Source organism: Mya arenaria, chromosome 3 (assembly GCF_026914265.1).
Source record: "Mya arenaria isolate MELC-2E11 chromosome 3, ASM2691426v1".
NCBI lineage: Eukaryota > Metazoa > Mollusca > Bivalvia > Myida > Myidae > Mya > Mya arenaria.
The window spans coordinates 85,103,559-85,175,647 of NC_069124.1; the positions used below are offsets into that span (position 1 = coordinate 85,103,559).

The following is a 72,089-nucleotide window of genomic DNA, read 5'->3' on the forward strand; positions in this document are numbered from 1 at the left end:
CTTTGACATGGAATACGGTGGCCGCTAACATATGTTTAACAGGTTTGGTGGTCCTGTGGGAGCGGTAGTAACAGCACGGACCGGTGGCCCTAGGATCGATGGAGGCTTTGACACGCGGTGTTCCTATATCCCGCGAAAACCAGCTATGTCCTCAAGAGATGGGGATAATTGCCTCTACTAAGTTACAACTGTTATATTCGGGGATGCTAATGCTTTCACACACGAGTTTCTGCAAATTTACAGCCATGGGTCGGTATTTATATTAAGTAATTTTTTATCTTGAGGTCGACTTCCTAACCTTTTTGTAGTCCAATTTAAAAAAAAAAATAGCAACCGTTTTAAACTTAAAACTATTAATATTACATAAAATTGGTAAAAATAAAGTATTTTACACATTATCAAGTTATCATATTATATATACTGTGTGCTGTTTAACTCCAGGAAATGACACTGATTGCAAAATGTCCAAAAGACTATATATTCTATTAAATTTGTCCTGAAAATCTTTGAATTCATGAACTTTTCTGCATATTTATCACATTTATGACTATATTAAAGGTTGTGTATGCCTCAAATGAGTGTTTACAGGCCTTTTTCAAACTTTAACAGTAGTGGCAGATAGTTTTATTTGTGTAAAACATTGCTTTTGTGTCTTGCTTGCAGATCATGATGTGCCAATAAGCTCCAGTTAGCTGCGGCCTTTTCCCCTGGCGGTAGTCCTGCAATCTGAATCCAGGAGATGCAGCTCTGAATCCAATATTTCAGAAGAATGAAGATGTTAGTCAACTCTGTAGTGCTTGTTTGTGTGTAAATGATTCCAATGAGTGAGATTTATAGCAAATCAGGTGTAAATAAGCATCTTATAGACAATAGTGAAGTGCTGTACTCTGAATTTAATGCCAAATCTAGCCTTCAAAACAGATTCTTAAAGTAATTTTTTTTTAAAAATGGGCATAATAATGCTATCTCTGCATTTTCTACATCATGTAGCCACCTCATACATGAAAACACTAGCAGTTGTCATGAATCTTTAAGTTTTGGTGTGTTTTTTGCCATTTCCTTTGTTGCGCCATTTGTCCCGGAAGCCAACAATTTGGCATATAGTGTTGTTTAGACTGTCTATTAACACATTATCACTAAATTTCTTGTGTTAAACTGAACAGTTCTGTTATCTTTGTATATAAGTGGACCAGAAAAGCAAAATTTTGACAAGTTGAGGCATTTCAGTTGGGCTCTATGTCATTTTTTATATAAAACACAAAGCCGATGAAGTGGAAAAACCTTATTTTGCTTAGAAAAAATCTTAAAAGAGTAGGCAGGCCAGTTTTGTGGTGCTGTTCTATAGACACCATTAAAAGCTACAAGGAAAACTTTACTTGGTCAAATTATTCCAATGCATAAGGAAATAATGGCTCTTCAAAGGTTTGCGGCTTAACATTTGAGGGAAATGGCTGTTTCTGCTTTTTATGAAAATACCACAGGTGCTAATACTTGTCTCATTCATTTAGTGTTTGATATATCATTGCCAAACTTTCAGTATGTGTTGCATATAGCCTGAAGCTGAACTATAGGAGTTTTGAAGTCTGTTTCTGAAAAAATGTTGCTTAAATAGGCTCAAGACCACAGTTATCTGCCCCCCGTTGACCAAGATCCGGATGTGAATACAGAAACAAAGAGTGCTTGTGTTCAAGTATCAATATTTTATTAAAATTGAATGAAAAAGAAGCAAAAAATGTTCTTTTTGCAGAGAACTTGACTGAATTTGACACTCTATTGCAGAAATTGATAGTTTTCAATGTAAATATTGGAAAAATCATAGCTTGTGCAAGTCTGAAAATTAGTTGTTTGTAGCCGATTGACTCCCTGGCGGAAGGGTTATGTATTTGAACTCAATTTTGACAGTCGGGTCAATGGTCAACATGGTGTTTTCTTGTGATTATATTTTGTGTCTTGAATTGTTCTAGAGATGCCATGTCCTTGTTTTTCAATTGGTGTGTGTATAAAGTCAAAAGCCAGGTTAGTGTCTATATGAAACATATAGTAAAAATAACTGTGGTCTCACGCCATTTACCAGGACGAAACACTGATTGGACTAAAACGCCTTATTGTCGTCGCGGTAATCGGGCATGCTGTCAGAACGATGGTTATGGTATCAGTCTCGAAGGATTAGCATTGAGTTTGATATTGTATACATTAACTGGTATAAAATCCTTTTCTTGTCATTTTTCAAATGTGACATATGTAAAAATGAGGCAAAAGCATCAACATCATCTGATTGGGAGGGGGGGGGGGGCAGATATATAATTATTATAGTTTTGCCTTCGGCGTCTGTCCCTCCGTACTTTTCTTTCATCTTGAGGCCCAGATATATACTTTAGATACTATGCCTTCGACGTCCGGCCTTCCGTCCGTCCGTTTGTCTCCATCACCCCAGGCCAGATGCACGCGAGAGGTTGTTTACGAACATAGCTGTACATATCGCCTTTGCGCTATGTTCGCTTCATTGGTTGTCGAGAGTTATCGCACTTTATATTGTGCGGAATAAAATATATAAGTGAGACATTATCCTAAACTATTCTCAGATGTTGATAAATATATATATATACTAGAATGAAGCCTAGTTTATGAAATAGGTAGGCTATGATAATTGACCTTCAATCGTGACCGTGGCCGAGACACATATTTTATTTTGAAAATTGCACATACATGTAGATATTGAAATGGGTAAAATCCAATTTCATCAAAAACCTACATTATAAAATTCACAGGAATTTTAGTTGGCGAAAAATGAGATCCTATTCTTCAAACATAAGATGACGTGGATCCTATACTTTACAGGTGTGAAAAAATATGATCTGTGAAAACTATGGGCTTACCATGTGGGGGTCTTCTATCAAAATTGCATCAGGTCCCTTACTTTGTTTACCCGAAATGCATATAAAGTGTATATCCTTCCCCTGCGACCAACACTGTATGGAGGCAAAAAAATAACGGGATCACACATATGAACGACCACGATGCCATTGACACAGCAACACTCATGTTTTGGATATTTGTCACCGAACGCCACTTGGTTTCTGCGATCATGTGGTATATTGTTTGTCACTGGTGGTGTTGAAACTATTCCTTCAAAAACAAAATTTAAATATGGCAATATTTTTTCGGACCATTCTAAACCCCTCATTTCACCTTTTGACAATTCGAGCAGAGGGATGACTGTGTTGGGGTCAGACTAAACAACAAAATGTTCATATTGCGAGGGTAGTTCCTCGCTTTCTTTATTCTTTAACTGTAGTAAGGTGTGTGTGTGTGTGTGCGTGTGTGCGTGCGTGCGTGCCTGTTTGTGTGTGTGTTTTGGCTCCAAATTCAACCCCGACAGCTTAAGTCTACATTTTGTACACAGACCAGGGTATGTCTGAAGGGAAGATTCATGACTTTGTGCAATTACTTTTCGAATTAATTTCATAAACATGATGTTTTATCTAATGTCAAAATATAAAATTTGACCAATATATTAAATATTATACTTAATTAAAAATAACTACAAAATTTGTCGACCCTGCTGTATATTACAGTACATAAAGAAGGTATTAAATGAAAACTAATATCGTGAAAAAAGTTAGGCCTACCTACCCTTCTTGTTCAAGATGCTAGCGGAAACAAACTATTCAATAGCTTCGGCCTTACTTTCAACGTCTTATGCATTTCTGAGACAAAAACCTAGGCTCATGAAGTTAATGAAAATGGACACAGTGCCCAGACTATGTAAGTATGCTATGAATTGGCACCACTAGTCGACTGAAGCTGCATTCGTTACACCTTGAACATTGATTGAAACAAGTGTGGTCGTTCGCCTACGGTTGGCTATATCTGTTTCTAATTCGATTTTCGTTCAGAACGAAAAAAAATGCAAAGTGTTGCACATTGGTTGTCATGTAAATGGTTGCTCCCTCACAGTGGACCATGTTTCCAACAGGCTCCGTGCTAACTGTTAAAGAATGGTCTTATTCAGATTGTTTATTCTACGAAAATATCACCCAGACATGAAACTTCTGCCTTCTACCAAGTGTGCATCATCTCATGAAATTAAGTGGGGCATGTACAAACTTCAGGAAACACTCCTTATGACAGAATCAAAGTCATGGTCATGCAGCTTTATAAGTTTACATACATTTTCAACATGTCTAGGATGTTTGAGGTAATTTGGGGATGGATTTTTGTGAACGATAAAAAAAGGCATACGAATGTATAGTTAACATTCTACCACCACAAGAGCATCCATTTTCTTTTGTGTACTAATTTTGGTACAGGTATTCGATTTTAATAAACTTAACTTTAGACAAACTAAAAACAACATTGACGATAACGATTGCCATTATTTTTTCATACTTCGAGGGAAGCTCTGTTATGAAATTAAAAGGCATTGCCTGTCTGAAACATTTCATTAGATTGAATGAAACATCATATAGTGTACGCTTTTGATGTGGGAAGGCATGCCAGAAAACATAACTCTTCATACCGCTAACTTCACTTTTGACAAGCAACCAATACATTAGCAGGCTTTGACGTGGAATACGGTGGCCGCTAACATATGTTTAACAGGTTTGGTGGTCCTGTGGGAGCGGTAGTAACAGCACGGACCGGTGGCCCTAGGATCGATGGAGGCTTTGACACGCGGTGTTCCTATATCCCGCGAAAACCAGCTATGTCCTCAAGAGATGGGGATAATTGCCTCTACTAAGTTACAACTGTTATATTCGGGGATACTAATGCTTTCACACACGAGTTTCTGCAAATTTACAGCCATGGGTCGGTATTCATATTCAGTATTTTTTTATCTTGAGGTCGACTTCCTAACCTTTTTGTAGTCCAATATAAAAAAATAGCAACCGTTTTAAACTTAAAACTATTAATATTACATAAAATTGGTAAAAATAAAGTATTTTACACATTATCAAGTTATCATATTATATCAACTGTGTGCTGTTTAACTTCAGGAAATGACTTCAGTTAGGACATGTCTTGAGTTAGGAAATGGCTTCAGTTAGGAAATTGCTCCAGTAATGAAATAACTTTAGCTAGGAAATGACTTTAGCTATGAACTGACTCCAGTTAGGAACTGGTTCAGTTATGAAATGACTTCATTAAGGAAATGGCTTCAGTTAGGAAATTGCTCCAGTAATGAAATAACTTTAGCTAGGAAATGACTTTAGCTATGAAATGACTCCAGTTAGGAACTGGTTCAGTTATGAAATGACTTCATTAAGGAAATGGCTTCAGTTAGGAAATTGCTCCAGTAATGAAATAACTTTAGCTAGGAAATGACTTTAGCTATGAAATGACTCCAGTTAGGAACTGGCTTCATTTATGAAATGACCAGTTAGGAAATGGCTTCATTTATGAAATGACCAGTTAGGAAATGGCTTCATTTATGAAATGACCAGTTAGGAAATGGCTTCATTTATGAAATGACCAGTTAGGAAATGGCTTCATTTATGAAATGACCAGTTATGAAATGGCTTCATTTATGAAATGACTCCTGTTATGAAATGGTTTCAGTTATGAAATGGCTTCAGTTATTAAATGACTTCAGTTATGAAATGACTCCAGTTATGAAATGGCTTCAGTTATGAAATGGCTTCAGTTGTGAAATGACTTCAGTTATGAAATGACTCCAGTTGTGAAATGGCTTCAGTTATGAAATGACTCCAGTTGTGAAATGGCTTCAGTTATGAAATGGCTTCAGTTATTAAATGGCTTCAGTTATGAAATGACTTCAGTTATGAAATGGCTTCAGTTATGAAATGGCTTTAGTAACGAAATGGCTTCATTTAAGAAATGGCTTCAGTTATAAAATGGCTTCAGTTAGGAAATGGCTTCATTTAAGAAATGGCTTCAGTTATAAAATGGCTTCAGTTAGGAAATGGCTTCATTTAAGAAATGGCTTCAGTTATGAAATGGCTTCAGTTATGAAATGAACAGTTATGAAATGAACAGTTATGAAATGACTTCAGTTAGGCTTCAGTTAAGAAATGACCAGTTATGAAAAGACTCCAGTTAGGACTTAATTTGTCAATTTAGCACTGCAGTGAACTGTTTGCGATTCGAGTGTTACAGTGTATATGGTACACAAACCACCGTTCTACCACGGCGAACAGAGGCTAGGTCTGAGATTTAGGGCATTAATGGTATTCTGAGAAAAAACATCAAATCATATTTATATACTCTGCAACAAAATTAGACATAGAAATGCATAAACATTAACAAAACACAATTGTAGTCTCGATTCGTCTGTAAGTGTAAAATGCACATACATGTACATGCAATTATTGCCTCGTTGGAACTCAATCAGTTTGCATGTTTTGTCAATGTGTATGCATTTCTAGTTCTGAATAATTTGTCAGTGTTTATACAATATGATTTTTATTCAAAGAATAAGATTAAGTCCTTTCAATCTCTCACTTATCATCGAAAAATTGTGCGTTCTTCTGGTTAGCAAGGCCGGCAAGTTCACAAATTATATACGTGGGCAAGAGCGCTGGAAACACATTTTGTCCTTGTACTTCAATCAGCATGGAACTCTATGCAACGGCATCTCACGGCAACAAATCGAAGTGGATTGACGTATATTTTAATAACATCTGATTAAAGCATATCATAAAAGACAAACTTTTCTTTAATAATCGCAAGTAATGGCTTGAAGAAATAAAGCCCTTCAATGAAAAAGTTATTTTATGAAAATCACGATGTTAAATAGTATCTGAAACTTGAATACGGGCTTAGCTGAAAACGAAGTCATTATATGAAGGCCATAAGCAGGCTTTATAACGATATAATTTATAGATTAGGCAATAACATGCTATTAGGAAAAAGAACCCTTCCCTGAGATATACGAGGCATCCATTAGCAGATAATGAAACTCGGATACAAAACAGCTAGTTTATATCGTATTTTATGACAAGGCTTTCAAAAAACGACAACAATATTTCTGTTCAAAAGAAACATGTTCACAATATTGATTTCTTTTCAAAATAAATAAAAAACAAATATAGTTTTAAATTACTTTTTATATGTACGCACACTTATTAATGTTGTGCTTCTGAAATATAGCAAAAAGCTGGCAACCCGATCCGTTATATGTGTTAAATTATTCATGTTCTAATTTAACCAGAATAGCTTCCACAAAATAGTGTTAATATATCAGTTTTTTGAGTGTGTCCCGAATGTGACTCAAGTCTGTAGAATAATTGGCAATGATATATTCTTAAGATGACAAATTAAGCACGAACTATGCGCCGATAGTTTTCTGATGTTCTTACAATCTGCCTTTACAGCTAGATACTGAAATAAGATTTGAGATAGATGAACACCATGTCAAAGGATTCCTTCAACTATACAAGTTAGCCATGCAAACATTACTCAGTACATACATATGCGTATAACATTTGAATGGAGACTTTAATGCACTATATGCATGTCTTTGATCATTGTACATTGTATGAGTGTGTGGTTCATTTTACGTCTATTAATGAATGCACATGGTTCCGGTCATCGTTTCCCTGTCCATCGCTGGCGGTACCAGACGGTATACGGGAACAATTGGCCGCAAGCAGTTGAAATTGTTTCCTAAAGCCGTCAACTTCGTGAATAATTCGTGTAACAATTGCCCTTCCTTTGTCACCGTAACCACTGGTTTGTAATTGTCGGAAAATCAAATCAATAGCCGCCACTCCTACAAATAATTCAGACGACTGTCATAAACAGAATTATTCCTGATATGATGCAATAATATTGTTCCCGATTCTTATTTGAGTCGAAATGAAATTAGTGCCTTCCCTTCTTTGTCGGCGATAGCCGAAGAACGCACCTGGAGCCTTACCACAATCACTGTGGTCTGCGCAGCGATACATATATATATATTGAGAACAAACGTAAGAACACAGGAGAAGAAATATACATCTGATTTATTTGCATTTTATAAATATAATTGTATAAACAACAAAACAAAAACAGTTTTGTATAATAAACATTACCAACCAAAACCAGGTCACTGCAGATAACAAACTATTAGAACATTATTTTATTCATAAAATGATCATTTTAAATTTTACAAAAATGTCTCCGCTAATGTGATTGTCGGACGAGGCTGCTTTAAGAGAGCTTTTGACGAAACCATCAAGTCGTTAATCGGATTTTATTAATCAAGCGGGGAATTGAGCTGTTCGCGAATGGGTATAGCTAGTATATAGACATATGCGCAAAACACTTAAGATATTTACTATTTTTTGCCAGGCTGGGCACTGCTAATGCCGATTTAATGGTTCAGTCACGTATGCACAGTGTATTAGTACACTCAGCACAAACTCGGTCACGTCTGCGCAGCGTACTAGTACACTCAGCACAAACTCGGTCACGTCTGTGCAGTGTGTACTTGTACACTCAGCACTAACTCGGTCACGTCTGCAAAGTGTGTACTAATACACTCAGCACTAACTCTGTCACGTCTTGTACACTCAGCACTAACTCGGTCACGTCTGCAAAGTGTGTACTAATACACTCAGCACTAACTCGGTCACGTCTTGTACACTCAGCACTAACTCGGTCACGTCTGCAAAGTGTGTACTAATACACTCAGCACTTACTCGGTCACGTCTGCACAGTGTGTACTAATACACTCAGCACTAACTCGGTCACGTCTGCACAGTGTGTACTAGTACACTCAGCACTAACTTAGCCTTCTCCGCACAGGTACCCTGGTTAAGGTTTGAAGGTAATATACACGCAGCAGAAATGTAAATATGTATAAAACTTACAATCTTTTTCTAGAACCATAATTCATGACTTCTTATACACACAAACATTATTTCATTAATAAAACCATGGAAGTTAACTTAAAATACAAGTGTAGGGATAAAACTTCCTTGGAGGTATTCTGGTTGACCATAGATACCAGAAACAGTTTTGTGTTAGGTGGGAAAGTCGACACATTGACTGTACATTATATGAACAGTCAAAACTATGAAACTGCTCGAGACTAAATATAAGATTCCTGAGGCAAAAATTGATGAAGAATGTTTTAAAATGTATTCTAATATTTCTCCGTTTAATTCAGTACCGGTATGTGAGAAAAGTGGTAAGCAATATCCAATCAAACATCAATTAAACATGGATTTCTGTAACAATCAGCAAATAATACTAGTTGTATTAACTTCAAACATTAGATGAAGTGACCTTAGTTCTGCTCATCAGCTGTACAATTTAAGAAAGGGTATGTTTTTCTTCCACTTGTGGCATGGGTTTGGTGCTTAAACATTTTCTTAATATATCTTATCCATGCAGTAACAGAAATATAGCCTCAAAAAACAACAATATATTCAAAACGATAAACACATATACTATAATCAATTATACATTAAACACTCAAAGACTTTACTACATGTATTCAAGTAAAAGGTTCCCCTTTATATTCTGTTAATGCATTTCATACAATTATGCAAAATGAAAGTTTTGGTAGAGAAAATTTGAATATCAAGCAGGAACACAGAAGGCCTGCTTTACATTGATTAGCTTATCTTGTCATTCAATGCATATTATATTATTTCATAATACATGCAACATTATTGTTTCACTATCTTTAAAGCTGCACTCTCACAGATATAATGTTTCTACAACTTACTTAATTTTTGTCTTGGAAAGAGAATTTTTTTGCGAAAATATCTGCAAACCAATGATAAAAGATTGCTGACAAAAGATCAGATCGCAGATTTTCATATTTGCGTTCAAAAATTAATGTTTTATGGTCAAAAACCGTAAAATGCATAAAACATTATTTTTTTAATTTAAAACATAAAAACCTGTCGCAAAAATTGGCTCGTTCTAAGACAGTAAATAAAAAAGTTGTTAAAACGTTCAATCTGTGAGAGTGCAGCTTTAAACAGTGGATACATCGTCTATGTTAAACTCTATGTGCAAAACATGTTATTTATACATCTATGTAGACTAAAACAGCCAGAAATACAAGTATATATTGTTCCAAAACATTTGTTCAAGGGTTACAAAAATCCTGCACAAACTACGAATAAAAATTGTACAAGAATAAAGTGTGCAATAATTGTATGCATACAACTAAATGAAAGACTGAAGTTATGATAAAAGTCATGCATACAAAAACACCCAGGCCAAATTACTGCTATATAGTGGTCGTTTATAAATTTCTCACTCTGCAGCCAGCATATGCAAGAATATGGATTTATGCCATCAAACAGCCTCACAAATAAACATTTATAGAACAATTACATACAAGTCACTTCTCTTACACACAGAAAAAATAACACAAGACAAAACAGATCTGATTTCTTTTTGTGATTATGAAAAAAATTACTGAGTAAACTGGCATTTAAAAAGCTTAGAATTTTAATTTTTAAAAACTTTTTTATCCTTTGTACTGTAATAACATAACTTGTATTTTTTTCTTACAGAAATAAGTCTTGGAATAAGCAAACTATATATGATAAATTTATCTGGGGAGAAATTTAATCCATTAACTCAGCAACATTGTGCCAAATCTACAAGTTTTCCACAGATATTTAAAATACAATTTTTATCTGATATTGGGCCAATATAAAGTGCAAGGCAGCAGCAGTAGGTAATATGCCTTTGGTATAAATACAGTCCACAATGGCAGTATGTGTGATAGTGATTTGCTAAGATGTCAAAATGAACTTTGATCATGACAAATGGCAAGAAAACTGAAAATTCAGAAATGAAACTACCCTGCTAACTAGTTTTCACAATCAGTTTTTTGGTATTACAGTGGAACCTCACTAAACCGGATCTCCACAAAACCGGAATCCTCTTTTTTCAGAGTCCCGATTTTCCCCTTCTATTTTCAATTTAAAATAATCCCCACATTACCGGAACCTCGGAATTCCGGATACCGGACAAAAAATCGAGAAAATTTGTTAGTTGTCAACGTAATTTTACCTCGCAAAACCGCACATATATTTGTTCAAACATGTCAAAATGATTTTGTGTATTAGGAATTCGCGAATCGCGTGTCACTTTGTTTTGACAGCCGGTGCGTCGTAAAATATTGCACCTTTGATGTTGTGATAACTCGATAATCGATAATGATGATTGCGCTGTGGATTGACTGCCGCGCGATAATCAAACGTTAATCAAACTTGTGAAAAGAAAATTGATTGAAACATTAATTTGTTTGTTGCAGAAAATAAAGAATTAGAAACGGTTATTAAGTGATCATTTTAGAGAGTTGTTTTATCTAAAGACATCTATGAGTGAATCAAATTAGAGCGGTGCTTTAATTAAACTATCAAACATACTTAACAAGCATTAAATTACGCGAGTTGTTTTATTTTTTTAGATTCGGAAAAAAGATGATAATAAAAACGCAGAATTATGTTTATCACTTTTGCATGTGCTTTAATCATGTCTCAACCTCTGTCTAAAACTGTATAAACTGTATCTGTAATGTACATTGATATATAAATGAATATACATGTATACTCTATGCATTATTTCAAGTTACTTGAACCATCGTTGATGTAAAATAAATGTTATCTTTATGTGTTTTTATTTTATTCCAATTTCCAACTTCCCTTTAAAGTTAATATTTTGAGCAAACTTACTCCGTACATCAAATCCTCACTAAACCGGAATCCTCACTAAACCGGAAATTTTGCCCAGTCCGGTTTAGTGAGTTTTCACTGTACTAATAAAGACTATGTTAAGTCTATGCTTGAAACTGAGATGACCTGCATCAAAATCTAACTCAACACTTACAATAATGGAAACATAATGCCGTGCCACTGGGCACCACTAAAATGATGCGAGAACTCTCATATTGAATGAACATCACATTTGTATCCCATACTACAAACAAATGATTTATTTGTTGTTAAATGTTATATAGTGACACAACAGATTGACACAACTCAAATGAGATGGACATAATACATGTATATAACTGTGACACTCTTTAACAGTACATACAGAGAACAACCCTACATATGTGAGCCTGGAAGAACCAAGCATGTCTATAAACGTACATCCTTCTTGAGAATAGGTAATCATACATGTTACAATCAAGTTGTAATAAGAGAAAGATTTCTTTGATCTGGCCAATCAACTTGAGACAAAAAACATACCGACGTGAAATATGCATTTGGGTGGCTGTGACATAATCTTCAAACACAAATAAAGTGTGTGCAAACCTAAATCTGATTTCTGTATAATCTGATTTCATTAATTGAGCATGTAATATAAAACCTGAAGTAAGTTATTTGATCAATGTTGGACTAAAGCTTAATCGCTCACACTTTAAACCAGTTTCTCCATTAGCAGAGGAAAGTAAATTAAATTTTCAAGGAAAAAACTTTCTTAGCATCATTAAACTTTCTTAGCATCATTAATTGAATATGTGCACGTTTTTGAAGGTATTAATCATATATCATGAATGAGCATACACATGTGGTATAGCTTTTAACAGTCCAGGGTCACAATAATCTATTCGATCATCCACTGTAGTCATCTCTCAGCATGTAAATAATGTTAAAATGTTAACACAAATAATGACGCCTCCATGCCCTCATCCGCTCCCCCTGCCCCACATACACACTTATTGACATAAACATCTACCCAGATATACCGACATATTCACACAACCTTGCTGCTGCACCATTGTGTCATATATAAATGAAAAATATCACATGTGGCTACAAGTTGTAACACTGACCATCAAACCATAATTCCTTGTTGATTGTGAGTCAAATGACAGCAAAGTGTAATTATGCTAGAAATAGGTTTATAATGTTACTTTTAGTATTAAAATTACGTATAGTCAATTTTAAATGCATTAAAGAGAATTCAAATTGTGAAATCAAAAAGGTTATTTACAATAGGTATACTTTTATAAGGAAAGTGCTTCATTTCTTAAACATTTTTAGTTTGCAAAAGAACATATATAATATAACACACGATGTATGATTTGATGGTTCACAATTTGTAGAGTTTCCTATATCGATAAGGCAAACATAGCTAAACTAGAGTGTTGATCAAGACGCCTCTCCTATATCAACAGACATGTCATCCGTCTTCAGCTCGGAGTATCGGTACCCTGACTTGTCCGCTCCGTTCCTACGACAGCCGATCCAGACAGCTACGACAACAAATATGGAGAGACAGGTGATGACTATGACGAGAAGAACCACAATGAGTGTGGCCACTGAGAAAAGCTGCTTCGCATCAGATGACTCCGGAGGTTGAGCAGATATATCACATTTACCTTCAAAAGACATTGTAATATGAACATGGACAACGTTAATGTGAGTGAACTTGAAATTTACTGATCAGCCTGTTAACACTGATGAAAAATAACAAATCATTTACTTACAGCTATATTTGATTTAACAATACATATAATTTCAAATTGGGAAAAATGTTTTGTTTTTTTCTCAATTCTAAATGTATCAGAACTAGCAAGAAAAGCAGCTCCATTATGCTTCTTGTGATGGCATCAGTCACATTCTCTTTCATTTTGTGACAAACAGTACCATGGTATGGACAAAGAGAGAGAACTCTCACTCACCATCCTCTACACATTTACAGCAGTCTTTATCTCCCCTGCTCCAGGTGAGTGCGGAGCAGCAAGTCATGCAGCGTCGCAACAGGTTGTTGTAGCCATACGGCGCAACACACGCCAGGCAGTCCGATTGACTTGGACCAATACATGCACGACAGTTGTCAGTACAGGATTTACATGACTGAAATATATGGAGAGAAAATGGGGATATATCAGGAAAAAGAGGGGGTAAAAATAAAAAATAAAAATGAAATGCATTACAGATTACCAAACAAAAATGTTTATGACTTGCTAGACATATTCATATGTTCGGTGTAAATATTTTAACTGATTCTCATATTTATATCTTAGGTCCCTCATGTTTCTTTAAAAGAATGCAGCCTGTTTTCAATTAAAAATATTTTAAATAAATGTAACAATTCTACATATTTACCTTTAATCAAAGTTGTATGAATCAATTTATGTATTATTGTTTAAATTAATAAATCCCAAAACAAAGGGACAGTATATTCAAATACTCCATATTTACTTATTTTTCACATAATATAGGAATGCTACACTAAGAGAATAAAGTTGACCCTGCCCCCATACCATAGAGTTCCACTGGAAGTAGGTGCCCTCAGGACAGTTCTGCTGCTGGATGCACACCCCAGTCACGTAATTAAAACCCTCGGGACACACATTACACCCTGAAAAATATACAGACATCCTGAAATATACACAAGGTCACCATGACCCTAACCTTTGACCTATTGGCTCCAAAATCAATAAGGGGCATCTACTGACCAATGCGTAAATAAGTTTGAAGACACTTCACTAGGTGTTCCAAAATTGTTTATCCAGGGTTTAAGTAAAGGTCATCCTGTGCGTACCAAGCTTGAAGACACTTCACCAGGTGTTCCAAAATTGTTTATCCAGGGTTTAAGTAAAGGTCATCCTGTGCATACCAAGCTTGAAGTCTCTACACCAAGTAAGTCAAAAATTATTTATTTGAAATTGAATTGTAAAACATGTAGAGACCGCCAAACAAATTAATCATTACGTGTCTGCCAGGTTTCACATGTGACTCAAAAATTGCTTAAACTCACGTGTGGACCAACATTTGAGAAACAATGTCATGAAACATCAGACTGAGCAGGAAGATTTTACACAGAAACATGTCTGTCTTGATTTTCACCTCATTGGTTTGGTTGGTAATACCCGGTAACCAATTTAGACAAGCTTCCAGGCACTTTTCTGAGAAATCAATTGCATTTACCATTGATATCTCAACACAATGCCAATACACTAAACTATTTAAAAATCTTTTATAAACAAACTTTCACTCACTGTCGCCACAGTGTTGGCACTGCTGGAATACAAACTTGGAGCTGTAGTTCACGTGGAACGGCTGGTAACCATTATCACATGAGTGCACGCAACTCCCGTTTTGAAGGTAGCTGAAATATGCAAAACGGAACAGTAGAGTACTATTGGACATGTAACAGTAGTTTATTATTACCTGGTTCACTATATAGATACAAATCTGTTATTTTTTGCTGTTTTACATGAAAGCCAACAATATTAACTCTTCTTCTCTCGCACTGTGATATCATTGGAATTTCCAAATTTTACTTTGAGACGGCATCTCATCATCATGTTTTTAAAATTTTGTTCAAATGAAAAATTTCATCAGGTACCGGGTAATAAAACAGTCACCGTGTATTTCCTTTTTTGTTTAGATGAACTTTTGATTAAGTAATAAAAAATAAAGACATTTCATGGTTATTTGGGTGACAGTCAAAACTGTTGTCTCTTGGTGATAGGAATGATATTCTGTACTGTTGCTCTCGCCTCGGGTAACAGTTTAGATGTCAACCCCTCCACCTCGGGACAACAGTTTTGCTTGTTACCAAATGACCATGGAATAACTGTATACTATTGGTCATGTATCAATAGTTTACCATTTGCCATGTACCAGTAGTCTACTATTGGCCATGTACCAGTAGTTTACTATTGGCCATGCAACGGTAGTTTTTTATTGGCCATGTAACAGTAGTCTACTATTGGCCATGTTACGGTAGTTTACTATTGGCCATGTAACAGTAGTTTACTATTGGCCATGTAACGGTAGTCTACTATAGGCCATGTAACGGTAGTTTACTATTGGCCATGTAACGGTAGTCTACTATTGGTCATGTAACGGTAGTCTACTATTGGCCATGTAACGGTAGTTTACTATTGGCCATGTAATGGTAGTTTACTATTGGCCATGTAACAGTAGTCTACTATTGGCCATGTAACAGTAGTTTACTATTGGCCATGTAACAGAAGTTTACTATTGGCCATGTAACAGTAGTCTACTATTGGTCATGTAATGGTAGTCTACTATTGGCCATGTAACGGTAGTTTACTATTGGCCATGTAATGGTAGTTTACTATTGGCCATGTAACAGTAGTCTACTATTGGCCATGTAACGGTAGTTTACTATTGGCCATGTAACAGAAGTTTACTATTGGCCATGTAACGGTAGTCTACTATTGGCCATGTAACAGTAGTCTACTATTGGCCATGTAACAGTATTCTTCTATTGGCCATGTAACAGTAGTCTACTATTGGCCATGTAACAGTAGTCTTCTATTGGCCATGTAACAGAAGTCTACTACTGGCCATGTAACGGTAGTTTACTATTGGCCATGTAACGGTAGTCTACTATTGGCCATGTAACGGTAGTTTACTATTGGCCATGTAACGGTAGTCTATATTGGCCATGTAACAGTAGTCTACTATTGGCCAGGTAACGGTAGTCTACTATTGGCCATGTAACGGTAGTCTACTATTGGCCATGTAACGGTAGTCTTCTATTGGCCATGTAATGGTAGTCTACTATTGGCCATGTAACGGTAGTCTTCTATTGGCCATGTAACGGTAGTTTACTATTGGCCATGTAACAGTAGTTTACTATTGGCCATGTAACTGTAGTTTACTATTGGCCATGTAACAGTAGTCTACTATTGGCCATGTAACAGTAGTCTACTATTAGTAGTCTACTATTGGCGATGTCACAGTAGTCTACTTTTGGCCATGTAACAGTAATTTACTTTTGGCCATGTAACACTAATTTACTTTTGGCCATGTAACGGTAGTTTACTATTGGTCATGTAACAGCAGTCTACTATTGGCCATGTAACAGTAGTCTACTATAGGCCATGTAACAGTAGTCTACTATTGGCCATGTACCAGTAGTTTACAATTGGCCATGTACCAGTAGTTTACTATTGGCCATGCAACGGTAGTTTAATATTGGCCATGTAACAGTAGTCTACTATTGGCCATGGAACGGTAGTTTACTATTGGCCATGTAACGGTAGTTTACTATTGGCCATGTAACGGTAGTTTACTATAGGCCATGTAACGGTAGTTTACTATAGGCCATGTAACAGTAGTTTACTATTGGCCATGTAACGGTAGTTTACTATTGGCCATGTAACAGTAGTTTACTATTGGCCATGTAACGGTAGTTTACTATAGGCCATGTAACAGTAGTTTACTATTGGCCATGTAACGGTAGTCTACTATTGGCCATGTAACGGTAGTCTACTATTGGCCATGTAACGGTAGTCTACTATTGGCCATGTAATGGTAGTTTACTATTGGCCATGTAACAGTAGTCTACTATTGGCCATGTAATGGTAATCTACAATTGGCCATGTAACAGTAGTTTACTATTGGCCATGTAACGGTAGTCTACTATTGGCCATGTAACAGAAGTCTACTATTGGCCATGTAACGGTTTTCTTCTATTGGCCATGTCACAGTAGTCTACTATTGGCCATGAAACAGTAGTCTTATTTTGGCCATGTAACAGTAGTCTACTATTGGCCATGTAACGGTAGTTTACTATTGGCCATGTAACGGTAGTTTACTATTGGCCATGTAACAGTAGTTTACTATTGGCCATGTAACAGTACTTTACTATTGGCCATGTAACCATAGTCTACTATTGGCCATGTAACGGTAGTTTACTATTGGCCATGTAACGGTAGTCTACTATTGGCCATGTAACGGTAGTCTACTATTGGCCATGTAACGGTAGTCTACTATTGGCCATGTAACGGTAGTCTACTATTGGCCATGTAACGGTAGTCTTCTATTGGCCATGTAACAGTAGTCTACTATTGGCCATGTAATGGTAGTCTACTATTAGCCATGTAACGGTAGTTACTATTGGCCATGTAACGGTAGTCTTCTATTGGCCATGAAACGGTAGTCTACTATTGACCATGTAACGGTAGTTTACTATTGGCCATGTAACGGTAGTCTACTATTGGCCATGTAACGGTAGTCTACTATTGGCCATGTAACGGTAGTCTACTATTGGCCATGTAACGGTAGTCTACTATTGGCCATGTAACAGTAGTCTACTATTGGCCATGTTACAGTAGTCTACTATTGGCCATGTAACAGTAGTTTACTATTGGCCATGTAACGGTAGTTTACTATTGGTCATGTAACAGTAGTTTACTATTGGCCATGTAACGGTAGTCTACTATCAGCCATGTAACAGTAGTTTACTATTGGCCATGTAACGGTAGTCTACTATCAGCCATGTAACAGTAGTTTACTATTGGCTATTAACAGTAGTTTACTATTGGCCATGTAACAGTAATTTACTATTAGTCATGTAACAGTAGTTAACAATTTGCAATGGTGGCCATGTTTTTCAACAAACTAAACTCATTTGAAGAAAATTTAGTAACACAAGAAACCTTTTATATAATCAGTGTGAGCTGAGACAAAAAGATTTTCTGAAGAGAAGATCTTCAAAGTGTTCCATATAGTTATATATTGAAGACTTGCCCCGCCTCTTGGCAGTCATTTTTTTAAACCAACATAATTTGAAAGAATTTGGTAGCTGTTCATCCAAGGAACATTTCCATGATATTTGGCAAGCAGTTTCTGAGGAGAAGATTTTTAAAGTTTCCATACAGCCATTTAATGGAAATTAGCCCCCATTCCAGCAGCCATGTTTTCAAACAAAACATTTTGGCTCAAAAGAGTTTGGTAAAGGTGGTTTCTCAGTAGAAGATTTTAAAAGATGTCAATATCAAACAAGAGGCCCAAGAGGGTCATTTTCAATCCAGAGCATGTATGTATGGGTAATAGGCAACAAACATAAAGTTCATGTTTTGTGTTTTGGTTAGCTGAAAACGTTGCTGGTTCAACATCTGAGGTCAGAAGGTGTGGTAAGCAGATTAGTTGGATGAACCAATTTAATATGCCAAGGAAAGGTCATCTGAGGAAAATAATATTTGCTTTCAAAATTGTACTCATGGTTAAAATGTCATTTCTGTAGCTTTAAAAATAAAAAAAAATAGTCAAAAGGTCAAGGTCAATTTGATGCTCATTTGCTAAACTGTACTCATTGTTCAAATTTCATTGTTGTAGCTTTAAAAATAAAAAAGGAGATCAAAAGGGGTGGGGCCAGCTTTGGCCCCAGAAGCATAATTTCAACTGTTTTGCTAGACGGTCAGCATATGATGCTCTACAACAAATATCACACAAGGTATGAGCCTTGTGGTTTGAAACAAGAAGATTTTGAAAATATTTCTCAAATAAGTCTCTAGGAAACTTGTGACCCCCGGGGCAGTGCCAATTTTGACCCCAGGGGCATAATTTGAACAACCATGGTAGCGGACCACTAAATTATGCCTTATTCAAAATAGCAAGGGTCTGCATATCTGTTTCAGACAAAAAGGTTTTCAAACACTCCCAATTTAAGTATACCAAACCTGTGAACCCTGGGGAATGGCCAGGAATGACCCCAGGGGCATAATTTGAACAAACATTCACAAGCAATTGTGTTTAGATGGATGCGTGAACTACAGACACTTTGGCCAAAAGAGCTAAAAATGGCCTTTGGCCTTTCAACAAGAACAAGGGAAAGTAGTACACAAAACCAACTGCACAACCAAATAGGAAGTTGTCTCCTTTAATCCTAAACTTTACTTTACATGTAAACTTGGCTAAAAAGACTTCACTCATGTAGACTTGGCTAAAAATAGACTTAGCTAAAAATGGCATTTTTTTATACTTTCAAGGCCAATAATCTAGGCATGCATGGGCAGATCTGGTTTTCGAAAGGAACCGAGCTCTGATAGATATCTAAATACTGTACAAGTTTCATTGAGATACAATCAAAACTGAAGACTGTATAGTGTTCACAAGCAATTGTTTACAGACGCAAGGATGCACATACAACATACTTTGGCCAGTAGAGCTAAAAACCACCAATGCCCCTGGCATCCCCTTTTTTTCAAACCAACATGGCTTGAAGGAATTTGGTAAGAGTCACCATTTCCATGGAAGTATTTCTAAATTAAACCGGCATTTTTTCTGCAGTTTTTTTGTCCACCCGAGCTTTGCCAGGGAGAAACCAATTGCCCAGTGCTTAAGGAGATGTTGTTTAAAGGAAAATGGTTTGACCACTAACAATGAATGGCTGGAAACAGATAACAGACAATAACCCAATCACAGTGTCTCACCCTTGAGCTCAGGTACGCTAGAAAATCTCGAAAACTGTCCGACAACTAATTATTTTTTTACTGGTACCTGTGCTAGTATGGGCAATACATACAGATGAGAAGAAATTCCTCTATGTATTTTGTTTTTTAGGTTTCGAATTTTAAATGACAAAAAAAAAAGAATTTACAAATTAAATTTCAAGTTATCCTCACTAGCCTGGTATATTTCTTGCAGTGCTTACCTGCCCTTATCACAGCAAGTACAGTTGTCTGCGCTGGTGCACGAGAAACAGCTGTCTGGGCATGTGTGACAATTCCCCGTCTCCTCAAGGTACTCCCCTGTACATTTGTTAATTGAACATTTTGACTTTTATCAATTTACTTTAACAACACAAAAATAGCAAACTCTGTGGAGATGTTTTTGACAAAGAAATACTTCCTAGGATTACAACTATTATCATGCAGTAATGAATAGAGAGCACTTCTAAACACCATTTTCATTATTATTCTTAACACCAATATTTCTCTATATTATGGATGTACAGCTGTACAAAGTGGGTCACATGAAGCAGCTAACATCGAGTCCCATGAATGTCCTCACCTGTGGCACACTCCTTCGCGTAGACACACGTTTTCCCGTTGAGTTGCTGGCCATCACCACATGCTGAACAGTGGGAGCTGGATCCCTCACACTCGGCACAAACACCACTGCAGACGCGGCAGTGGTGGCTAGCCTCATCTGAAATGTACGTATGTTTTAATACAGTATTAAATACTCAAAGACTATGAATTCTTCAATCTGAAATAGTAAAATGAAAATTAAAAAAAAGCGAAAGTTTTTACTGCTGGATGAAACACTAGCCATAATGCGTTAGGATAAAAGAGATAAGATAAAAATGGAACTATAGATCCCAGAAACATAATATCTTTATACACACTTAAGTATACTATCAAAGAATAAAGAGATAAAATATTTTTGTTAAACAGTTTAATGTACCAATTTGTTGAAGAGATTGAATGTTCCAAAGGTTTAATATGGATGAACCATGGACCTATCATGCTGGGACATATGTGGGAAATCATGATTGAAATATGCATGGAACAGGTCAAATATGACTTCATAACAGTAGGGACTTAGACCATTCATTCACTACAGTTTCCCAATAGATAGTGAATACTTAAATATGGCAATTTCCTGAACATAACTCATACCTTTGCAAATAAACTCATTTAACCACTTGCTTCATAACAGCCCATGCAAGGACTGACATGCCTTCATGCTTGACAAAACATAACATGTATTAGTCTGGCAGATAATATATATTTCTTCGCAATTATCAGACATGCACAAATATTTGATTCCTGCCATAAAATTGACCCTTCAATGTGCAAAGATATCTGGCATGGCATTCCCATTACAGTTCAAGACAGGGTACTATAGAAGATGAGAGTTATAAAAGTTTATATGACAGCTACAGACATAACCGGGCTACAACTATCATGGGGATTCACATCACATCCTACCTTCTTGTAACAGCCCGGCAGACAAGTTCAAAAACAACACGCAGGACTTGGTTTATATGCGGTCATTGTAAACGGACGACAACAAGTTTGAAAATCATTCAAACAGCCTTCAGTGATAAAAAAAATATTCATGCTGTCATAAAAATATTCACAGGAATATCGTTAAGTCGTGAGTTGTGTTTAGACCACCTGTATGACTTGCACAAGGACAACTATACACAAAATCTCATGAGAACCCACATAATACCAGCGTGAATGGACACACGTGTCTCCATGTAATAGAAGCTTTGTACATGATAATGTGCCAGACATGTTTCTAACATTAAGGTGTCTCGGCAGAATTTCCAAGAACTGTTTCCAAGGGTTTAATCATCTCAACACCAAAAGCAGATTTTAAGAACTATCTGAAATAAAATAGTTTTCTGAAACAGTTTCACTTCTTGAAAGAATCATTGTAACTCTTAACCTTCAAGGAACCTTTTGGGCTTAATAATTTTGTAGTATTATTTCCTAAGAATTTATTTGTAAATAACCTTTTGTATACAAAACCAGATGGAATTTAGCACAATGTTTGTAAAATAACATATCCAAATCAACATATGCAATTAGAGAACTACTTATATCTAATAACTTTAAGGCAATCCATTAAATAAGCATTTTGTGTTTTAATAACAATGAACACTACAATTCTGAGACATAAATTTAATTTCTTCAGTCAACCTAAGGGAATAAATATAAAGCACCAGACATATTGAATCATTCTGTCTCTCAGAATGCTATCAATACAAATTCCAAGACTTAAACCAGGATTTCCATAGCTGTTTCCAGTACTTGGCCCGATAAGGCACGGCACACATACTTTTGTAGTATCCCTTCTCGCACGTCTTCTCGCATGTGCCCTTCCCCTCGACCAGCAGGAAGCCCGGCTTGCACTTCATACACATCACCTTGTTCTCAGAGATCTGTGTGCACGTTTCGCATGAGCTGTGACATTCCCTACACTCGTAACTGTCCGCGTAAAAGTTGTTGGGGCACGTTTCCACACACAGACTAGAAAATACATGCAATAAAAAATGTTAGAGATATATGTATACTGGTAGCACTGTTACTGATCTATGATTGTTACTAAAGGCCTTGGGGCCATTTCTAAAAAAGATTTTATTCTTCCTTCCATTATCTTAAATCTGTGTGAAAGTCACCAATGGCATCAGATCGGGGTTTTTTACGTTTCCTCTGCTAAATATTTATTTTTAATACTTGCTTAAGTTCAATTCAATTCACTCAAATATGTAGCAAATAAGAAAAACAAGGCACTAAGATAATTTCAATTTACAACTTAGATCAACTAAGATCTTTATTGAACGGCTCCCAGTACGTAATGTATAACATTGTGGAGCATTCTACTGCAGCCACTGATATATCAATGACCTACAGCTGGACACAGTGATGTGATGATGTAATTTGTTCAAGATATGACAATAACAGACATAAATGTTTGTTTTTTGTAAATGTGTCCACCAGTATATGAATACAAGAATATTTGCAGAATACTACCAGTACAGCTGTTGTGCCTACCTCTGGTCGGGGATGTGGTAGTTCTTACAGCTGATACACTGGTTTGCCTCTGGTCCGGAACATCCTCCCTCGCACTGCACGTGGCACTGTTCACAGACAACAACATATGATGATAAGAGCACATTCACTTTAAGTTCATGAAACTTGAGACAGGTTAATATGTAAGACAACTGTAGTACTTTCTGAACATGGAAAACAGATGACTCAAGATCTCAGGGACAAGTACTGTTAACCGAAAACTAGCAGCTGTGACAAGAAGTACTTAACAAAAATATATGTTGGATATTCAAAACACACAAGAGTTATTTCTTGCTTAATACTAGGGAAACAAAGCATAATTATTCTAATGAGTCTGAAGTACTAAAAAACATCATCAGCTCAGTGGTTTTCAATAATCAAAACTTTTACCATTGTTTTAGACCATCATCAAAAAGAAAAAAGAAAGCTAGATTCAAATTGATATTAAGGAGATATCATCACAACAGTATAAGTGACCTTGATGACATCAATCGGGGATGAAACACAAGATTACAAGCCACAAAGTCTGTATACAAACAAAGCATTTGCCTCAACCACAAGTGCAGTCTTCAAAACTTGGAAAAAATGGAGATAATTATTATAGCATATGACATTCAAAATAATTGTGTGCTAAGATATTTCAGCTAAGCTGCCTATATTGTTGAGGGAAAATTCAATTTTATATAAAAATGAAGGTATGAAATATAAAACAGATGTATTAGGAATGTGTTAAATTTGAAAACTGCACATATCAACATGACCCAGAATCCCACACTTAACCAAGTTCCACACAGGGGTCAGGGGTGATAGTTACCTTAGCAACATTTTTGTATGTTACAGTTACTTCTGGTAAACTTTCTCCTTGCCACTATTTTTAATAAAGTTTATAACGCTCTGCATTACCTTTGTGAATCGAAAACATTCAGTCAATAAAAAAAGCGTAATACCTTCATATAATTTATTTTTGATACTATGTCGTGAGAGAAAAAAAAATAAAAATAAAACAAACACTCCATGATTCAAATACAATTCGTTTAAAAACACTTTTCAGTATTGTTTTGTTTTAAACAAGTATTTTTAGCATATTGTTTTAATTTATATTAAGATGACAACAAGTTAAGAATGAAAGTGTTCCATGATTAGGTTGACAATGCTATCGATTAATTGCTTTTAATATAAAAACCGTAACGTCCAATTAAATGTGCTAGGCCTGTGTCTTTTTGAGAACACTTCACACTAATAAAAACTATCTTTCAAAATTCAGCAAACTCTTAAAATCAGAGTCGAAGGCCTGTGACTGACCAATCAGCAATCAGTATCTGCTTATATACACACCCTGGTGTGTAAATAAATAGTCAACCCTTGAATATGAGGCATCAATATATCAATTCACAATGTTTAGCAAGAATTAGGAATGTTTTTTTAATATAACGGGTAGAAAAATCTTGCAAGGTTCAAGACAAAAAGCGTAATAAATTTTATTTAATAATCAGGGTGAAAATTATCTACTAAGATTGGTGGCACATGAAACCAATACAACTTATAATAGTTGTTGCCTTCTTAATCTGTTTAACAACATATCACATGAAATATTATCATGTGACTTCTATCCTTTGCACCTATCATTGTACACAACAGGGTATGGGGCTTTACTGCAGCTGCTCTATCATGGGGCCGAAGGAATTCTTTTAATCAGTCAATTTGCATTTTATAAGTTTCGTGTTTAGGTAAGAATTGTTCATGTCACAGATTCAGAAAAAAAGACCCATGAAAAGACTCGCTTCTATTAATACACGCACATATAATAGGACATTTACGATATTATACAGCATCCTATTTTTTTCCCTGATATTGGTTTGTTCAATTGTGCTCATTGGCAAAATTGTCACATCACACACAACAAAGTTCTGTCCTAATACACGTTTAAATGAGAGATTAGCTGACAGGTTGTTTTCTATGCTTGGTGAGGAACTTTTGGAGAAAGTTTATGCCTCGGACACCCTCGCTCTGTGAATACAACACAGTTTTGGGTAAGCTAGTTATAATTTGAAATAAATAGGTTGACTTGAAAATATAAAAATAAAATATGCATGATGTTACAAACCAAACAACAAACAAAGAAAACTGTACACTGTAACAAAACAAAAAATGTCTAAATGATAAATAAGAAATTTAAAAACAGTGCTTCTTGAACTAACCAACAAAAATATGGACTAATACACAAGTGCAAACATAAGTTGAAGTGAAAGGCAATGGCTGCTCCTGGCAAGACCTCATTACAAACCCTGGAACAAAAACACAAAAGCCTTGTATACATACCCCTGTTGATGACTTTGTTGCGGGCTCAACAGTTGGGTGGGTGGGCTTGACCAGGTTGACTGGGTTATCCTCTGTTCCATAGAGGATCAGAGACCAGTCTATCAGGTCATTGGTCATCTGTGCACCTGCAAGATCGAATAGAAACACGAACATATAAATAAACACATTCTCTACCCATTCCCTTAACACTTCTGTTCAATGTCTGTAAAATCCAGATTTACTACCATTCACCTCAGTAAATGTTAAATACTGCAGGAAGAAATTCAATATTCAAACATTGATATGAAGTAGGTTGTCTAAATGACAATATGTGAACATGTGTATGCAGGCTAACCTCCATATGAGCCAACGTAGCCGTGGGAGTTTTTCTGAACCTCAATCTCGAGCTTCCATTGTCCGACTGGATTCTCCCCCCAGAAATGGACAGACAGGAACGCCCAATCCTGGAAACCCTTCATCCTAAAAACATTCACCAAGACCGATAGTTTAAATATATCCAGAAGAAAGTACAAACTTTATATTTATTGATACCTGTTATTATTCAATAAATGGACCACAAGTGTAATATTTTTGTATTTTCTGCCTAGCCTGACCTTCAGCAAAAATAAAGATCACAAATTGCAAATATTCAGCATACCTGTCGCTGTCATTGGGTCGCTGAGGGAGGATGGTGGAGCGTGTACCAGCAGGCGAGGTCAAGTGGATGACCAGGTCTCCCCTCCTCTTGCTCTTCACCGTCACCTTGGCCTGCACATGCTCCAGGAAGTTGATGGCGTTTGCTTGCCCTGCGCACGCCTGTGTGCTCAGTATTTCCTCATAGCCCGAGTCTGGGATCTCCCTGGAGAGTTCAGATTTTTGGTGCAATTAAAAGTACAACATTATTTGGGAATTACTTAAAGATAATTTGGATCTCACTACAAGCGCAAATATACAAAAATCTAAATTCTATAATTGTACAGAGATGCCGTATGTATTTTTCATTTAAACATTAAGTCTTAAGGACTGAAATCTCAAGCATACCATATGTAGCAGGCCTGATTACTTACTATAAAGGGCAATTAAACTTCAATTACATGAAACATGAAGCTCTCTTTGACATTTTTATAATATAACTACAGACAATACTCTAGGATTACTCTAAATACTCCCATTAAAAAAAAATGAAAACAATAAAGGCCCTTATTTAGAAATAATTAGAAATATAATATAGGCCTTTTGTCATCTTAAAACAGAACCCCTAGTCTGTGAAGCATTACATACAGTTTAGGTTTGGTCTTGCCGACGTTCTCTGACTGTATATCACACACGTGTTGCTGAGGTACATTCGTCCACTTCTCTGCCAGCTCCACCATTGCTGTGGCGTCCATCAGACCGTAACCATAACGCAGGCTAACTATAACACAAAGGACACAAAATAAAACTTTGCATGAGAATATATCACAACAAGAACTTCTACAAAAACAATTCAGCAACATTTAAAGGTACATTAAATCTTAGCAGTTCTTGCTTAACCTACATTAGAGCACATGTTTATCCATAACTAAGATGGACAACTTATTGCAATATCACCCATGTTTGAGAAAAAGCCAAATTGAGAGTATATCCATGTACAAGCACTACTTACCTTTCCGGCCAACACCGTTACTGGTCCAGACACCATCTGAAAGTGGGCGGGCAGTCATCAAGGTTATGTACTGGACATCCCTCCAAGTCAAGCCCGGGCTGAAAATATACCACACCAAGGGTCGACATGGGGCAATGAGTTATTAAGGTATTACAATCATGCTAATACTTCCTAGACACTGGTTGCTACTAAATTTCTCTTTGATTTTCTCTAGATGCTGCAAAAATACATGAATAAAATTTCACTGAAACAACCAATATTGTGTTTTCAGTCTTTCATTAGATAACATAAGTATAGTTACAGTTTGTTTCAATAGTAACAAAGACCTGCTAACCATCTTACTTACTTGATCTCAAGAATGAGGGCAACAATGCCAGCAGCAAGCGGGGCAGAGGCAGAAGTCCCTGTGTGGGTCTCCGTGCACTTGTTGTGCAGGTCAACTGTCACCTGGGAAACCAGCAACATACAAGAGTTACAGAAGGTAAACATGGCTGTATTTGAGCATGGTTTACAAGGCCTTTTGAAATTCGAGTCTCTAAATACAAATAATTTGTTTGATATGTATATCCTGGGCATCATTATACTTAAAACTCAATTTGTAAACATTTTCTTCCAAAGACAATAATAAATATGAATTACATACTTAACAAATGTTTCTAATAAATATCACATCATTATCAACATCATGGCAGCAAGGAGAAACCAGCTTTGATAGCATTATCTAGATCAATCAAGCCAAGCCTCCACTTTCATATTAACAGCTCTAATTGAATCTCATTGCTGACTTTGTCACATAACAATGTAAAAGTCCTCTATATCTCTGACAGTGGAATCTTCATTATGGATATAATTCCTTCCTCGCCATTAAGGAGACTGTTTGCCTGTCCTATTCAGTTACCATTATCAAATGGCTTCTTCAATGACATCAATATTGACTTCAGACTTCTGTCTTTGCTCAGGAAATGTTATTTTACATTGTTGTATTTAAAATTTTTGTATTCCTTTATATAATACTATTTCTTCAAGCATGGTAGTCAAGTATTCAATATAATGCAGGAAACTTTTGAAAAATTTAGATAAATGTAAAGAAAGATTAATTAGGAAATCTGTTACTCCTACAGAAGCATCCTTGATGTTATAGACAATATTGAAGAAGCTGTATGGTTTATAAGGTGAGCTATTATTCAGTGAAGTACTTCTAATAATTTACTACAAACTATCTATATATATTGATTTACCAATTTCAAACCCTGAAAATTTAATTAAACGTAAGGCTATGCTTGAAAAAAAATGTTTTGTTTATTGAGGCCTAGCCTTTGATAAGTGGGAGATGTTGAAAACTACTTTACGTATCATAACATGAGAAAATAACATATGTTTTTATAACATGTTTTATTTACTCCTGTTGTCATAATAATAGAGTTGTGCATTTGTAGTGAGTAAGTCAGGCCACATTAAACAAATTCATTTTTCAGAATGGCCATTATTTGTGTCAAAAACACAAAACGCAAACGTATGTTGAGCTTCGGCTCTTAAATTTTCCATATTTGTTAATTACTAGGATTTTTTAATCTTGATTTAAAAGTAATGAGCTAAAAAAAGCTCTGCATGCAGCTGAGGTAGTTTGTCTCAGGAGAATGGCGCAGTTTAAACAACCAACCAATCAACCAACCAATCAACCAACCAACCAGCAAACCACACACCAATACCAATCACACAATAGCAACAGGATGCCCCAAATCATCACATGTCCTCACCCCCTCCCCATCACTCACTTGGTCATCTACGTACAACACATACTCAAAGTGGTCTTAATATATAAAAAAAGTATATATGCTCTTCAGGCAATTGGTACACCAACATGACAGATAATCAAAAGATACAGATCCAAATGATATGAAAAAGTTTAAATTTAATAACAAACAGATTTTACCCTTTACCAGCTGATAGTCGGAAAAAAAGCAAAGAAATATCAAAGATAAAATAAGAAGACAAACCCTTTCTTGCACTTACCCCAACCCTATCACATTGACCAGATTTGAAGAAGAAAGTCACCATAACCTGAAACTCACGCCCAGACACACAACACACTTCATGAAACACTGTCACACACGCACACCATCATCTGCACTTCACTGCCATGGCAACAATGCTTTGTTTTCTTCCAAAAAATAGAATGTTTTTTTGGAGACTGATATACCGGTAAAAGTTCAATTGCAATACTGCAGTATTTTAGTCGGGCTTTTATTTGAAAAATGTAAATTTGTAAATGGCAGTACCAAATACTGCTGATAATCATTACTACTGATAAGATACACCCTTGAAAATGTTATCAGATTTTGCACATGTTTTATTTTGTAATATTAATTTTCAAAAAAAAAGATTTTCAGGAGACTGCATAAAAATAAACATCACTCTGTATACTTCATTATTTAGGAGCCAGTTTCAATAACTTAGTTTATAAAGTCAGACCAATTGTCATCATCATAAAGATCGGAGACGCATTCTTCTAACAAGAAAAAATAAGACATGCTTATTTCATATTTTTGTTGATTATGGATCATTATTTCTATATATTGGAGTGCCTCTGTTCAGGTCAATAATTTCCCGCTTATTACCTATACATATTTCATGAGGTCCCCAAGAATACAAGCACTTATGTTTACCGTAATAACAAGAATGAAAAAATGCATTCCGCTGAAATATTTACATTCGGCAGATATATTGATTGCTGGTAAAAGACCCAGAGTGGGTACCAGTAAAAAGAAAGCAGTTACAGATGTGTTTAACTTTAGCAGACTGGATTCAATGATTTGAAAAAAATCGAACAATTTGGATAATTTCACTATACAAAATGTGATCCAATAGATGGCGGAACTATGGAGAGTGGTATAATAATTTGTAACAAAAAACTATTAACTGGTGAACAACACCAATGTAGTTCCATTAAACGCTATCTATTAAATCTCCTTGGTATGTTTAAATTTGAAAAATGGCTATGTTAACGCACAAATTGAATCATTTATCATGGCCATCCCAATAAACATGACCAGTAGACAGAAAGCCTGGACTTGCACTGTTTCCTAAAAAGCAGCATTAGGCACTCCCCCTCTACGAGGCAAACAGGGGCGGTATCTGATTACACGAGCACAGAGGATAAAAACAGCAAAAAGGGAAATACATGGAACATAATGTTGAATTTATATGCAAAACCTCATCCAAAACAATACATAATTGTTTTAAATTGAAATTAATTGTTTAATGTCTGAATACATGATTTTTTTCTTCAAATAATGTACTCCTTGTTTCATGATTTCATTTTTAAGTTTCAAGTTCAGATCTGCTCCATGATACTGCTTATAATCATGTACTTATTTTATTTTTTCATATAAGCATTGTTAGCCACTAAATATTCAATACAAGGTTACACTTACTGGCTGGCTACTGGAGATAATATTGACTAGAATTTGGACCAGAAATATTCATTAAAAGCTGATTACAACTAAAATCATAGCCTAGTACTGGATAATCTGATACTGGTTTGCATACTTAAAATGTTAACAGTTATGATATTTATAACAGTGAAGCACAGAGTTGAGGTGTTACATTAATAAACCATGAAAAAATCCCACAAGTTTGGAAAAAACAATTCCGAAAGGTAGTGAAAACAGTGAGGTTAGATGAATATTAAAAGTTAGACAAGTTAACACGGAGTTGACAGTTACACAGAGAGTAGCAGAGAGAGCAGTGACCTTGACCCTGGTGCACAACCAAACTTACAACTTTCTTCTCGGCCCCACCCCCGCTACTGAATGTCGTAGCGAGCGTAGAGGCACACTCCTCCAGATAAAATGGCTTTAGGATATTTTGTGAGACCCCGCTTATACTCAGCGTGTAGATACTATTTGTATAGCCGTCACATGAGCAACTATCATGTTGCCTGCCACCATTTCCGCTTGCCCATACAAATATTGCACCCTTGCCATGTCGGCCCTGTTGGTACGAAACAATCACATTATAACAACAGTTAAAGCATACATCATTCACATAAGGCAGCGCTGCATGAATCTGGGTGACTGAATGGAAGTGGTCCACTTTCTTTACAATCAATAACCAATTTACTGGAAGCCACATATAACCAAAATAATACTGTAATTTGCAAGGATGAGCAGTGGCACTTTCATCTGTCCCCAGGTACCATACAGAGCTGCCAATGGTCACACCATGTCTGTGTTTGTTTGACAACAAGGTGTTGACCACCACAGTTGGGCTAACAGGCGGTCAAGGACCACTTACAATCTGTGCTTCGGCATACGTGCCACTGCTGTAGGTGGTTGCCAGCGTGGAGGAGCACTCTTCCAGGTACCAGGGCTTGCGACCCTGCTGCGAGATACTGCTGATGGACAGCGTGAAGATGGAGTTGGTATAGCCATCACAGTTGCAGCTGTCATGCTGGTTACCCCCGTTACCCGAGGCCCACACAAATATGGACCCCTTCCCGGACCTCCCCTACAACACGCTGCTATATACAGTTTCATACCTCCAGTACTGCAGCCACATATATGAATATACAAATTCCTGAAATGTGGTTTATAATAAAAAACTACAATGAATATATAACCAATTTGACTCTTATACTATGAATCACAACCCATAATGAAAATATAACCAATTTGACTCTTATACTATGATTCAAAACCCATGATGAATATATAACCAATTTGACTCTTATACTATGATTCAAAACCCATGATGAATATATAACCAATTTGACTCTTATACTATGATTCAAAACCCATGATGAATATATAACCAATTTGACTCTTATACTATGAATCACAACCCATGATGAATATATAACCAATTTGACTCTTATACTATGAATCACAACCCATGATGAATATATAACCAATTTGACTCTTATACTATGAATCACAACCCATGATGAATATATAACCAATTTGACTCTTATACTATGAATCAAAACCCATGATGAATATATAACCAATTTGACTCTTATACTATGAATCAAAACCCATGATGAATATATAACCAATTTGAGTCTTATACTATGAATCAAAACCAATGATGAATATATAACCAATTTGACTCTTATACTATGAATCAAAACCCATGATGAATATATAACCAATTTGACTCTTATACTATGATTCACAACCCATGATGAATATATAACCAATTTGACTCTTATACTATGAATCACAACCCATGATGAATATATAACCAATTTGACTCTTATACTATGAATCACAACCCATGATGAATATATAACCAATTTGACTCTTATACTATGAATCACAACCCATGATGAATATATAACCAATTTGACTCATATACTATGAATCAAAACCCATGATGATTGTATAACCTATTTGTCTCTGATACTATGAATCAAAACCCTTTATGAATATATAACCAATTTGACTCTGATGCTTAGTGAATAAAAACCCATGATGAACATATAACCAATTTGTCTCTGATACTATGAATCAAAACCCATGAGAAATATATAACAAATTTGACTCTTATACTATGAATAAAAACCCATGATGAATATATAACAAATTTGTCTCTGATACTATGAATAACAAGAGCTGTCACAGAGACAGCGCGCTCGACTATTGCGCCGCTTTTCGGTGAATGGATTGAAAAGTTTTGGCGAAACATGCATGGATCACGGTTAGATTAAATTTCAATGCAATACATGATGTGCTGAGATATTTACATAAATTGAATGGAAAATATTTGTGTAAATTCTAAGTCGAAAAAGGGGCATAATTTTGGCAAAATGCTTGATAGAGTTACCTCCTCCTGTGTACAGGTTGGGGGCATGATGATGAACAAGCATGCAAAGTTTCAAAGCCAGATGTCAATGGATTTTGAAAGTATTTGAGGTGGTATGCAAACTTTAACGTAAATTCTAAGTAGAAAAAGGGGCATAATTTTGTCAAAATGCATGATAGTTACCTCCTCCTGTGTACAGGCTGGGGGCATGATGGTGAACAAGTTTGCAAAGTTTCAAAGCCAGATGTCATTGGACTTTGAAAATATTTGAGGTGGTATGCAAACTTTAACGTAAATTCTAAGCCGAAAAAGGGGCATAATTTAGTCAAAACAATAACCAGGTTGGGGGCATGATGGTGAACAAGTGTGCAAAGTTTCAAAGCCATATGTCAATTGACTTTGAAAATATTTGAGGTGGTACACAAACTTTAACATTAGTGGTTACGCTGACGCCGTGCTCGGGTGAGTAGGATAGCTCTCCTTATTCTTCGAATAGTCGAGCTAAAAACCCATGATGAATATATAACCAATTTGACTCTTTTACTATGAATAACAAGAGCTGTCGTAAGACAGCGCACTCGACTACGCCGCTTTGACTTAGAAGTGAATACAATAACGATGTAATATGTGCCTGTCAAAAGCAATAAAACAATCAAATTAAAAAGTGAACAAGAATTGCGATGTGACAAAACCGGGTTTTTCATGATTGGCAGAAGAGATTCAGTTTTAACTGCTTTCTTCTATTTTTTGTAACAGTAACCTTGATCCTAAGGGCCCCAAACACAATCCCATGGAAGTCTCCATAATCTCTTCCTACATTTTGGTCACAGTATGTCAACCATAACTAAAACAGTAATCTATTTTTCGTAACAGTGACCATGACCCTAGGGGGCCAAAAGGCAATCCAATGAAAGCTCTGCATAAACTTGTCCTATATATCAAGTTTGGTCACACTATGTCAACCCTTACTTGAATTATTCAGTACTTACCATATACCTATTTTTTTAGCAACAGTGACCTTGACCATAACTCTCGGGGCCCAAAACACAATCTCAGGAAAGGTCTCTATAAACTCTTCCTATATACCAAGTTTGGTCACAATATGTAGATCCTTACTTAAGTTATTCAATACCAACCCTTTTTCTATTAATAGTAACCTTGACGTTGATCCTAGGGGCCTCAAACCAGTCCCATAAAAGCTCTCCATAAACTCTTCATATATTACAAGTTTGGTCTCTTTATGCCAAACCTAGCTAAAATTATTCGATACATAAGGTGACATTGACGCTGCCCTCCCACCAGCCAGCCCGAACAATGACGCAAGTCATTCAAATAACTTGTTTTCCCTTTATGCAAATGTGGTTAAGAATATAAAACTGTGCCTGTCAAAGGAAATTAAAAGGAAAAAAAAACAATCAAGGGCCATAATTTGTATTTAGAGTTTAAATGGAGTTGTGTGACCTTATTGTAAGATGGTCGTCATTAATTGTGCTAAGTATTAAGTGCATTGAATGAGGGTATAGAAGTTTTTTCATTTAAATCCCAACTTGCCCTAAAACTTTAACCTGCCTTAAAACTTAAACCTAAGTCAATCAGGGGTCATAACTTGTATTAAGGATAATATGGAGTTATGTAACCTCATTGTGTGATGGTTCTAAACAAAAGTGTGAAGTATTAAGAAAATTGAATGAAGGCTATAGAAGTTATCAATAAATATCCCAACTTGCCCTTAAACTTTAACCTAAGTTCCATAGTCAATCAGGGGCCATAATATGTACAAAGGATAATATGGAGTTATCTAACCTCATTATGTGATGACCCTGAACAACTGTGTGAAGTATTAAGTCAATTGAATGAAGGGTATTGGACTTATAAGTGAAAATCCCAACTTGCCCTAATACTTTAACCTGCCCTTAAACTTTAACCTAAGTCAATCAGGGGTCATAACTTGTATTAAGGATAATATGGAGTTATGAAACCTCATTGTGTGATAGTCTTAAACAAAAGTGTGAAGTATTAAGTTAATTGAATGAAGGGTAAAGAAGTTATCAATAAATATCCCAACCTGCCCTTAAACTTTAACCTAACTTCCATAGTCAATCAAGGGCCATAATTTGTATAAAAGATGATATGGAGTTATCTAACCTCATTATGTGATGGCCCTGAACAACTGTGTGAAGTATTAAGTCAATTGAATGAAGGGTATTGGACTTATAAGGGAAAATCCCAACTTGCCCTAAAACTTTAACCGGACGCCACAGCCAGGGCGAGTAGTATAGCCCTCCTTATTCTTCGAATAGTCGAGCTAAAAACCCATGAAGAATATAATGATTTCACTCTTACACCATGAATAAAAACCCATGATAAACATATAACCAATTTGACTCTTATACTACGAATAAAAACCCATGATGAATATAACCCATTTGTGTCTGATATGGTCTATGCAAGAGAAGGCTTAGCTGTCATTATTTAATATTACAGAAAATTCATAATCATACAACATGCAGTCCATTAACTGTGACTTATACAAGCAAATGACTCTAACAAATTCTGTTTTCTTTAAGAAAAAGACATTAATTAACTGAATGCATAATTAATTACTTAAACATTGTTTAATTGTGTCATGAATACTAAACACTGAAATACAAACTAATGTTTCATCATAACAATATGAAAGGTTGCATGGAAAACAAACAAACAAACAACTTTTCTTTTTAACTTACGAAATGCCCAGGTGGCCTTTTTTATAATCACTCATAACAAAGACCATAACAATATCATTTTTATAGCCACAAGTCATTTTTGCTTGTTACGAAAAAAACAGCTGAATTACTGGCAACTGCGGTCTTAACATCAAAAACAAATAAAAATAAAACTTTCAAATTAATATGCCAAAAAACAACAACAATAGTTTTTTAGAAACATATCTTTTTCCAAACCTATTATGATACAAAGCATTATTGGATTATAGAAGGCAGTTTTAAGACCATATTATTAATAAATCTATCAAAAGACAAACAAGTTCACAACTTAAACCTGTCAAGTTGCCATTGGTCTGACTCTGAGGCAAAGTGAAAACGCAAGCCAGCCTTTAATAACATTTGCATGATTTAATTTCAACATTTCAGATTCAGAGCAATCTGAATGCTTTTAATAAATTTCATTTTTAATGATCTCGATGAAATTTGGTGCATTAAACAGTACTAAAGTTGTCCCTTTTGACATTTCCGATATTTTCAGAAGAAGTATTCAGGATTTTCATAAAACAATGAAAATAATGCATTTTGCTGAAAAAGAAGATACATCATTTAACTATAGCACAAGAAGCTTGAATATGAAAGATCTGGCTGATCTGATTCAGGTGAGTGGAAATAAAATTGCACTGAAAATAGCATTGACATTTACCGGTATTTATTCATAAAAGAATCAGAAATGGAAAAACGGCATATGGTAATGACACTAACATGGTCCATGATCTGGTATTGACTGGCATTGATTTAACACTGTACCTGTGCGCATTTCTATTCAAAGAGCAACATATTTCCTAGTATGGTTTATATATGAGACAATAAACCAACTATTTGTCTCAATTGTTAAATCAGCAAAAAACATGTGTCGCTGATGAAATTAAATCAGAGCCAGTCGGGCAATTTTTTATCTTTTCTACCATTGCAATAAAACTATGGCTGCAACAATATTCTCAAACCAGTATTCCATGTGTACAGTCCATCTCGCCATATATCGTCATTCAATTAAAAGCCAATTATTGTTTGGGGTCAGCAGGCATGGGCTGTTAAACAAGGAACTCTTATTTTAACACTGCACTTCCGCAACAAAGATTTGAAAAATAAATCTATATCCATAAACCGTAATTCAACCAAATAAAACTGGAAAATAAGCTTGCTTAAATTAGCTCGACCATTTTTTTATATGTATTCCCAGCATTAATTGCCCAATAATGCATATGACACAGCCAAAACATATTAAGATTTAATGACACTCATTTTAAGTTGCAAGTTACTATTAAACTCTACCATTTATTACGTAGATCCTTTTTATTCTCTACAATAATTACCCAATAATGCATTTGAAACAGCTAAAACACATTAAGATTTCATGTCACAATTTACTTTATAGTATGTTTTACAAAGGTCTGATGTACTGGAAAACAATGTTTGCTTGGATTGACTTTGCATACCATTTTCACCCCATCCTCAAACGCCTTCTTGGCCAGGGTTCCGGGGCCATCGACTACACGACCATCATCGTCGGGTCCCCAGCTGGCGGAGTAAATGTCAATATGGCTTCGGTTGTGAGAAAGGGACGTCGCCTCAACAGCATCATACACATCACCATCCAGCATACGCACACCTGAATAAGATATGCAGAAGTTACCTCAATGAGATTGTGACAAATCTTAACCTTATCTGTTCATAGCATGATGCACACCAGGATGTAGCGTGCATTGCATAACTTAGACCTTGAACCATTTTAGAAAAGCTTTTTTCTTTGTTTTTGTTTATGCATTAATTCTCATATCAGGATGGAAACCAGTAGTCCGAGCAAGCTTCTGTGCTAGGGTGATAATAAATTGCAATGACATTTCAATATACACACGCTACTTACTGCATGGCAAGCCTGATAATACAAGACAAAACAGTTACTACACCCAACCCTCGTCATATCAGTTACATAGAGGGTGCAGTAAACACATTTAGTTCTTAATGAAATTTGTACGTATCATAATGCAAATCTGCATGTGGTACTGTAGGTACATGTACATTGCAGGTAGTGGGCCTTCTTATGATATGTTCAAAGTATGAAGCACATCTATGATAAGTGCATAACAATAAGATGCTGAATGCCTGTATCTATATCTAAAAAGGAACTGTTCTTTCACAGGGAGTTCCTTCTATCTGCTTCTTTATTAAATGTCACTTAGAACCTTTTCGCATTCAGCCCTCGCATGATGGTAACTCACTGCAGCCAATTATGGCTAAAAGTAATTATACATTGAGAATGCAGAAATATGCCTTCAATTAAAAGATAATATATGACAATGATGAAAATGATAGCAAGATATTTTTTTATTAACAACATTATAACAGGCCACAGAAAATTACTTTTACAAACAAAAACAATACATAAATAAATAGTTTATACAAATGTGAAGCAAATGTGCCATTTTAAAATGCCAGATCAATTATAGATATTCCACAAAACTCATAAAAAATGATAATTACATTTATTTGCCAAAGGCAAAATACAAGAATGAAATTTTATGACACGTTACAGCCATTATTGGCCTAAATTTTCAATAACAAATTTACCCATAATGCATTATTTTGCCATTGATCAAGTTACCATGTAAGTATAATTGATTAAATGAAACAGATTAGATTGATCTACAGGTATTATTAATATTTGGACTTATATTTTCAATGCAAGCCAGATCTTTCCATACAAAACATTCCCATGAGATGAATGCAGTGCTGTCAAGGCTATTGTAAGTGAGGTACATGTATATGCTATGTTTGATGGGTTGATAAGGGTTCTGGTATATCTGTGAGGTCCGGACAATAGAGCTGTGAGGGTCATGGACAGACAACAAAGAACTGTAAGCCTTCCATCATCACATTTGACAGGACTGATACATATGCCAGTCATAATGCTTTCTTATCATAAAGTGCTCTGTATATTATGTAATGGGAAATACCAAAGTCCCTCAGAAGGAATATACAGCTTGTTAATTGCTTTTCTCAATGGATGATTGTTTGCTCAAATATTAGCTAATGGCATATTGTAAAAACTAGAACTTTGGTACGCCATAGTCACTAAAAAGGCTGGAGAATCTATGATGTGAATGGTTGAAAATCAGTCTAACAACAACTCCTCTTTTAAGTGATTAAGTAATAAACTAGTGGAGTGTAACCCACCTCCAATTTTCGAGTCATACGCAACTCCTACAATGCACTTGGTGTTGTTCGCCTTTGCCGAGACTTCCCCCGCACACCGCGTGCCATGTCTGAAACAGAAAGGGAGTGTCAAAGATAACATTATCAAATATGACAGTCTGTAATTAAAAGGGTAAAAACACTGCAACAGCTGTATGAAAAAATGTTGTGAATAGTGGAATATTAAAAAAAAAAAAACTGCCATCTGATTAATGACATAGTGAAGACAAATTAAGGTATCTGATACACAAACATGCAGACATGTGAACTCGACCGGTGGTAGGTAAAATCTACTGCTTTTGAGACCCCTCTAGCACTCTACTGCTGATGCAACAAAATCTTCCGCTTTTTTAAAAATATCCTTTGAATTGCATTTTACGTCCAGTAAGGTCATACAACCGTCATAATGTAACTGAAATGGTCAGGTCACGCATTGCTTGAGGGCAGAGATTATTACTATGTGTCTGCCATGATCCAATCAATTAGCATAATTGGCGTTTTTCGTAACATCCATAAAAGGTTGACAATAAATTGGTGAATATCTGCCCTTTTGACCTTGTGTGTTAACAATAATAACTTGATGTACAGCTTAGTTTTTTGCACCTCATGGAAACCACAAGACAAGCACAAGGTGATGAAGATCAGTAAACAAAAATACATCACTTACGGACAATTGGCAAATGTTTGATAGTTTATTTGTGAAATTTTCATGATAAAAGTTTGTTTTGTGACCACAAAACCATTTGTTATGCTGTATGTGATGTTTACCAACAGTATTTTTCTTACATAGTATGAATAATTAGCATGAGCGCTATTTTGTCAGAAATGATTTCAGAGTGTTTTTTCAACATTCTTATTTGCATAAAAGAACAGTGAGGTTTACTGTGAGTTTATGGGACATTAATGTACCCTATTCCAATCACACCAAAATAAGATTCTTCCCCTGCACTTTGTTTTTTAACAGTATTTGTATTTAGGCCATTTTGATTTTCAAATGCTAAGCTGTCTTTGTTGGTTTCTTTGTTTAGATTTTTTTTGTGGGAGAAAAAACATCGGGACAATGAGAAAAGGGAAACTCCAGCCCAGTACACTTTTGCTACCCCAAAACGATACATTATTTTTTTATGAATATTCCTTACTTTTTATGAATATTGCATCTAGTAAAGCCAATCAAGGCAAAAATGTGCCTATAAATTGAGGTCATACTGATAATGAAGATGTATATAAAGTTTTTATAGTAGTATGCGATCCATTTCTATATTATTTATTTATATTATGACTCAATATAAAATTAAAACGAGAAATAAGAAAAAAAATAAGAGTTAGTGTTTTCCATCAGTAAATACATAAAACATAAAGCAATGAGATAAATAACTGTAGAAATATCATAGAAAATGGACCTTAAACAAACAAAAAATAAACAAAAAATAAAGATTTGCAAATATGCTCTTTCTGTAAAATCTACCTCTTTGGAGAAACAAATCTACGATTCCTCTTTGGCACAGCTAGAGTTTTTGATGGCCTGTGACCATGATTATTTGGTATCATTTGAAAGGGGTAATTGTGTTGTGAAAGAAAACAAATGTCAAAAATAATATTACAAACAAAAGTTTTTGGCCTAGAAGTATTGCAAAATTGGCCATTTCACACCTGGTATAAATGAAGTACATAACAAATCCAATAACAAATCCAAAAACTGCAATATTTGTATCAGGTTCTACATTGTATTAGTAATTATGAAGCAACACCTCTTCCAATACTACTAAAATTATATGGGATCACTATGAATCAACGTTTAACATGGCGATTAAACTAGCTTAATACTTCAAATACATAGCTAAAATATTTGTTGGTTGAATACCTTAAAAGTATTATTTCAGTAAGACCAGGACAATTATACATAGATAATTTAATTGTAACATATTATACTTCACCTAAAAAATGACAATAAAAGGTCACAGTTACTGATGAGTAAAATGACTATGTCAGTGGAATTTAACTATACAGTATTATAAATTGCAGTTATCAGAGAAACAATGTTGTGACTACATGTAGATGGTGTAGTGGGTAGGCAAACTGGTCTGGCAATCTAGAAACCCAGGTTACATTCCTGGTAAGCAACGACAACTGATATCTCACACAGACTTCTCAGTGTGTTTATGTTTCCTTTAATACCTTACAGCATATTGCTTTTCACAGAGTACACAAAGTGCTTTCCAAGTCAGTTAATAATAGATGAGGGAACACCACTTTTGACCTGCCTGGGAGCGAAGGCTTTTTTTCTTATAACAGATACTCACACTTTTTTACCTACAATATTAATTTTATTATATATATGCGGGGGCATTTGGCGGGGATTTTACCATTATTTCATCCCCGCAGGACAGGGATTTTACCCGGGGTTGGCTGGAGCGAAAGTCCCCGCTATTCCCCGGACCTGGGGGGGCCTTGGTTACAACTGACTGGTCCATAATTTGTCGGCCATGGTTACAACTGACTGGTCCATAATTTGTCCAGAGATAATAAAAATTGTTATAAAGGTGTTTATGTTTTGATATTAATATGGTGAATCTTTGTAGAGAAGTCCTACATCTTAGCTCATCCCACCAGCCTGTACTTGACAGGCAGAGGAACAAATGACACCCAAGACTTAAATAATAGCCACCATAATAGAGGCAGGCAAGACCTGTTACCTCAAACATTTCCATCCATTTAGTTGTTTGTGGAGACACAGGAAGCCAATTATACACAATCCTGTACAGACATTGTGTAACATCCACACAGGCTTTGACGCCGAACAGTGCCGGAAAACAACTATCATATACAGTCTAATAATAGTGTGTATTTTAATTTCTCTTCAAGATTTCAAACAAATGTCAGAAGCAAGTATTTGTTATCTTTGCATTTAATGATTTTCATTTCATAAAATATTAAATAACAGAATCCTATTACTTCAGTATATTTGAGTTCCATCAATATGGTTCCATTATAATTACAATACCATTGATAAATCAAGATCATTCAACATGAATATCAGAAATGTCGGAAAATAGCCGTTTGTTAACCTAATGCATTAAAGGTCTCAATAAACTCTTTCTACAAACCAAGTTTGGTGACAATAAGTCAACCATATCTGAGGATATTGAATTTTAACCATTTCTTTTAAGCAACAGTGACTTTAGAGGCCCCAAACCCAATCCCATGAAAAGTCCCCATAAATGTTCTCTATATACCAAGATTGGTAAAAATATGTCAACCCTAACTAAAGATATTAAGTTTCAACAATTTTTCAATTTTTCAGTAGCAGTTACCTGGACCCTATGGGTCCAAAATGCAATCCCAAGAAAGTGCTCCATAAAACCTTCCTAAACAACAAGTTTGTAACAAAAATATGTCAACACATATAAAGTCAATCAGTACTAACTGTTTTTCTATTTTTAGTAGCAGTGACCTTGACCTTAAACCTTTGGGCCTCAAACAAAATCCCATGCAAGAACTTTATAAACTTTTCCCATGTACCAAGTTTATTCTCAATATGTCCACTAGAGTTATTCAGTTTCAATGTTTTTGTTTTTCTATTTTTAGTAACAAATACCATGAACTTGACCCTAGGAGCCCCAAAGCAATCCCATGAAAGAGCTCCATGAACTGTTCCTATACACCAAGTTCAGTCACAGTTTGTCAACTCTAACTTAAAGTTTTTCAATACAATAAGTGAGTTTGAAACACCAGCCCGAACAACGCTGTATGTCATGTTAATAACCAAGTTTTACTTTGAGTAAATCTGGTTAACAATTAAAACAAATATTGCAATAATTATACTTAATTATACAATTGTTAAGTACACTATGCTCTCATGTAAACATGAGTTTTGATTTTACTTCACATTTATATACATAAAGCTACAATAAGCAACCCACCTGTTTTCGTTAGTGTAGTCGTATCGTGGCATTGGGTCCGGGTCATGGCCATTAACATCGTAACTGGCATAGGGGTCCTGTAACAAAAGAACACACCAATAATTATACTGGATATAATGTTTGAAAAGATATAAGCAAACTATTCATTCTATACAGCTGTTATATTTCATAATAAGATGGCGTTAAAAAATAAATGTTAACAGGACTGCATTTATAAGCACAGTGTAACTGTTAGAATGGTATCAATAATTAGGTCAAGATTACCTCCAGCATGTTTTTCAAAGACGGACAAAATGCCCCTCCCCCATGAAGCTTTGCTGTTGCTGAGCACATCATCTCAATATGGCAAACATTAGTGGCTGGTTATTTTAAAACCTTCAAGAGGTTCAAGAGATAATTGGAGCAGACACGTAATGTAGTAATATGACCTTTGACCTCTAAGTGTGACCTTGACCCTCAAAAGAGCAGGTTGTAACATGCGCTCTGCACATCATCTCAATATGGTGAATATATGTGGCAAGTTATGTCAAAATCCTTCAAGCGGTTCAAGGAATATGGAGTAGACACAAAACGTAGTCATATGACCTTTGACCTCTAAATGTGATATTAACCCATGCTGGTTGTAACATGTGCTCTGCACAATGTCTTAATATGGTGAACATTTGTGGCAAGTTACCTTAAAACTTATTAAGCAGTTAAAGAGATATGGAGCAGATATGAAGTATGACCTTTGACCTCTAAGTGTGACCTTGACCTTAAACTCTGCTGGTTGTAAAATGCTCTCTGCACATCGACTCAATATGGAGAACATTGGACAAGAGATACTGTCATATAATAGTCATAAGACATTTGACCTCTCAAGTGTGACCTTCAACAGAGATGGTTGTAACATGTGCTGTGCACATCTGCTCAACATTGTGAACATTTGTGGTGAGTTACTTCAACATTTTTCAATCCGTTCAAGAGACATGTAGCAGACACAAAATGTTGTCAAAGGACATTTGACTCAGTATGGTGAACATTTGTGGTAAATTATTTCAAAATCCTACAAATGATTGAAAAGACACGATCTATGACAGAGGGACAGACAGACAAACAGACAGACTGATAGACAACTTGATCAAAAACAATATGTCGCGCCATTTATGGGGAAGACTTAATAAAACATATATAATATATGGAAAATAACCTTCAAAATCACAAAAGAAGTTAGATATCATATGGGGAGGGTTTTGTCCACCTACACAAAAATTGGTGGTGGGGGATTTGTCTGAGGGCAGGGGTACTTTGTCTGTCCTCAGTGCCAGTAGCTGCCTTATTTGGCATTAATAAAATTAGATATACTGAAAAGTTCATCAAAATAAGTATATATCCCAAAACGGCTTAGGCAGCTAAAAACTACCATTTAATATTATCTTAATTGTAACTTTCCTATAATGCTTTACTTAAGTACTTGCGTCATATTAGTATGACAACCCCATGTTGAACCCTAGACAATGCTGGATGAAAATGATATGCGCCACAGATAAAATACAGTAATTTGCATTATCTTAGAAACTCATAAAATTGCAAGCAATTCATCCCAAGATGCTTTTTTCTTTTCCCTTTGATAAATGCCAGAGCAAATAAAAGAATGCAACAGATTAAAATGCACTTATATGGTAACAATACCAAAAAATGTACATGTACTTTCTGAGAAAAGAAAACGATGTCAACAAAAAATGTACATGTATTTTCTGTGAAAAGAAAACAATGTCAACAAAAAATGTACATGTATTTTCTGTGATAAGAAAACAATCAAGGGCTGTCAGTGAAGCCTCATTAGATGATGTATTCTACGAGACCAAGTAAGTGCCTCTTGAACAGCTTCCTTTCAGTTAGGAATCATTCCTATAACATACATCATTAACAATCCACATACATGTACAATGAACTAAACATCTTTGTTGTTGAAAAGCCATTATGGTATTTCATTAATCACGCTTTTTATCTGGCTTCCAATCATCAGTCTAACAGGGACACCTTCGTGTAAACGAGAAAATAAACCCTGTTACATGTCAATGACAATTAGCCTTTAACTCTGTCCATAAAAAATAGCGTTACCTTAGCAAACAGCGAGAGGATTCCTAACAGGAGCACAGTAAAAACGAGCTCTACACATTTGTTTTTTCTCCCTTTACAAAGGGGCATTATTACTCATCAAATTATTTAATCCGACGAAACTTGCTTCACATATAATTGTTTTCATTGTGACCATGTGTAAGAAGTTTCTAAGTAATTTCAATGTTAACTACATATACCTTTTTTGTACTTGTTCAGAATATATATATATGCATGTGTACTATATGATGAATAACACGTTGTGTAGAAGTGCTTACATAGTTATCCTTGAGGTCATCATGTGTCCGTTCTATACCATCGTCAAGGATAGTGATGACGACGTTCTTACCAGTTACGCCCTTCTGCCACGCGCCGTGCACGTTCATATCTGTGTGATCCTTACCTCCCCCATTCTGTAAACAGATAACATGAATAAATGTAACGAGATAGAATGATCCCATCTCCAACCCTGAAACCTTTGAAGTTTCCCTACTCATCACTATTGAGGGTATAAAGACATTTCTACAAATTTTGGCTTCTTAAATGTTAAAACAACTAGAGCAGGCAAAACTTTAATGGCATTTCTAAGACGATCTTGACAGTGAACTAAGAATCATAGCCGCTGACATGACAGAGTGTCAGAAACATCTTAACTGACATCTAAATCCCTGCTTCACTTATATAACATAACTCATTCTAGAATACAACTGACAGAAGTGTAAAGCTGTCTAGACAATGGAGTTCAATTTAGAACTAAAAAAATCATCCCTTAAAGCAAAAACCCTCACATATTTTCAATGAAATAAAGATGACAATGCAGTATCAGATATTTTGAATGGCATTGCCATATATTTGGCATACATGCCATATCCCCCTGACGGGGGAAAAATCCCCCGAAATTTCGATCCATCCCCCGGTCTCCCGGCGGGAGATGAAAATCCCCCGGAATTAAAAAAAAAAAAAAAAAATTTTTTTTTTTTTTTTTTTTTTTAGAAATTTTTAATCAGGCAATAATAACTGGATGTACAAATCCACGTGGGTGAAATGACAACAAGTGATCAATTACTTTGTAGTAATTATCAAAGGCAAAGAAATATTACTATTTTGGAAGGAAGAAATAATAATATTTATTCTATTATCTTATTGTCTGAAAGTCATCAAAGCTGATAGAATTAAGCACAATTTTTTAATTGTCTCAAAAACATATTTTTGCAATGACATATTTTGTTCTGAAAGTGATTACAGTATGAAATGACAGTGTATCATAAGAATATGATAAATCATGACATAAAATAATTCTGTATAATGAAAAAGTTAGGTTTTCAAAGCAAACTATATGTGAATACATTTTTTCGTACTTGCGTCTAAAAATACTTTAATATTTCGCCAACTTAGACCTGCTAAAAAAAATCCCCCTGAATACAACCAAAATCCCCCTGAATTTTCAACCTTTTGAACAAATCCCCCTGAATGGTCTCCAGAAAATATGGCATGTATGTATTTGGGCAAGCCCTTTCTTCCCAAATCTTTACATGTTTCGATTCTAACACTTGACCACCCACCGGAGGTATAACAAAACGCTATACAGCTAGGACATTTAACTATGTAAGAGTGAAAACAGAACAATTCAGGCAGACAAACTTATTCATCAGACAATAAATAGTATGACAACAAGATGTTCCTACACACATTTAGAAACAAATAATTACAGCTTGGCGGGAAAACACGTGTTCTGTACAATTCTTCATCAGAGAAACATGCAAGTCGTGACTCTAATTTCTGTGTCCATGGCTTTTCATCATGTTTTAAGACAAAATACAGTTATTATTTCCATAAAAGCGCAATAAACATATCCAAATGTTTGTAAACGCTATGTCAGATTTTATTTAATATATGTAATATGGAATCTGGTGATCTGTATAAAAGTTATGTACACATAGAATCTAAAATTTGTCAGAATTAAAGAGACACAATTTAGATTTTAGAAGAAAGTTAACCAAATAATTATATAATTTATACAACACGCTTTAAATTAGTTAGCAATTAAAAAAAATTACCATCCAGCAACATTGTGAAAATTTCAGCTGGAGGAACATTAAAACTATCAGCTTAAGAGCAGAGCACAATATAAGGGGAATTAAGAGAAGATATCAAAATATTTGACATATTATCATAATTTAAACTTATTCTTTTATACACTTTTTAAAGATTTAATAGTGTTCATCATTCATGATCAATGTGTTCAGTATTTTGTTGTATTAATATTCTTACATATAAACAATACTAAACTCAATACTGTTATGATTTCAATCCCTTTATGAAGTTAAAACTCGCTGCAAGACAGTTAAACTATCTTAAAAACAATAGACATTGTCCACCTGCCGCTGTTTTCAAGTATTTTACCATCTATTGACAGCTAGTATAACGCGCCATTTCTTTTCCGGTGACAATCAGTGATTTTTTTGGTATTATTTTTACCGCCTATGCCTTGCAAATTGGGATAAAATGTCGACTTTGGGAAAAATACAGAATCAGGCCAAAATGGCTAATTTAATGGCAAATGTACATGTTTAAACTTTTTTATGCATACATAATGCTGTGAAAGAGTAAGGATTGTCAAGATTTTGTTTATGTTTCAAGAAATTCATTGCTTTTTTATTCATTATCATAATGGACATTTATCAAATTGGGATAAAATTATAAAATTTGGGGGAAAATGGACAGTTTTTCGCAAGGGGAAACAGCCTTTAGAAGGCAGTAAATTGTACCAAAAAAACACTGACAATGTGTATTATACAATAATAAACATTAAGGCAAACACAATCAATGAACTTCCCTTACAAATGTTAAGCTGAAAATCATGGCAGCGATCTTTTGCACTATTTTGCTTATTGATGATGTCACAAAAATGCTCTCAAGATAACAAATCTTGTAGAATTTTGAGAGAGATGATATGACTGAACGGTGGACATGAAGTGTGTAAATGCAGGAAAAAAACTATGATATCAGTAGGGGCAAAATCTTAAATTGTCATATCTTTAAAAAGTTTGGGATACAACATCTAAATAAGTGGTATTAAAAGGGATAAATTGGACTTATGTGGGAGATCTATTGAGTCATATTTAACAGATATAGATATTGTTCTTTAAAATACATGGCTTTATTGCACAATACTACAGCCTATGGGCACAGACAGACCTTTATAAACCCTAAAAAAACACAGGAACAATACTTACATAGTACCACATTTTCTTGTAGAGTTCATCGTTAAAGTATAGTTCCCTGTTGACTTCCCTAGAGTCACGTCCTGTGGCATCACGACTGACACGTTTTGCATCCTTCTCCTCAGCTACATCCCCTGACATTGGAAGGAAGTCCCGCTTTTTGCGTGACAACACCTGCTGTTGCTCAAACCAGTGAACCTGAGAAGAACAAGCAAAACTTTAACATATTTCAGGTTTTGTATAGGGCCTAAAAAAACAATATGTCTGTTTCGGGTAACCCGACCCTACCTATAAAAATGTGCCGACCCTAACTATTTTTTTCCGTTTCTGAGCAAAAAAATATATTCATTAGCGAATAGAGAGTTACGAAGGGCGGATAAATGCAGATTTTATTCAGAATTATTGTTAATATGATAAAACAAAGTCAGGCAATGACAGTAATGTAGGAAAGACTGCCATGTGCAAGAAAACACTGAACTTACGACAGATTTTGAAAAAAAAAAAATCCCTACCTAGAAATTTTGGGAAGGTTACCCTAAACAAACAATATTTTTTTTTTGGCCTAGGTAAAGTAATAGTTATTATTTAGTTTGATCTATTTCAAATTCATTGTATAAGAAACTAAAAAGGATAAAGAAAAAAACACTTTTTAAGAGTTTGGCACAAATGGCATTAATTTTAATAAGCCAGCATATGCACACATGAATGACTAAACAACCCCATCAGGTTTTAATGGAATTTGGGTGGTTGTTTTTACAGAAGCTTATTATATAATAAATCAAAACTCCATCTTGCTATCCATTTGGGGGATACATCAGCGTAATCACTAAAACTTACAGTAATACATTTTTTTTTTCTGTTCAATAATTTGGGCTGAACAGACATTTTGCAATGTTATCTTTCATTGAAAGCTATGTTAATAGAACATTTGTCATGTATTGGCATGCTGTTTTCCCCAACGGTTTGACCAAACTTGATATTTCTTCCATATCTTTCTGACAAATATGATTAAAAACCAAAATTTCTCTTTATAAATGAAAATCATTTAAGATACATGTTAGGGACATTACTTTTGTCATCCTTGCATAAAGCTCTCTAATTATTTCTAAACTTACTAGGAAATCTTAATGATTGACATTTCGGCAATGAAACACAAAACTACAGGAAAACGTTGTTTTGAAAATTAAACAGAAATGAGCTGTTTAAATGTCAAATTAGACTTTTTCATTATTAATTTACAGTTGCCATCAGGCAGAGTAAGTTCTTGGAAAATTGTTTTGTACCTTTAGAAATTTAGACAATATGCTGTCTTGTGAATTCACGAATTAGTTTACAAAACAGGTGATTTAAAATTATGACTTCAATAAAAGGTTTCTTCACTGTAAAAGATTGTAAAAGAATATTTTAACACAAACAGTGGTTCAGAGTTTTTCCACAATTAAAACAGATCTGACAATATTATGTTTAATACAGAATGTATATTCATTGATTAAAAAATACAAAACAAATGTGCAAAAACATCATACCACTTGAAAAGATCAGGTTACTTTTAAAACATACATATTTAATTCAAATTTAATTTAGATTGCTTGTTGTAGATGATGTAAATGACAGATGCCACGTTGCAAACCAATGTGAATGATATTCTTAGGTTTTGAACCAGACTCATCTTCTAAAGCACTTTTTCCTCTCACTTTTTTTACAACACAATTACAAGTTAATTATATATATTCAATATTTCACAGAGACTCTAATAAGATAATATTCATCCATTTGATGGATATGTGAATGAATCCTTTTGGTGCCGACTACAAGAAATGTTGCTAAATACTGAATCAAGTATTGTCTATTTTATCAGTGAACTGACAAAAAATTATTAAAACAATTATTGACAATGATTTATAAGACTTTCTACATGTTGAATGATTCCTCAAAACTGCAAAGTAATGCATTTGTTTGATCTTTTATCATTATGTCTCAGAAAGCCAAACCGGACAAACATAATGCCAAAGAAATCTAGAGTAAATGACACAATAGTGGTCAAATAACCAGTAATGGAAAAAAATGGCTAGGAAGAAAAAAGTCGTCAAATATATCAGAAAATCTCCTAAAAATCTCACAAAATAATTGCCAGTATAATTCCACTTCATGACAATAAATGTATCCTGTGGCTGGATAATGGATTCTGGGAACATTTGTCTCAAAGCGGGTATTAACACGGCATTATGTAAGCATGCGATGTGTCTGTAGGCATCTATCAATGACGAACCCACAGCATGCGACTCCTTGTAGGTCTTAATACACCATTCTCATGGGTCATCACACTAGTAGGTAAAGAGGCAAATTCATCTTGTTTATAATTTTATCACATGTATGCTATAAGTGTTTCCTGTTTAATTTAACCATCACATTATTGTTTTAATACAGTAATCAGTGATTTAACATTGCTCTATTTCTTTTGGTCAAAAAATATATCACTACACATGTCTGTAAACCATTTGATTGGAACAAATACAGTGGAAACTCACTAAACCGGACAAGGTCCGACTGGACAAAATTTCCGGTTTAGTGAGGATTCCGGTTTAGTGAGGATATGATGTACAGAGTAAGTTTACTCAAAATACTAACTGAGCTATCCTTTTAAAGGAAGTTGATTTAATGCTTGTTAAGTATGTTTGATAGTTTAATTAACGCACCGCTCTAATTTGATTCAATCTTAGAAGTCATTAGATAAAACAACCCTCCAAAATGATCACTTAATAAGCGTTCCTAGTTCTTTATTTTCAGCAACAAACAAATTAATGTTGCAATCAATTTTCTTTTCACAAGTTTGATTATCGTTTGATTATCGCGCGGCGCAATCATCATTATCGATTATCAAGTTAACACAACATCACAGGTGCAATATTTAACGACGCACCGGCTGTCAAAACAAAGTGACACGCGATTCGCGAATTCCTAATACACAAAAACATTTTGACATGTTTGGACAAATATACGTCCGGTTTTGTGAAGTAAAATTACGTTGATAACGAACAAATGTTCTTGGTTTTTTGTCCGGTATCCGGAATTCCGAGGTTGCGGTTTTGTAGGGATTATTTTACATTGAAAATAGAAGGGGGAAATCGGGACTCTGAAAAAAGTCCGGTATCCCGTGGATTCCGGTTTTGTGGAGATCCGGTTTAGTGAGTTTCCACTGTAATTGCTTAATTGGCAATATTCCAGCCAGTCATACATTTATTTCTTTTTTCTTTTTTTAAAACTATGCATGAGGAAGTTTTATTTAAAACAGTAGTTCAGCTTTTGGTTAATATACATGTATACAGAGTTTTTGTTTACTTTTACTTTTGTGTTTACTATAACCGGAAAATAAATAAGACTGCCATAAATTCATATAAGGTTTAATTTCTAGTGTTATTTCTCTCTTTTAGGGAGACATTTTAAGTTATAACATAATGCAATTCAGAGACGATGTCATGGCTATTATAAGTACCATTTCAACAGATGATTTACAAACATATAAAATGTTTAGTGCATGTACATTTTATGATTTATGATTTTCAGAAAAGGTCAAAGTTAAGGGGATGTCCAACATGGTATCAGTAACGAGTGTTAAGGCATAGTTATACGTATTATCGATATGGTATAAGTATTTAGTGTTTACCCTTATTTCTCCACCAGGTTCGCAGACAGATACTGATTTAATCCTTTAGAAAGCCTTGATGAAAAATGACCGACTGAGTTCCATTTAGTCATGAATTGGTTGAATAAGATGAGTTATTCAACTGTTCGAACATGCACGTTGGCTTTTAAAGACATTTGTGCCAACACTATAAAGATATAATAATTACCAGTATCATTCAATTTTTGCAAGCTGCCTATTATGTCAGAAAAGTTAGAGTACTGTTGTTGTTTTTTGTTGCATGTTGGCATCTGTATTTGCTTTTTCTGGCAATTTAATGAGAACATTTTTTTGGTTGGCCTACATTACGGTATGAGTAGATGGAAGGAACATAATTCACCGGTACTCACATCATCATGTGTAGAAAGTTTCTCATGGTGTTCAAGGTTCCTGTCTGCAGACCTTCTGTGTACATGAGGATGCTCAAACAGGTAATGGTCTTCTAATGAGCCAATCTGAAATGGTTTATTTCAATAAAAATGATCACTGAACATAGACACACAAATAACTTGACCAAATTCATTTTGACAGAATTAATATATCTTACACATGCTTAAATAAATTTGTTCCCTGGCATATTGTGTTTATAGGTAGTGATAAGATATATTTGCCAATTACGATGCGAGGTTCTAACACCTGATAATTGTCAATCTTGAAAATAAGCCAGGGTTCTGTTTAAGTATGATGGATTCACGCCCAAAGCAGGGTAAAGAGGCTTAAAGTCATGCATTCAAGATGTACCTCTTACTGTTTTGTTGCAAATGTCCGAGCAGAAAACAATCTTTACTTCTGTACAATAGCATACATGCCATATCCCCCGGCGGGGGGAAAAATCCCCCTGAATTCCGACCCATCCCCTGGTCCCCCGCTGGGGGATCCATATCCCCTGGAATTCCAAACTTTTACTTGCTTAAGGTTGACAGTGGAAAGCATCCATAATATCATGAGTGTAAAATTCAATGAAATCATGATGACTAAGTCCAAAAATTATTGTTATTAGAGTGTATTTCTGTATTTATTCTTATTATATATATATATTGATATTGCTCAAAATTTCGCCACATAAAAATCCCCTGGTGTAATATCAAAATCCCCTGAAATTCAGACCAAAATACCCTGGGAAGCCTCTCAGAAATATGGCATATATGCATTTGCATTAAGTAAAAAGCTCTCAATCCCGATTTTAGGATTAATTCTGAATTTTAGAATGCCAGAAAAAAAACTAGACTTGTATTATAATTTTAATACTCAAACATACATTCATTAAGCTTAATAATATCTACTCAACACCAAAGACATGCAGATATTTGTTAACTATCTCATGTATTGGGAGAGAAATAAAGGACATACATTTTTTGGCGAACAAGGTTTTTTTATCAGTTGATTTGTAGCACTCATTCATTTATATTCCACCGAATCCCAAAAACAATATATCATACATGTGATAATTTCTTGGGTCGATTCCGGGACACTCGTCGTAATGTCAATGCACACTAGGGGGTGCCCGCCCCCGGATTTTTTTTAAATGGGGAACGTCTGTGGTGCATTCTAGAGCATATCTGGGGCTATTTTAGTTGTTTTTAACGTACGGAAAATGTACCTATTTTGACTGCCAAGACGTATTTTTACTTGACATGGTTTGTTTTTTTCTGCATTTTCTTGAAAAAATAAAACCACCAGATATTTTCCCAGGCTTTAAATCAAGTGCTAACCAGGAGGATATATGCAGTCTACTTTCAGTTTCATCAAAACAGGAAATAAACAACTATACGGGAACCTGTTTTCCCGCGCTTTTGAGAACATGCGTTACAAAATATTTATTTTTTCATCACATTTAAAACGTTTGCAATTTATGACACACAATATTTTCCAGACGATCAAGAAGATTTTCCAGTCGATGAGCTTTTTTTGTGTTTGGAGATGCATATAATTTTGATAAGAGACGTGTGAACAATTGGCTGTATAAAGCGATCACGTGACTTACCAGCCATGGTCACGTGATTAAAGCACTCTATGTAACCACCTGTAAACCCCATATCGTCAGTTTTATTTCGGCGTAAAATACACAACGATAGTTATAAAAAAGTTCACAACACTAAAATTCCTTATGGACGCGTATGTTGTTTAAAGTTGTTTAAAGTATAACGACGTATCGATTTTGAAATTTGAATGGAATATGGGATGTTTTCCGTGTTTTAATTTTTGTTTTTTTACTCATTTTGTCACTTTCTTTGAACTTAACTTCATGCTCGTTTGTCGGTAAAATGTGTGAAAAATATCAATTCATCAATTAAAAGCAATCATTCATAAGACCAAACAAATCCATATGAAAACAATGAATTTGTATACAAGAACCCTCCCCAACTTGTTAAGCACAACAATAGGCTAGTCCAAATAATTGTACGTTGGCGGATTTTTTTTAGATTTTTGATATGGCAAATCCTTCACGTACAAATTGTTTAGTATCAAAAGTGGGTAGTTGTTCCGATCAGGATTCCGGGTTAAAGCATATAGCGTCTATAAAATATCATAAAAACAAGAAATATTACCAGATAATGTTATTTTATATTAGTTCCGTACACAAAAAAATAAATATCCAACTTATAATTATGAGTTTGACAGCTTTTTTTCATTTCATTCTGTCAAAACATAACGATATATACATGAAGGGCACCTGCAAGGCTTTAGGGCACAGTTTTAAATCGCTCGGAACATTTCGGCCATGGCCGAGTTGTTACGATTGTATAACGAGGTCTATCTCGAAGCTTTGTCGGAGGAGGCCGAGCTATTACGATTGTATCGAGTTGTTCCCCTTCGCATAATTGTTGTCTGTGTCAGTCAGCTTTCGTTTAATTGGAAAGGTAAACAACTTGTTTTAATGCACTAAATGCTTGTTTAGTGCAAAATAACATTTCACTTACATGGTAAAATATGAATATAACTCTTTATGATCAATTTCAACCATAAAATACTTTACTTAAAACAATTTCAATATTTTTAAAACACCCCCGTTTTTTGCACATTCCCGTTTAGACGTTAGGGATTGGAAGAATCCCGTATAACACGTCTATTATTTTAGACTAAACAATAGGCCAATAGATCAATTATCGGGTGATTGACGATGACATTGACGATGACCTTGACGACACACGTACCAATTAACGGATTAGTGTCAACATGTCCTGTGTTTTACGACCAATGTCCCTGACAGACAAAATAGCTGACTTACATTGGTAAAATTAAAGTGACACTCTTATTCAAAATCAATACATACACATGTATAACAAACATATATTTCAGTGATAAACCTTTAACTACTTACTAAATAATACATTTATGAAAAATATTAGTTACTTATTAAAAGTTTATAAGCGTGTATTTAATAACTGAAAACGCAAAAATATTAAATGATTGGTAAATGCTTTAAAGATTTACTGTGGTCTACTATAGTCTCATAAGGTAGCAATATCGCGTTTTCTGCACCTTTCTTTCAAATTAAACGCAGTATCCTTCATAAGAACCATTGTTTTCGACATTTATTAATCTTTTTTGGCGAATTTAAACAATTGTATTAAATATGGTAAATCTTATTTGGGAGTAATAGTGCATCTTTAAGATAATCGATTCCGAGATTTTTTTTTCCGTTTTTTTTTTATGACTTTCCGTGACAAACATGCACCCTCCGTGACGAGATACGATTTCCGGGACAATCCCGGACGTCCGGGACTTTATCACATGTATGCAATATATGTACCATTTTCAACTTGGTGGTATAACTTGCCAATTGCGGCTAAAGACTCTTTAACCCATTTAGGTGGACTAGGCTGTAGTCATTCTATCATTAAAAAAAGAAGCCTGGATGGCATTTTAAAATAACTAGACTAAGCTGTATCGATGATAGTACGCTTTTATTATTACCTGTCCTAAATGAATATATCCATGACTATCTGCAACTTCCCTTGCTTTCCTTTCACCACCAGGTATATGAACAGCAAATTTATTTATAAAATGTTCACTGTAAGCTATTTGTAAACACAGCGCTGATAAAATCACAGAAATTCCAAGAAAGTCCAACAACCAGGAAGACACTGAACGACTCATCTTAACTTTTTTTAAGCGACTCAAAATATCATAAATCGTAGAAATATAATTTTATTCCTCCATTCTAATAAATGTTTCGCTGTTTAAATTTGGTCCATGACAAATTGAGGTCACTGTTAGCTTTCTCTGCCATTTATATCCTGTTTATCAAAGTTTCATCTTTTACACGTCCTTTTGACGTACCTTCAAAGAGAAGAGTGTGGAAGAAGGATAACTCTTGGTCTAGTGAAAATATCTCACAACACTATTTTAATTAAATGAGGCTACAGACCCTAATTTTTATGGCTACCAGATAAATCGGCCCCTTACCAAATCGGCCCCTAGCTCAAACTAGGAAACTGTTGAAAATCACTTAGGGGCCGAAACATCTCGAGTCATTTTAAGTAAGGGGACGAAATGGCAGGGCCGAAACATCTTAGGGGCCGATTTGGTAAGGGGCCGATTTGTCTTGCTCCCATTTTTATCATCTACGTTGTGGTGACAAAACATTTCTTTTCTTCTTTCGTTTTCACATCAAATCTGTAAATCTAGCGAATATCCCACAAAACGTTGGGAATTAAACTCCCCTTTTGGCCTGAAAAATATGTTTCAGTCACACTTGGGGATCATTCGGAACTCCTCGGCCATTTTTTTTGAAAACAACCTCGGATGTATCAAACTCCGCGCAGTGTTACTTCCCTTGCAGTACAGTAATCACTGCCACCACAAGATTTTCATCCAAAATTGGATGAAAACTTTTAATGGCATTTTTTTTAATCATATATATTTATTCTTATATCCTTTCTTAAATATTTACTTTACGCCAGTTGATAGGCATAATATGTTTTATAAAAAAATAACAATTAAAAAAAACATTCGGAAATGTTCGGTCTTTTTTCAAATTGAAAGTAGGATTTACAAATTACAATATCAATATGGATGTGTTGTTAGCTATTCAGACATGTATCGAACGTTTTGCATTTTTTCCTTTTATGGAATAAAATCGTTTATTTTCTAAACAAATGAAACATGTTGCTGGAATTTCTTTTAAAGGTGTTCCGTCCATTTTGTAAATTGCAATCACGTGCCGTTTCTATCATCACGTGATATTTGTGAAGGCAGTGATTACTGTACTGCAAGGGAAGTAACACTGCGCGGAGTTTGCGGATGTATATGGACGGTTTACATACTTAAAAAGTGGTACGTTTAAGTCCGCTGCAAATAGATCGCGTAGTAATCTTATTTAGTAGTTAAAATTTATGACTTAACTCTTGGGAATCGTAATTATGTTTGCAATAATACACTTCACTGGCAATCAATTTAAACTGAGAGCAATGAATACAACTCTTAAACACTACATTTAATTAATGCTTTTATTCAAAAAAATACGGACTACTTCAACAGATGTACCGGCATACATCCGAGGTTGTTTTTGAAAAAATGGCCGAGGAGTTCCGAATGACTTGGGGATGTGACGGGCGATACTATTTCCCAGTCTCTCCTCGTAAAATCCGGTCTCATAATTCCCGGTTCATAACTTATGGCCACAGGCAACGGATTGTGTTGCTGATGTTTATAACACGATTATGACAATCTTATTTGTTTTTTATATGTAACAAAATGGTATATAATATATAAACATTATGTCTTAATTTATGCAATTTGTTATAGGTCTACACTATTTATGCAATTCGTGTTTAAGGTGTAGAGAAAGATGCGATGGCAGTACAAATGCTCGTGTTTTTTGCATAAAAGATTGAGGACGGCTAGAGTGTGAAGTAACTTAGAATTGCACCTTTTAAATTATGTTATGTCAAAGTTGTTTATTGTTCTTCCTTTTTTGTTTACCCCCCCCCCCCCCCGTCCAGACATTATATTTTTAAGCATTAATGATTACAATTGAAAAATTCCATGCTCATATCGATACGATACGATAAGTTTATTGCGTAAAACATTATACAATGTTCATAGCATGTAAACAAGTAAATCAATGAATGGAGAAAAAGTACACAAACACATTTTCTGGAGCTAATAGTTGTAATGTTATAACATCCTATTATAGTAAGTATGCGTGTGCTTAGACATTAAAGCTACTAGATGAAGTGTTTATTTGAAGTTGCGCCATTCTTAAGTAATCAACACATTATGTCTCCATTTTTCGTTTATAATTTTGTGCTATTCGCTAACATTGAATACCTTCGTCATTATTACACAACTTTAGCCGAATATATTTTATTTGTCAACTTGAAGTTTGCAATAAATCTCTAGCTGTTTAAGAAATCTGATGCTGATTATTTTATTTATTTTTGAATTTGGTAATATGTTATCATCGTATTATTTCTAATCAAGATTATTATAGCCTTTGCATAACAATCATTTATTCTATAAAATTGATTTTCTACTAAACAACAATATTTTTAGGGTATGAACCGAACAGTAGCCGTGCGTGTGTAATAAAAAAGTGGCTTTTCCGTTTATCATGACCTTAACGAGGGACATTCGCTAATCTCTGACACGCGTTGTATAACGCATTTACACCTTTCATGGTATGACATTATTGTGTATTGTCATTTTCCTGTTATGAAGAGTTCCTTGACAAAATAAAATGATAATAAATAAACTTCGGATATATTCGGCAGGCTATTTTACAAATGAAATATAACTTACAAGATGCAAGAATCTTTATTTAAAGTCGTCATGATCGGTGGAACTACGATGCTCCTAATTTATAAAAAGTAACAAATCTCAGCTTATAAAAGTTCCACGACTTCTATAACAACCAAATGTACATGCCTGTGGTGTCTTTGCAACTGCTAATGCTGTGGATTTTTGTTTTAAGAATGGCTATGTAAATACAAATGTCAATTTCGTTGTAAGTGAAATGAGGGAACAGCTGTCTAGAAAATAAAAATAAAAAATCCGTTTCATAAAGAAAATGAAAAGTCGCGATCCCTATGACTTTCAAATTAAAAACATTCTGTTCATGTGAAATGCCAGAATTCGTCGATAGTTTAGTTATTTGCGAAAATAGAACATGCAGGAAAAGATTCCACATGAAATGCGTCGGCATAAAAAATAAAATTAGACGATCAGTTGGCAGAAATACATAAGGCAACTGGTCGTGGAAGTGCATCAGCTGCAACCAAAATCAATAGTTATACAAAATAAAAATAATAGAATTCATTAAGTACTGAGTTAACTTACAAATTTGATTTACATGTAGTCAAGCATTGTTGGTTTTTGTATTACTATTATCAATAGTATACTTATAACTGAATTTAATATGGGAAAAAACACACACAATGTGTTTGTTATTCATGACATTAATTTTAGTACATGTGCATATTTCATTTTTTTTATCTTTGCCTTAATTTATTATATGTTTTATTGATATAAAATATGAAATAAATGGTGACATAATTATCATCTAATATCTAATGTTTTAATCAACTGTAATCTTTTGTAATCCTATTACCCCCTGCGGTCATTAACACCTTTTTGATCACGCCCGATAGCTACTATAAAATTTGGAAAACAGAGACCGGAGGAGACCGGGACCGGGAAATAGTATCGCCCGGATGTGACTGGGTCAAGTCATAATGCAGCCACTATACGGCGCGGGCAACAACAACAACAACAATCCTACATTTTACAAAGCACATAAGTAACCTGGGAGGAAAAGTGCTCCCAGTGTCGGACTCGAACCTACGACCACCGGAACAATAGCACAGAGATGAGCTCAGTCCAGTGGAAGACACAACCCTTTATTATGGTTCCCGTGAAAACTTCTCGGATTGCCTGCCATGTGGCGGCCTCGAAGTCCAGCATGAACCACTCCACCAAGGGCTGGCCTAGGTGTCGTAGCAGACTTCTCAGCACCTCTATGTAGTCGTGTTTAGTTCTTGGAGACATTAGTACGTAGACAAGTGGGACCAGCTTCGTGTACTCACTGGTCCTTCTTTACAAAGCCGTGGATGGTGGCGAGCTGATAAAACGGGTGTTTTACCAGCTTGAATGTCCCGTCTATGAACCATCTCCTGAGCTAACCGGGTAGCTGGTTTCTACTGGGATCTACTCCCAGGTTTCTACGAACACACACTAATTTCTTTCCTTATGTGAGTTTGTGTTTAACATTTCTTTTTTATTGTAGTTCAATGTGCTACTAGCTATAATTTATGTATGTGTTTTAAGTGTGATTTTGTGATGAACCATTCGTATTTTATTGTATTTTAAAAGTGACAAATAAACATATGACATAGAATACAGAATAAATGACAATTTTAAACCTTTCCGCTATATATCTTTAATATTGATATTCATCCACAAAGAAAAGGTTTTCGATGTCGATCGCATTTTCAACCTCAAGGAGAGGGACTACACTCATCAGCTATTTGACATATGCTTTAGTTTATAGTTTATACTTGCTAGTATTTCTTTTACCTCGATTGTAATGAAAGCTGAATGCTTATAAAATCACACTCGAGTCCGTTTCCTGGGTAGAAAACAATACTGGTGTCCATTTTGAAATGCCATGAAAAGGTACCCCTGGTGGGGATCGAACCTATATACAACCTAATGGATGCGAGACAGACACCTATGGTGCTGGACCACTCTCGACCTTCTATGGCATAAACTTTGACGAAACACCATGAATTAGATTGTAAAGAGGCTCATACCCACGCAAAGCATCCATATATAGGTTCAGTTTGCATTGTTTTACATCTACCGACCCTGAATCAAATTACGTCCGCAAGGGCGACACAGTAAGAAACGAATATCGTTGAAGTGCCGAATACCCGAGCAAAGCATCCATATAGGTTCAGTTTGCATTAGTTTAACATCTACCGACCCTGAATCAAATTACGTCCACAAGGACGGCGCATATACAGTTACAAACGGATATCTTTGAAGTGCCGAAAACTTATGTACACTAAAAGCATGCAGTGACTACGTAAATTTCGAGTCATACCAATATTGTACTGTAATTTAAAATCGAAATGAGCCATTCAGATAATATCATGTATGTATAATGTTAATTAAATATTTATGAATAGATGTCATATACATGCAAAACAAAGATAGGCCTTTTGCTCGAAGCACAATGTTAACAGTATATATTAAGTGCAAGCTCATGTTTAAACATTGGTTATGTTGTGCAGACATAAGCCACTGAAAGTCAAAAACACCAAACTATTAATACAATAAAAATCGAAGCCGCTTTTTCTGCTCAATCTAAATACATTATACATACATGATATTATCAATAGCCATGACAGGCACACCGAACCAAGGATGACACAAAAAAGAGAAAACTCTTATTTCCATTGTGGTCCTCTGTATTGGTGGCATGGCATGGGGAGGCATTGCATATTTAAATAATAATATAGCTGTAATCGAAATTGCACAAGTATATTAAAATTTAGTTTTTATGCAATAAAATAAATATTGAAGTAGTTGTATCACAGTCACTTTACATAATAAGTTATAAGTTGAGAAAGTTATATATAATTATCACATTATAGTATGAATATGACAGTATGTAGCACTTATAAAATGCGAGGTTAAGTTAAAATAGTTCCTTTACTGAAAATCTTTGAATAAATAAATGGAAAAAAAACAACAACAACAACAAAAAAACTTTATTTAAACTCTAGCTTTTTAATAGCATAAATAATTATGCCAAATTATATAAAAAAAGATTCTTTACTAGCAATTTAAAAACAGGTAATTTTTTAGTCTGTGCTATACCAGATGGCAATTTGTTCCATAAGAAAATACCAGAAAAAAAGGACTTTAACCAAAAACCTTTGACCTCTGGAACAGCATAAGCCCCTTTCTGGCATGATCTTGTCCTATGTGTGTGTACAGTATCTTGGGAGATAAAATTCTCTCCCATGTAGTCAGGGGCTATGCCATTTTTGGACTAGGTCACTTGTGGCCTAGTTCATAGCCATAAACACGCTATCTGCATTCTCAAGCCGCATCTGGGGGTTCATTGACGTAATGTATTCATACGCTGTATTTTAATTGGATTGCCGTTAGCGAATTTGAATAATCAAAGTAGTACCAGAACTGATTACAATGAAAACATCTAATAAAAATAGTTCTCCTAACAATTCAAGCTAACTGTATGTTCATTTAATGAAGCACAAGAAATTCATACGTAGCGAGTGAATTAATCGGGTTAACTACATGAATGTTCTTGCATACGGTCAGATTATATGCAATAAGAATATGAACATATTGGAAAAGTACTCATCGAAATTTTTCCGTTTAATGCTCTGTATTGATAGACTGGTACCCTCTTTCTCTTTTATCCGAAAAGAAACCAGTATTGATCAGCTAACCGCGGTGCCCGTCGCGCATTCGAAATGTCATGTGAATTCATGCATAAAGCGAATAAAGCGTGCGGTCTAAGTAGAAAACAACCAGGAAAGTTGGTTTAAAAAAAGTATTGTTATCCTTTTTATAGAATGTTGGTCTTACTCCCATGTATCCCGTAGTCGGTCCCTTTTCTTTTTTTCGACATAATTTGCATTTTTCCGTGATATTTTCTTTTCATTACAAAGTTTTTTTTTAACTAATCATCGCATGGCACTTTTTTAAATACAACTTGATTTTTGGTATTTATTGTTCAAATACTATTAATGTTAACTAAAAACCATATGCCGCGTAAAAAATCTGTATAACTTTATATATTTGAGGAAAAGTAAATCAGGGTACCAGTCTACATCAAAATTTACTCTGATCAGAGCGGCCGAATGATTTAGACATGTATGTTATCACTACTTCCGGATGCTGATAATGTGAATTTCATAGTGTTTTATTGAGGAAATTTATCAATAAAGCCGCCATTGAATGATTTCCACCATCAAACGGATTTATTTTCATCTTACCGTGGGTAGCATTTTTAATTTGACACGTAAATTTTCAAGCAATACAAGTTCGTTTGAAAAAATCATGTGATTTCAATTTTGCAAAATAAAGATAAAAAATATCAAATATGCGCATACTTATTTATGAAGTTTTATTCTAAATGAAGCCAAATGTATGAATATGTGCACAGCATCTGTGAATAAGATGATTGTTTACCTATGTGCATAGAAAAGTCTTGAAGCCACTCGCAGTGTAAGTACATGACATTGTGATAAACCATCGCCATTGATAAAACAATCTTGCATGCTCAATTTTGATTACCTCTCTTATAATGCACCAGTTATTTGTAACCACGGCCCCCTCAGGGATATACCGGGGAAAGGGTCTGTGCTTTTACCTATCAGGTGTCCTCGTAGCTAAAGAACTTCAGCGAACACATTATATATTACCTTTTTGGACGTGTTGTAAACATCAAGAACATAAATATCAACATTAAAGTTATGGAAGCCAGAACTAGTGTCCTCGCATTGCCGGGTGATTGCGGTGGTTTTGGCTTCTCCAAAAATATATCAGGGAATTGCTCTTACCTTAGATCCCCGGGGTGCGGGGTTATTCACGGGATTTTACCACCAGTTCGTTCTCGCAGGGCAGGGATTTTACCGGGGATTGGCTGGACCGAAAGTCAAAGTACCTGCTATTCCCTGGGGGGGGGGGGGGGCGTGGTTACAATTGACTGGTGCATTCTTTACAAGTTCTTTTTCTGAAGACGCTTTGTGCTCACTTTTTGTTTTCTAGCCAAGAATGAAAATCAAAAATCAGTCAGAGGTACAGTATGGTGATGCATTGTTGTTGATAGATCAATATAAATTTGTGAAATATTTGAGGGAAAGATATTTGGTTAAATCATTTACAAGTGTTATTTAACAATGCAGTGCCGAATATTGTGGGGATAGAATTGAATTTGTATTAATTAATGAGATTTGTGGTGTTTAGGGAACAAAATTAAAATCAAAATATTCAACAAAGTTCCCTTATCACCCAATGTTGTGGAATAGTGAAGTAATGAAAATTTAACCTCACAACAGTCTTTCTCAAATGCTGTCCAAGCTTTTTTATGCCTCGCGAACTAACCTCGCGATGTCAGACCAGAAATCATCATGGCATGAGATTGGATCACTATGGATCATTATGCACCAGTCAATTGTAACCACGGCACCCACATCCGGGGGTATACCAGGGATAGCCGGCGAAATGGGCCATGTTTTTACCTTTCAGGTGGCCCCGCAGTGCCGGGTCTTCTAGGTGTGGGCTTAACCTAATGCCCCTTGGGTGCGGGGGCATTTGGTGGGGACTTTACCATCCTATTATCTCCGCAGGGCGGGGATTTTAGCTGGGGTTGGCTGGACCGAAAGTAAGTCCCCGCTATTCCGGGACCGGGGGGGGGGGCATGGTTACAATTGACTGATGCATTAGCTTGTGTATTCAGATAAAGTTAAGAATATATATTTATTTATATAACTTATACTTTGCAATCTAAATCAAAGATTTGAAAAAGGTATCATGTATCAATAAATGCAAGTACACATAAATGACTGTGCAAATCTTTATGTATCATCCAAATATGAGTACCTTGCAGGGTGAATGTTATTTGTAAAAAATATACTAAGTGAGCTTTCAAGATTACCTTTCCAATCGCATACACAATGCCGTTTGAAACCAGGATAATTAAGACAAGTCTTGGTTGTAGACCATTACTATTAAATATTTGATAAGTCACAGACATTATAAGGTACAGTTTAAAGGGGCTGTACTCAGTTAATGATGAAAAAGCAAAAATTTAAAGAAAATTGTAGAAAATTGACATAAACTTGGTATCGATGTGTACAATTAATGCATTGAAACTTACTAGCTGATGATCTCCATAGTTTACAAATGATTCATTAATAGCAGTTATTTCGTGTTTTTCCATTAAAAAAAGATTACTAGGTATGTCTACCGAGTAGAATTCATTCCTTATGCGTGATCTGCCGTTGATGTTATACCATGATATTAGCGAGTAAGGTATACATCTGGAAAATTCCACCCAGTAAAAGTAAGTCTTCATAGCATAGTGGATACGACTCTTCACTGCATTTTTTTTCATTTTGGTATTTCATTTACAATAACGACATCAAAGAGTAAAATATTTTATTAGAAACGTGTCCTTAGATTCGTTACATGAAAAAAAACAACTATTTGGTGCCAATCTGGTGTACAGTCCCTTTCATAAACAACAAGAGAAGCCAATGCTGTATTAATTTGAGTCAAACAAAAAGTTAATTTGAGACAAACAAAAAGAAGACAGCACAAAGTTCAAAAAGTGTGACCAATGTGAGAATACCTTACATAATTTATAAATTTTCCTGCGATTCAGACAATTTTAATGCTAGAAATCACAAAAAATCATTCCATTGAATTATTCCTGTCATAGTTTAAAGCTGCACTCTCACAGATTTATCGTTTTACAACTCTTTTTTTGTCTTGAAAAGAGCATATGTTTGCGTAAACATCTTCAAACCAATGATATCAGATTGCTGACAAACAATCAGCTCGTAGATTGTCATATTTCCGTTCGAAAATTAATGTTTTATGGCTTAAACCGTTACTAACAGTTTAAGAATAATGCTTAAAACATCAATTTTTTAACTTTAATATAAAAATCTGCCATCTAAATTTTGGTCAGCAGTCTTATATAACTGGTTTCCATGGATTTTCGCAAAAATTGGCTCGTTCCAAGACAAAAAATAAAAAAGTTGTCAAAACGTTCAATCTGTGAGAGTGCAGCTTTAAAGTCATAATAAAATGCACTACATTTGACATGATTTTAAACAGATGAAAAAATGTTATTTTTAAAAAGCACAATATATCCTTTATGTGACCTTATATTATAATGAATTTATTCAGATCATAATTAAGTGACTTTTCTTGCACTTAAATGTGAACAAGAAAGTTTGGGATTGACCACTAAATGAAACAAGAATGAAATCAAATGAATCACAAAATATCATCAAAATTATACACACAAATGGTCTTTGATATACAAAAAAATGAAACTTTTTAGACTTTCAAAAATTAACATTTACTAAATACGTAAATGAAACAAGAATGAAATCAAATGAATCACAAAATATCATCAAAATTATACACACAAATGGTCTTTGATATACAAAAAAATGAAACTTTTTAGACTTTCAAAAATTAACATTTACTAAATACGTAAATGAAACAAGAATGAAATCAAATGAATCACAAAATAACATCAAAATTATACACACAAATGGTCTTTGATATACAAAAAAATGAAACTTTTTAGACTTTCAAAAATTAACATTTACTAAATACGGTTATATAAAATGATGCATACATTTGTAGGATTTGATATCCTACTAGATGTAACTCGGCTTCGTTCATTTTTCTAAACTTTCTCTCAGTGGTGAGGAATAATTTTTACTCACTGCAGTTGTTTTCTAAGTTTATGAAAATAAGAACAATTGAAACAATTCATTAACTACTGTTGATCAGTGCAGATTGTGGGAGGTCACGGTTGATTTCAATGAACCACCAATAAGCCCTGCCAAAATTGGATACTGATTGGTCAGTCAGGTGCTTTTGGTAGGCACGATTAGCATGAATGTTAATTTTAACCATCATTTATGAATGTTTACAAAATCATTGAATATTGAAATAATAAGCGAAATGTTAGTTTGAATGATGAAAGCCATGAAATATGTGAAGTATTCAAAAAGAGACCATTTTTTCAGCTTGTGTAAATAATGAGAAAATTGTTAAGTAAAATTATTTATTGTTTATCAGGAAAATGTTGAAATCTCATGTTTAGGCCTATAGTGATCATACTTGATTGTTATGTTATTGGCACTTATTGCAATATGTTTTATTCATTGCAACATTTATGTAAAACATTAATTATTATGTTGACTTAAGTTTGTAGATAAGAACTAATGGTATATGTGATGTGAGAATGATCTCGTAAGTCTTTAAAAAAACCTTTTGGTATTGTGAGTTTTTTGCTCCAGTCTTGTTCAGTTTAGCTTTTGAAGATTTTCAAAGTAACTGCAAAACAAGTCCAGCTGTCTAGAAAGACTTTGTCAAACCCTGACCAGATATAATTTCTTGTCTTTTCAAATTACCAACTTGGCAATGGTTTTATCATAACAAAGGATATTGGTTTTAAAGAACATGTTAGTTTTTTTGTATGTGGAACGAAATATCATAAGTGGCACTAAATTGAACATAATTAAAATTTTATAGTTCTCATTGATATTACACATAGCCCCAAGTTCATGTTGATCTAAGATTTAAGGCTTGGATGGAGTCAGGGCAAGAAAAATGCATGTTAATACATTGTACTTTCCAACACAAGAACTGTTTGTTTATTCAAGTAAATAAAGCAATCCCCACACCAAGGAACTGCAGTATTGCTTAACCAGCTTAATTGACATTATGAGTTGGAGTTCAAATTGCTGCAATTAAAGGCACATCTAATTTTCAGAATTATTCAAACTCTGATTTAGCAACCTTAATATAGTTATATGAACTACTTTTGCGAAATGAAAGCTTTTTTAGATTTTCAAGGACGGGTGAAAAGTATTTGCCAAATGTACTGCAACACCTGATACCTGTTGCCTAGGAATCCAACAAATTCTTGGCACTCCAAATGTTACAGTACTATTCAATTTGGAGTGCCTGAAAAGAAAGCTTCTTGATTCTACATTCAACATCTTCTTTCTGTATGACATATTGGACCAGGAGAATCATGAACCTACAACCTTTTGCATCTATTGAGATAGGGAGCTATCAGGACAGTGACAGAGGGCAATACAAGAATGGTCAACTGCTGCATTTATTAAGTTATCTAATGCATACAAATTAAGACGGAGAATATAATTCTTAATTTTTCCAAACTAATTTCTTAAGCATCTTGTATGTAGTTGTCTTTTACAATGATTGTTCAAAGTTACAATGGCCCTGTGGGTTAAAGATGCTCTGTCCACGGGGTAACAGGTTTTGTACATAATAGGGTTATAACTTATAAAACTGCGTTTTGATCCAGGAGGTTGTATTCGACTCAAGTAGATTTTTTGCAGATTCGGATTTCACAAGGCACAAGCCGAGTAAAATCAAAATCTACAAAAAACTACCAGAATCAAATATGACATTCCGCTATATCCGGATCAAAACGCAGTACTAATAACCCTTTTAGTATATACATTACTGATAAGATCACTTAGAAGCCACATCTTTGCATAATCAATTTCATTTTAAGGATGCACTCATTGGTTTAATGACGTCAATTTAATATTGCGCAACATACTTGTTATGACGTGACGTCACATGAATGGTATATGACCGTATTGCACTGGAGCGGAATATGGGTTAAAGTATTTTGTGATATGTATTGCATGTGGATTGATGATGGGTATATCATAAAGAATAAAATTATGTTTGGTATTCCATTCTCACTAGCAGTGTGATGAACTGCTGACACCATGTTATGAAATTTGATGGTCAAAGTATTTAAAAGACATTTCAATAGTTCATACTTTAAAAACGATATTAATCTCATCTTAGTCTACTCAACTTGCTTTGCTATGCACAAAGTCTGCAGCAGTAATATGAATAGCATTAGACAGAAGGCAGTGCCTAATATTTATCAACAGCACTAAGTTATCATGGTAACATGTTATATGAATGAATACCAAGTACACATTAAGAGGGAGAAAATAATTCTTCACTTTTTAAATAAAAACTACTTCCTAATAGCATTGTGTATGCAGTCTGACATAGGTGTACAATGTAGATGTCTTTTACAAAGATTGTTCAAAGTATGGCCCTGTGGTTTAAAGCTCCCCTGAAAAAGAGGTGACAGGTTTTCTATATAGTATATAATTATTTCATTGAAAATCTTCTCTGAAACTGCAAATAACAGGATTTGATCAAATTAAAGAAGTATGTGTGCCAGCCACGAAAAAATAATTTGTACAAGTCGGATTTAACGACTTTGAGAAATTCAAAAGAACTATCACTTTATCTGATTTAACGCTTTGCCCCCCCCTACCCCCACCCCCTCACTCTACACACACTTAACTAGATTTTTCAAATTTCCTTTGCAGCTTGCAAGCAGTTTTAGTCTAAAGTTTAAGCTAGCCCATTAAACAGTGACCCCTTGTGATGTGAATATATATGCAAACAGCTACAGAAACATGCTCAGTAGCAAAAAGTTTAAACATAAACCCGGTTTATGGGCAAACGCCAAAGACATTGATTCTGAGCCGACTTTTTCAATGATTAGAACATGGTTGTCAACATTCCCCTAAATGAAGCCCTAGTCCATCAGTGCTTTCAGCACTTTGATTTATTCTAAAGACATGACCCAAAATAATCTGGTCTACACGTTTGTTGACAGGTAACCAGTTGAGTGATTTAAAGTGTTCTGGGCCAATGTGAGACCTTGCATCAAGATCCAAAACAAACCTGATTAATTTATTTTGTGTGGTTTGGAGCTTGGTTTCAAGTAACTTGGTCAGACCATGATACCACATAAAACAGGCATAATCAAAATGGAATTGAATTAAGGCCATGACAAGATGTTTAATTCTTGGTGTGTTTTGTTAGGTAACCTTTCTTTCGATATAGATATTTTAACCTTGCATTAGCCCTTTTTAATATGGAACGAGCCATAGAATCAAAAGATAGGGTCTGATCAATATTTACGCCAAGATATTAAACAGCAGACTTTGGTTCAATAGTGGTACCATTACATGTAATATCAAGTGTTGATTTTGACCTTATTTTATGTTTAGACCCAAATAAAATTGACTCAGTTTTGCCTTAATGAAGTGACAACTTATTATCAACCAACCATTGGCTTACAAGATGCAGGTCATCTTTCAATGACGTTTCCACAGAAATCTTACATTTACCTGAAACAAGTATGCCAGAATCATCAGCGTATAACAAGAGCTTGTTTTAACCATGGCTGACATATCGTTAACAAAAATAAAAAATAAAAAAGGGCCTAGTATGGAACCCTGAGGAACTCCACATGTAATAGTAGCAGTAGTACAATGTGTATTGGAGATGTCAACTAGTTGCTTTCTATCTGAAAGATAGGATTCAAACCATCTTAAAATGTCATCACCAACTCCTGCTGATCGAAGCTTATAAGAAGGATGGAGTGGTCGACTGTATCGAAAGCCTTTTTTGAGGTCTAACAGAATCATACCTACTACATGACCTTTGTCTATCTCAATCCTTTTGAAATCTGTTAAATGAATTAGACATGTATCTGTTGAGTAGCCACTTCTAAACCCAGACTGAAATTTATACAATAACTTGTTTACTTTGAAGTATGATTCAACTTGGCCATATACAACCTTTCATAAATCTTTGATACAATACTTAGAATAGAAACCGGGCGGTAGTTAACTACAGAAGTTTGGTCATTCTTTTTAAATATGGGAACTACTCTAGCTGATTTAAGATCATCTGGTACCACACCTTGAATAAGGGATAAATTTGACATGAGCAATAGGTTCGGCAATAATAGAAGCTCCCTCTTTTAAAAAAACGAGAAGACATGCCATCTAAACCTGTAGCCTTATTAGCACTTAACTTAGATAAATATATCAAAATCTGATTTTCGAAAACTAATGAAAAAGAAAAGCTATTTAACAACCCGCCTAAATTGGACTAAAATTTTGTCACAAAAGAATTTCCAAACTTATTTACACAAACTGGTAATTTTTCAACAAGCTTAGAGGCAACTGTGGTATAAAATGAATTAAACGAATCGGTAATAGTTTTCTTAACAAAACAAGTATCACCACCAATATTAAGACACATGTTGGAACTTAAGGAAGATAGCCCTTTTTTGGAAGGTAAGCCAAGATTTTTAAGAATAGACCACAGAGACTTTGAATCAGAGACTTCCAGAGTTTTCTTCCAGAGTCTCATTGAAAAAGCTTTTCTTGGATGAATCAATCAAATACTGTGTTTTGTTACGTAATGATTTAAAAGTACTATAATTTTCATCACTTCTGACTTTTCGATACTGTTCAAAAGCAGAGTCCCTTTGTTTTATTGCATTTAGGATATCAAAATTTATCCATGGTTCTGTTCTTTGTTTAATACGCAGTTGTTTAAATGGTGCAATATTGTTAACAACTGACATAAAAGTATTCTATAAAAAATCCCAAGCTTCAGAAATTTTATCAGAAAGAATAATACTTGTCTAATCAGCAGCTAACAAGTTTCCCTGAAACTCCTGAAACTCTTCTTTACTATAGTTTTTTCATGGATAGTGTTGTAATATTATTATGCGATCAAATAAATGACTTAGAAACCTTCCGCGTACAAAAAAAAATGATGCTGTCATCACTGAAACTTGTTTCAATAACTCCAGGCCCCAATATCACGAAAATACTTAAGTCAAATCTCAAAATCAGTCTCCACATATTTCACCATATAAAAGCAAAATATCCTTCAAAATCTTGCATGGTTTTATACTGTTCGAAAACGTATTTTCTCATAGAATGTGTCGATAAAAATGTTTTGTCAATATTTCAAAGAAAACTAATTCTAGAGCAAAAATATACTTGAGTATTTTATAAAGAATACTAAATTGTACTCAAATACATTTTTGGCTGTAGAATATATTTAGCTTTGAATTCGACCAAAGGCTTTTATCAGCATATTCCATGATAGAATGTGCTTATAAAACTGCAAATAACATATATGATTTTTAATAAATTTTAATGCTACGTGATAAAATGTATTGAGACTGAGTTTGAGATTTGACTTAAGTATTTTCGTGATATTGGAGCCTGATTGTGAAATATTATTCGGATCTTACCCACGTCTAAAATACATTTATATAGAACATGGAACTGATCATTTATATCGAATTCGTAACCATAATACAATATATAAAAACACAAGAGTGAAATAGAATACTAATTATATGGACCTGGTCAATTAAGGTGAGGATGAACAAAACGTTTATAATTCAATACTCATTTTTTTCGTCTTAAACACAAAGCTTCTTTGATATACATGTAAAAAGATATTTTATAAGTTCTTGTCTATTTGTTGTAGTTGATAAATTATATTTTGAAATATTCCATACAAAACCACGGACCTTTAAACCATAGGTTCATACGTGACAGTATTGTTTATCAGTTTTGCTATGCATCACTATTTAGATCTTTGTAACTCGACTGCTC

At 34.8% G+C, this 72,089-nt stretch overlaps 1 protein-coding gene across 2 annotated transcripts; it reads right to left on the reverse strand.

Moving 5' to 3' along the window:
* Window positions 1-7,946: 7,946 nt before the first annotated feature.
* Window positions 7,947-56,135, reverse strand: LOC128225563 (furin-like protease kpc-1). Of its 2 annotated transcripts, none has more exons than XM_052935429.1 (22): window positions 55,771-56,135; window positions 52,203-52,307; window positions 48,183-48,368; window positions 45,225-45,359; window positions 42,847-42,923; window positions 38,909-38,997; window positions 37,171-37,343; window positions 30,945-31,157; window positions 27,511-27,611; window positions 27,165-27,262; window positions 26,801-26,933; window positions 26,178-26,378; window positions 25,875-25,999; window positions 25,541-25,665; window positions 23,204-23,289; window positions 22,488-22,678; window positions 20,706-20,843; window positions 20,347-20,443; window positions 14,930-15,039; window positions 14,192-14,289; window positions 13,607-13,781; window positions 7,947-13,303 (listed from the first exon to the last, which is right to left on the reverse strand). In XM_052935429.1, exons 1-22 carry the CDS (start codon window positions 55,951-55,953, stop codon window positions 13,074-13,076), a joined length of 3,069 nt encoding a protein of 1,022 aa, XP_052791389.1. In that variant the 5' UTR covers window positions 55,954-56,135; the 3' UTR covers window positions 7,947-13,073. The 2 variants fall into 2 exon arrangements, with proteins under 2 accessions (XP_052791389.1, XP_052791390.1); XM_052935430.1 differs by lacking the exon at window positions 30,945-31,157 and adding an exon at window positions 31,461-31,673.
* Window positions 56,136-72,089: the final 15,954 nt, after the last annotated feature.

What these genes read in the sequence shown, in the direction of transcription:
- LOC128225563 (XM_052935429.1), bottom strand. Translation starts at nt 55,953, where the DNA reads ATGAGTCGTTCAGTGTCTTCCTGGTTGTTGGACTTTCTTGGAATTTCT. An exon ending in GACTACACTAACGAAAACAG is followed by an intron (nt 38,998 to 42,846) that starts GTGGGTTGCTTA and finishes TTTCTGTTTCAG; the next exon opens with ACATGGCACGCGGTGTGCGG. An exon ending in TTGAGGATGGGGTGAAAATG is followed by an intron (nt 31,158 to 37,170) that starts GTATGCAAAGTC and finishes TCGTACCAACAG; the next exon opens with GGCCGACATGGCAAGGGTGC.